This window comes from Ischnura elegans, chromosome 8, assembly GCF_921293095.1.
Source record: "Ischnura elegans chromosome 8, ioIscEleg1.1, whole genome shotgun sequence".
Taxonomy (NCBI): Eukaryota; Metazoa; Arthropoda; class Insecta; order Odonata; family Coenagrionidae; genus Ischnura; species Ischnura elegans.
In genome coordinates this window covers 61,933,106-62,005,194 of record NC_060253.1, presented here as the reverse complement: position 1 = coordinate 62,005,194, position 72,089 = coordinate 61,933,106, and the positions used below count along the sequence as shown (strand labels likewise).

The 72,089-nt window shown below is 39.5% G+C and overlaps 1 protein-coding gene and 2 non-coding genes across 3 annotated transcripts; 1 reads left to right on the top strand and 2 right to left on the bottom strand.

Moving 5' to 3' along the window:
* Nucleotides 1–2,286: 2,286 nt before the first annotated feature.
* On the bottom strand, nt 2,287–17,879 carry LOC124164424 (pancreas transcription factor 1 subunit alpha-like). The gene is made up of 6 exons (XM_046541748.1): nt 17,521–17,879; nt 16,729–17,056; nt 14,621–14,706; nt 7,322–7,353; nt 5,154–5,166; nt 2,287–2,609 (listed from the first exon to the last, which is right to left on the bottom strand). Exons 1-6 carry the CDS (start codon nt 17,759–17,761, stop codon nt 2,287–2,289), a joined length of 1,023 nt encoding a protein of 340 aa, XP_046397704.1. The 5' UTR covers nt 17,762–17,879.
* Nucleotides 17,880–58,706: 40,827 nt separating this feature from the next.
* On the top strand, nt 58,707–58,779 carry Trnar-ucg. Its single transcript has one exon. It is a non-coding gene; the product is annotated as a tRNA-Arg (tRNA).
* A 1,286-nt stretch (nt 58,780–60,065) lies between these two features.
* On the bottom strand, nt 60,066–60,138 carry Trnak-uuu. The gene has a single exon. It is a non-coding gene; the product is annotated as a tRNA-Lys (tRNA).
* Nucleotides 60,139–72,089: the final 11,951 nt, after the last annotated feature.

Sequence of the window (72,089 nt, the reverse complement as noted above, 5' to 3'; positions counted from 1 at the left end):
AAAACGTACACGTGGATCGCTCGCTGCCAAAACCTTTGATCTTATTCGTAGCACACAATTACTGTGATAAGATAACCACGACCGTGAATTTATAGTATATATGGCTTTTGTTCGTCACACTTAATTAGAAGTAACATTCAAGCGAACACATTGCTACGCCTTTCGAAGGATCGTTCATGCGCTGCGAATATACATCCTGTCAAAGTGAAAAACTGCAATATTCCATTCAGAGCAAGACAACGTTGCTTGGGATATTAAAAGAGCATACCCTAAAGCTTTATGCTTTGAGCATTGTATGTCAAAGTGTGGTGCGGTCTCCATAATTATTGCACCACCACAATTACCAATTTTGGCGACCAGGAGGTACAGAACTCAGTGTCAATGATTTTCACCAGTAACCTCTACACTAGGTCAGCAAAAACACAAACCAAAATGAAATAATATGAAGCCACTGTTGATCAGCCTGAGGAGTCGCACAATAGCTTCGCCAATGATGTAGCAATGGAAGGCATCCGATAACTCAGACGAAGGACACTCGTTGCAAATACAGTAGATTCCGTTTAATGGGTCCACCGGTTACTTGGGGCAGCCGCTTTATTGGGGCAGATCTTGAAGAACAGAACCCAATAGAGGAATATTCCAGAGTATTCTCCGCTTAATTGGGACAGTATGCCGCTTTATTGGGCCATGAGTCGGCAACGTATACTCTATACTCGCGACGAAAGTAATTTTTTTTGTTTTCAGAACACTACTTTTTTATATTTTCCTCCCTGGATTTACTCTTATTTCTCACAAATGTTCCTATTCTTGCCCTATTTTGAAATCTCTTGTTGTTATACTATCCGCAAGAGGATAGGACTTTTCTTTAATAGGACTTAGTGAAAGACATTCATTCAGCGTCGCCCGAGGCTGTGAAAAATATTTTTAACTGAATTATTATAATTCTTCAAAATGACAATAAATTAACTAAACTCGCTGATTTATTAATCAAATTAATAGTTTAACAAACTTATGTTGCATTATAAACACTCTTTAGTCTTTTTTCTATCATTTCAACGTTTGCCCATATGCAGGATAGTTCGCCTAATTGGGGCAGCCGCTTAATTGGGACAAATTGCACAAGTCCCGATATGTCCCAATTAACCGGAATATACTGTACCAAGGGCCTCCCGAATCTTATACCCAGACCTTTCCGAAATAATGTGATACTAATCGGGAGATTTTGTTGATCGGATTCGTCTATCACTTTCTCAAAGTCAATAGTCACTCAATCACAAGTTTTAATTATTCTAAGGCTCGTACAAGAGCTGTAAAACTCACGCCACTAAAAAAATATATATCGTTGAAATCGACATAAACCTCCTTCGCTCAGACTTGGCAGCTCAGTGCGTTATTTTGGCCAAAGATTAAACATTGGAGAGCGCCCGACAACCCAATGCGTTGGAGTAACCTGATATTCTGCAATTCTCACACGAAACACGGGAAAATTCCCGAAATGCTTTGACATCTGCCGAGATTGTCACAGGATTGATTCACCCCTCTCACTCAAAAAGCTTAGTTTTCTAAATGAGGTTCATGATAACGGACTATACCCTCATACCAGAGACATTTAAATCCTTATCCGAAGCTCTCAAGACCTAGCAACTGAGGTAGCATCTACCTAGAACACTGCTGGTTCAGGATAACTGAAGATACATATGTAAGCACCAGAGACCCTCAAATTCTTACACGCGGCTCTCAAGTGAGGTGACATCTACTGGGTAGTTCCGCATGCGAAGTCGATGTTCACGATAGCTGAAGATACCCTCAAACCAGAGACTTTGATATCCTTAGACGCAGTTTTCAAGTCTTAGCATCTGAGGTAACATCTACCGGGCATACAACTGGGTTGTTACGTACTGTCCATCGCACACACTCAAATGTCATATCTCACTGAAGCACATATCGTCACCATAGGAATGTCCGTCCCTGGGATGTGAAAAGAACGTCTACCAGAGGAGGTGTTGATGCAGACGCCGCACTCAGCCGTCCATCGAAGACTACGATGGCGTAGCTGAGGTTCACGATAGCTAAAGATACCCTCAAACCAGAGACCTTCAAATCGTTAGACGCAGCTTTCAAATCCTAGCAACTGAGGTAATACCTACCAGGCATACCGCTGGTTAGTTTCGTTCTGGTCATCACATAAACTCAACTGTCACGCGAATACATATCGTCACCATAAGGTCCGTCCCTGGGCTGCGAAAAGAACGCCTCCCAGAGGGCGTCTCGACGCAGACGCCGCCCTCAGCCGTCCATCGAAGATGACGAAGGCGACGCAGAGTGCAGGGAAGACGAAGAGGGGGAATACGAGGCGAGGACGGACACCCCAAGCGGCGGCGAGGGAGGCACCAACCCTGGTGAAGGCACCACCTGCGTCTGCGGCGGCGTCGGCTGACCCAGCGTCGTCGCGGGGGCCGCCGGCGGGCCCGGCGTCCCGGAACCGCCCGCGACTCCACCTCCCTTCGCGGACCTCGGGTCCTCTGGGGTCCACACCTTGGCGTACATGGTGCCGTGTCGGTTGTTCTCCTTGTTGCTGGACCAGGAGAGGGAGTGGACGGCGAAGGCGCCTATCGTCCCGTTAAGCCCTTCCGCGCCCAGGCAGCCTCCCACCAGCCCCGCTGGAAGAAGGCGGGGACCTTGTTGTAGAGACACCTGGCATTGAGGGGAGTCGGTTGGGGGTCGCCTGCGGCGGCAAAAGGTTAAATAGGTCGCGGGAGAGGAATGGTTAGGGGAGGGTGGAGACACAATGTTCCTCTACAAAGAATATGATCCCTGGGATACTCACAGAAAGGTAACATAATTATGGAAATAAAAAATTACATTTATAATAACTTATTATATAAATAAAAAATGAAATTTATAATAATTTATAACGTCTTCGAGTATAGGTCTGGGACCAGACCTTTACGAAATAGGGATAGGAGACCAGGCCTATACTCTAAGACGCTTTTAATTATTATAAAACTGAGGTCATGAAAAAGAAGTCGATTTAATAAAAATCACGTTCCTATCCCAGGAACCAACTCATAATAACATAATTACTGAATAAAGTGAGATAAGGTCAGCTAGTGGGTATTAGTGATCTCAATCATGAAAAAGAGACATTTGGAGGTGAACACACTAGATTTCTCTGTAAGGTATGAGCGCTGGGATACTCACAGAACGGTTAAAAAAATTGGAAAATTAATTACGTCCCTATCCCAGGAAACATCTCATGATAACATAAGTACTGAATAAAGTGAGATAAGGTCACCTTGCGGGTATTAGTGACATAAATCATAAAAAAGAGACACTCCATTATTTACCACACTTTTAAAAGATGCATAATCACAATGGTTTCGATACTTACGTAATCATCAGGCCCATTTCCCTGAGGATAACAGAAGTGTCGAAATCATAGTTGTTATATATTAAATATGTAGGAAATAACACACTGTAATCATGATAAAATAAAAGTTACCCACAATAAATTTAAAAAAATAACTGAACAGAAACTGATCTTACATAGGTAATTTACAAATAATAATACCAACAATAACTACGCAATTTAAACAGAAATATAAATAATTCATCCATTAAAGAGCTTAGTGGAACAAACAATACATTGTCATCTGAAAAAAATAGTGCTCTCTCTCTCCCTCTGCAGGCATGTAAAGCAATTTCCTCGACTACTTTCCAAGGATACCAACCTAGACAAAATGTCTGCGGCCAAAGAGTTGCCCTCATTGTGCATTAATAGAATACAAATAGGACTGATAAACTGAGACATGAACAATAACAAACATTTGAGTGTCGATTTTGTTCATAAAATAACTAATTATATAAATATTATTAATACCCTGACATCACATAATGAGAGTAAGTCCCAGTGGACTGGGCTTACTCTACCCAATGTTCCCTCTCCTGAATTTCAGCCGACCACCTCTTTCAAATCCGACCGCTCCTTCTCTACCCTGCATCTGATATTAAAATCATTACCTACTTAAGATAAAGTCTCATGCGAATTTGAAGAGGCTGACTGTTGCTGCAATTGGCGGGTCGTTGAAGAGGCACATTTAATTTTGTGCCCCACTTTACCTACGCATGAATGAGTAGGAAATGTTTATCTTTGAGAAAAAAATTACTGCAGGGGATAGTTCTTTTGGTTTCTTAAATCTACCTCTATTATTGACACATCACTATTCACAGCTTTGCACTCCGTTGTAGGCCGGACCTTGGTTCCTCTACAATGCACCTCCACTAGTTTCTTCCTCTTGCTTTCTCTCTTCTCCTTTGCACCTTCCAAACTTCCGCATTCTGTATCCATCTATTACGCAGGCTACGTCTTTTTCTGACCTCTTCCGTCTTGCTAATCAGAATGAACTCCGGCGTTTTTTTTAATCTCATATAACCCACTACGTGAACCAATCATGCTGGTCATGTATTAATCTGATAGAATTTCACTTCGCTCAATTTTTATAGTAACGCCTTACTCTACCTTCCCTTATTTATTAATCCTCCCAATATTATTCTTCCAAGTTTCCTAAGGATTTTTTGTGCTATTGTTCATTGTCTCGGGTGTGACTTAATGGAATCGACCTATCATAATGACAGTTAAAAACTTCGTAATCCCACATGAATTCATTTAAGCACGACCTAGATTTCGACGTGGCACGTTATCGTCTGGTTTTTTACTTTTCAATGTTTTTTGTCGTATTACGAAAAATTCCACATCTAAGCTCCAGCACCCGTTCAGTCTTGGTCGAAACTTAAAAAATATCATCAGAGCGCGGGAGAGAATTGGCTTCCAGAGTTTGACCCATAGGTTTTGGAGGGCAGCCATTTCCTGTACATGTACTCGTACGCAGGGGCGCAGCTAGAAATTAAGGCTTGGGGGGGTTTTAGGGGCAACTTGACCTGGGGTGTGTGGTATACCCGCCAGGATAAGCGGGAGGTGCGGGGGCCCTCCCCCAGAAATTTTTTAAGATAAATGGTTCAAAATGGTGAGTTTTATGGCTTTCTGAGGGATATTTTATCAATCCTTTCACTCTTCTATAAGTATATTAATCAAACGAAATAACATGGATCAAACTTAAAAGTTTCTCTGAGCTCTGGGGGGGGGGGAGTTTAGCACCCAAAACCCCCCTCGCTGCGCCACTGCTCGTACGTACTAAAAAAATAAGGTGTGCGTTGATAGGGTGACTTCTATGGTGCCTTAAGTTTATCAAATTCCTCAATTTTTCTGAGTACACTCCAATTCTATCTCAGCTCCATAAGTTACCCCTGGTCTTAATATTGCGCCAAGTATACTTATACAAAGAGTAGTATTTGAAGTCGTTCAATCTTACCCTCCTGAACGTGAAGCAAGAGATTTTAAAAATCAGCAGCTGTACGCAATACCATATTAGCAACGCAGTCAGCGACTGTATTCATGGAAGCGACGAACGCGAGGGTGAATCGACACATTTCTGTACCAATCGAGAACACCTGTCCCTCTCTGCGAACCCTCCTAGTCAAGTGGACCTTACCCGAGTTCCCTCGCCAATTGTCTCTCTTTTTAAAGCCCTTCCATTTTTTTCTCCCGAAGGGATACATTTTTTTCCCCGAGGAAAAACATATTTGACCCGTGGAGCGTGAACTGTCGACCCCTATGTTTTGGACGCTTGCCACATTCAGCTGGGCGCTGGATGAGGGAGTGAACCTTTTATTTTTCCCGGGAGGGTGCTATAACAGCTGTGGTAAATGGAGCGGATCGTTCGCCCGACCTCCCCAGGTTGACCCCGCGAAAGGATTCACCCTCGACGGAGGCAGCGATCGGGAGCGGACGGGCACCTATATCCCAGCGAAAGCTAACTGCATTTCTCAGGGGACGATTTTGGGGGCTTGAAGAGGCGATCTTGAGAAAACTGGGTGTCGTATGATGGGAACCGCTAGAGACTCAAGAGGCTACAGGCCAGGGTTAGACTGCTTAATCAACCAAGATCATATATTAGAGAGACACATGTAAAGTCATCTAAGTCGCAGTTATATTTTCCGGGTCAGACAGATATGTTAAAATAAGAATATGTTTCATTGATTATATCAATATTAATACAAAATCAATATTTGTATACATATATATTAATACAATATCAATATTTGAATGCCTCCAGCAATGTGCAGATGTGGATAAATAAAATCTTCTGTGACAGATCTGATAGGTAAAATATATAAGATAATATAGATAATTGATAATAATAATATTATGCCGAACCGGTAACTAATGGATATGCTATCAATTGGCTCGGAGATGTGTCTATTCACCTTCGTGTTTTTCGCTCCTTATGAATAAAGTCACGGAATGCGATGCAAACGTGGTCTTATAAATAGTACAGCTGCTCATTTTTACAATATCATGCTTCGCGTCCGGGAGGGAAAGATTGAACTTTAAAACATGATCCTTTGCTTATGTATAACATACGCAATTTTAAGATCAGTGGTAACTTACGGAGCTGTGATAGAATTGGAGTGTCCTCCGAACAATTAAAGACTTTGATTTGCATTGAGCACCGGTAAAGTCACCCTATCAACACACCTTATTTTTTTAAGTAAATATATCTACAGCTGCTGTCCAAAATCTCTAGGTTTAATCCAGAGGTCATATCTCTCACGGGCTCTAAAAATATTTCTTTAAATTTGTCTTAAAGGTTAACTACTGTTTAACACCGACGGAAAAATTCACAGGATGCTGCCAAGTATGTAATACATCATTTGCTATCAATGAATGTTAATGGCTATGTGCTGAAGTGAGCAATACCTTCTATGAGTGGCTTGTATGAAAATCTTGAAATCCTAACGTCATTCTACTCGCCTAATGAACGAAGTCAAGTCTCCAGGCAAGCGTTGAAAAATGACACAAAAATCCTTACGTGATTGTTTATAAGTATTGTTTAATCATGACAAATGCATCAAAATTGCCTGTTTCCAGGGCTAATTCGTTTACTTTTAGCATTCAACCGCGCCCTGATAAAATATCCTGTCTTCCACAAGTAGCTTTTATAAAATTGAATCGACCACCCTTTTCAGATTTGACTTAATTTACCTTTAAGGAGATAACTTGGTCTCGAAGAAAACAGGGAGTACCACGGTATTCAACAATAGTAGCAGCATCGTTTTACGAAAATATTTATTTTATACTCCAATTCGATTGCAAATACGATTCAATAGAACATGGTCCAAATGCATTAATCGTTTTGTGTCTTTATAGGGCATACGTTCACGAAATACATTGAAAAAAAAAGAACGATCAGCTTTGGATAACTCTTATGAGAACAGCCTCTTGCACAGCATTAGCTAACCCGGCAACAAGTCTTTAAGAAAAGAGAAGTTTAAAATTTACTTCAAATAAAGATGATATTTTCTTAAAAATGAGATGCATATATTTTTGGGCTGTCCTTCATCTAAATTGGACAAAAAAATGCGCAAAGAAGACCAAACCACGCCAGACGTGATTGAAACAATGATTTATCTTCTTGTAGTCGTTCGCGACACCCTTAACCAGCCCCCTGTTGCTAACGGGCGATTATGATGAGAATGCATCGGCCCTGTACTGTGTGTGGTGGTGTCTAATAAAGTAACCACATAATATTACAATAAAGAAAATTCTGGTTGCTTAGTGCCATACGCATGAATGCATACCGAAGTATAAAAATTATTATTGCTTCAAATCTTGTTTGAAGGCTGAAAAATGCTTCAAAAGTACTGTCGAGTTCCAGAGTTACCCTAGAGAAGTAAATAGAAAAGGGTATAAAAGGAGCGTGTAGCTAAGCATTTATCGATCGATTTAGCGATCTGGTATGCTGACGACGTCAGTTTCTACAGCCATAGCCGTTTCTACATCTCTAGCGGCTTCAGATCAGAAGTCAGAAGAAAATTCTCCGATCAAGAGACTAAATGTTTTCATAAATTAATGCTAAATGATCTCAAGATCGAAAGGTAGATACTTTTATTAGGCTTTGCCGGCTCAGAATGGAGTCTATTCGTTGGTATAAAATGCAAAAAGGAGTGTAAACAACTCTAATGCGTAGAACCGCGACTTATTTAACTAGTCCTACGTCGATTTGATATGATAGTCCTACAACGTTGCTCCTTCCATACCCCTGCTGCGAATGGAGACTATTGTGTGGCAAATTCAAAACTTACAGCGTGTGGTAACGTCAACTAAAGAGTATAATATTATTTTAATAAAATGTCAATTCGTTTAACATGAAGGGGTGGATTATTAAAACTTACACAAAACATATTTTATTTTACGATGAAATAGGCTTGTAAACTATTTCAGGAGCTTAAGGTACTCTCGCAAATTCACTCACACAGTGGCTCAACCCAAAGGTTGGTTTGCGTGGGTGAGGATAGGGCTCAACCAAAACGAAGCCTTGGAGACTGTGGTGACTAAGAGAGCTGAGATCTATGACAATACCTTCAAATGTGAGAAATTCACGCTCTAGCTATAGCGGGAGAGCTCTACCCTCACCCCACCACATCAACCTTCGAGCAGAAGACCTAAGTGTGCAAAGGTATTTAAAGCATATGACCATCAAGGTTCAATTTACGTACCGCTAAACATTTATCTCTAATTCAGCTTGCGATTTCCGTTTGTAAAAATCTTTCGGATACTTCCCTGCGCTTTGGTTTACCGAGGAGACGTCGGTTTCTCCAGCTTCTTTATCTTCAGAGAAAGCAGACTAGGAGAACATTTTTTTCTCTAATAAAATTAAATATTATTTTCTAGATGGGTAAATAACTGTTTGCAAAAATATTTTGGACATTTCTCCGCGCTCCGATTTCCCGAGGTGACATCGGCTTCTCCATCTTCTACGACTTCAGAGAAATTTTTTTTCTCTAATAAAAAGTAAAATGATCTCTAAATGAGTAAACATATTGATTGCGTTACACCGGCTTGGAATCGATCCTGTACCGGTAAAAAAGAATTCACAGCAGAGTCCAAACAACGGTAGGCGTGATCGGAACCACGAAATTATCTCGACCCCCCGCCAGTCGTATCCCACCCCTGCTGCGAATGAAGAGGAGATTATTAAGTGGACACTTGGGGCAGTGCACGATGGGTAGACGTGGTGGGACTGGCACGAGCAGTGATGGGGGATGAGGACCCTTCTTATGGCAGGGGGAGAGCGGCCCCTACCGAAAAGGGTAGGAGATCCTCCCCTGTCGACGGGAGGGCTGGTTTTTTCTGTATCCTGCGGCGAGCGGTCGGGGAGATAGATGGGGGAAGGGTATAAAAGGTAAAAGTGGGGGGTACGATACCAGGGTAGGGGAGTAATTGTGTCTCTCTGCTTCGAACCTCAACCCATGACGTCCCATTCACACAGCCAAAATACGAAATAGAACAGCCACTGACATGGTAGCGATGAATACTGGAAATAGACGAACTCTATGACGCATTCATGGAGTTTATATTGCTACAGGAGGCAGTGGCATAGGGAGGGAGGATTTCAGGGGGTCCGGATCCCCCAAAAAATATGAAAAACACAATTAATTTGCTTCATCATATAAGAAAAAAAATATTGAAAAATCATGAATATTTAATAAATATTTCTTTGAAAAATGAAGTTTTTTAGACGACGAAAAGTGTTAACATTATTTTAAAACCCTCTATTTTGCACCCTGTTTTTTCAAAAATTTTCCTCCGGTCCCCCACCGAGGGAAACTCCTGGCTACGACGCTGACAGGAGGCCCCACAATTCTCCACTCCCGCACTCCATTGATTCCCGCTGGTCGCAAAATTGAGGCGCTTCAGTCGCTGGGATACTTGTCAATACGTATTAATACCAGGGAATGAGAGTAATTGTGTGCCTCGATCCCGATCCCATGACTTCTCATTCAAACAACAATAACACGACCTAATATCGGCGCATAAAAGGTAGAACGCTGAACTTAAAGCATTTGTATGAAATTCTGCCGAAGCTCTATAGAGTCTTGGCATATCTTGCTTTACTCATGGTTTATTCGAAAACAACAGTGAATAATTAAACATTGTTTAAACGTTAACGTTTAGCTTCTACGGGCGAAAGACTGAAGAAGAACACGCGAAAAACTATGAGAACGGCGAAACGGTCGTCTTCCTCATCTCGTCACGGGCAAAATATTTGATTGGTACATTTTATTGTATTTTTTTATGGAGAGAAGGACATCTTCGCATTACAAACAGCTTTTAAAAATTAAATTTTATCAATTATTTGATTTTTTAAATTGCCGAAAGGTAAATTTCAATTTCCGAGGTGTAGAAAAGCACATGAATGTCGAAGTAACCTATGCTCTATGAAAAAAATCCAAACTTTTCATGTAAGGAAATGTTTATATTGCTCCTCTTACTAAATATAAATCATAAAAACGAAAATCTCCATTTTTGTAGCGTGCATTGCCGCGGGGAAATTTTCGTTGTTTGTGATTTTCGTAGGCTCCCGATTTTTTGCCAATCCAGTTTGGCCAAAAAATATGGTTGTCACTCTTTCAACTCGATCCCTTCACATTACTGCAGGAGGCCCTACACATCTTCACTTCCGCGAGTCCATTGATTCCCGTAGATCGCCGTAAATGGTGGCACTCCAGTCGCTAGGTTTCTCGTCAATTTACGTATTAATCGTTTATTGCTAAAAATAAAGCTCATGTCCACTATCGATACATCCACTGCACAAACGCTCAACAATCGACCACCGAATCAAATCCGCTCATCTAGTAGCCCTAGTAGTACTAACAAGTAAGTAAGTAAAGTAAGTAGATGATCGAATTTGATACGGTGGACGATTGTTGAAAGTTTGTGCAGTGGAGGTATCGCTACCTACAAACATATTATCATAACCCTGAATTTATGACTTGTTTTTTTCAGACTTTGTGGTTAAGTGTGTAGCACCAAATTTTAATCTTTGCAGTTGATGAAAATTTCGTAAATAATAGCTTTGAGTAAAATTGTGTAAAACGACGACAAAAATATAAATTTTAACCTTTATATATATCACCACTTCAATAACATTTGGGGAACGTGCTCTGGAAATGCTGAAGATACACAAAAGCCCATTGTGATGACGAAAAATCATCATTTTAAGAGGAAACAGCATTTTTTCCAAATATATTAATCATATTTCTGATATTCCCTGATGTTACACGCATAATGAAATTCCATGATCTCGCCTGATTTTTCTCTTTTAGAGAGAAATCGAGGATGCCCCCCCTGAAAAACTAAAATATACAATATACAAAACTATCATTGACACAGTATTCCATCCTATAGTGCAATTTCTATTATTGATCACTATATGCGCCGCGCCGACTAGTTTGGTTGGACATGACCAATTCGTGCATCCCTTATACCTCAAACAGTTCATCACCGGAAGTGTGCACCAATTTGTTTTTTTTTTCTTTTTTCGATTCGGCGTTCGCTGGGAGGGGGTTGGAACAAAGTGGGAGGGGTAGGTGTCGCGAAAGAATGAATAGTGTGGGGGTGTTACAGTGGTAGTACGGAGGATGGGGGATCTCCCCTTTTTCCAGCAACCCACCACCATTAGGGGTTTCGGCCGACCAGGTGACGGCGGACGGAAAAGATAAAAAGACTATGATATTGCCTGTTGTTTCACAAACTGAACTTCTCCCTCTCATTTAACCTCTCCTTTGTGCCGCCGCCCCTAAATATATCGACAACAATCGACCCTGTCACATAATGGTTACATGCGGATTAGCGCTCACTATGCTTTACGAGACGAACACGGTGACCAGGTCACCAATGCTCAATCTTAATGACCTGCAGGTCGAGTTTTCTAATACACCATGACGCTACTGTAATCGGAAATTCTCTAATATGAGGAAACACCTATCAGATTATGACCATGGACTAAGTTCAGAGGTGGGTAAATAAAATTCAAGTCCATCACATAAATTGATTCAACTCCTATTTAAGTGTGAAGTAATTATGATACAGTCGAGATGATTTAAACCTCGCTGAAGCCGATCGTGGAGCTCTAAAATTGGCCTACTACCATGTTTTTCAATGGAGAATATGCGTGAAGACAGTTGAAGCGTTTCGATCAATATGTGAATATTTTCTAGCCTTCCCAACGCTACCTTTGAGATGAGGTGGATTGATATCATGGCCGATTGGGGGAGAAACGCCGTTGAAGCCCTCATTGTATGTTTTAAGAGGAACACGGGGGTTTTGTATGAAGTGAGCAACCCAGATTACCACATGAAGTATCTAACGATTTGATCGTTGGATCCTTCTTCCTCATAGAATGGTCCTCCAAGATCGTTAGAAAATTAATTGCGTAAGCTTGGTTTCGCTGATAGTAGGACCCGCCCGCCTTTGTGACGGTGCGGGATTCCTCGTCCCTTCCCTTCCTTCCCTATCTCCTCCCAGGAGGCGTCGTCGGGCTCCTATCGCGGCGGCGCCTCCTTCCTTTTTCCTTCCCGTCCTTCCCCTCCTGGGGGCAGAGGATAAAAGCTAGCGCTTACAGTCCCTGCCCCAGGAGTGTAACCCGCGAGCCCGCCTTACGTGTCTCGTTTCCACACCACTACCACATGAAGTAGAAGAACTGTTCGGTACTGATAAAAATTGCTTTAAATATGTTACCTGCAAATAATATTATGATTATAATTGTCTCGGTCACAATTTGTGGTATTCCCTTATCGATCATGTTGACTTTCATTATCCAAGTCAATAGGGTGGTTTCCTATTATTTTTTTATTGCCTAAATCGAAAGATTATTACTCCTGGAGTACGTATTTCACGCTTTTAGATTTTTAAATGACAATATCTATTTTTCGCGATTAAATGAAAAGTGAAAAATTTCAAGCGCGCGAAAACGCGACGCATAAGTTTGAATGCCGGGAAATCTCTCCGTACGTCGTATTTCTGGTTCCCCCTCCCGCCCGGTGAGGTGACCTTGAGGCGAGGCTTAGCGCTGATACGTCGCTGGCTGCTAGAGGATAGCTGAGTACCCTGCTGGCTGGTAGCGCTTGGCTTAAATAAGGATTATTAATACCTTATCAAACGAGGAAAACTTTCCGACCTTAGCCAGTTTTAATAAGTGATTATTAAGACATGTTTCCCTGAGCTCTGCGCCTCATGCATGCATTGGTAACCTCAGACGATGTATAACTCCCATCTTCTCCTATAGAAACTAGGTCCCTGTGACGTCACGTGGAGTGGCATCGCATGGGCGCCAATCTGGTCCTTTTCAAATGAGGATAAAAATGGACCATTGCCATTCGTTTAAACCGGCATTTCTAAAACGAAATAATTTGTATATTATGAATACACTAATGGTGGGTAACGAATCGCAATTATTGCCTTTTGTTTTCTTTGATGAAGGAAACTACCCTATTCAAGTGTTCAATAACACCATTTAGGGCTATTCAACTCGATTCCAGATTTGTCGAACATTCACACTCGAAAGCCAGCCTTTCGAGGCGGTCTTTCAAGAATGAATGTTTTACATATCATGAATCGAGTTGAACGACCTTTTACACTGGTGTAGAGAGCTTGAATTGACTTGAATAACGTTATCAACATGATCGACCGAGGAATAAAGTAAAGCGTAGCGAAGACAATTAAAATCATGATTCTACTTACAAGCAACAAATTTGAAGCAATATCTTGCAGTGCCGAACTTCTCTTTTGCTTCATGTAGTAGTTCACTTCGTATAAACACTTTCGCCAGGTACTCGTAAAATTTAATGAAGGATTAACCTTTATCTCCCAAGCGGCCATGATGTCAATACTCACCCCATCTCCAAGGTAGCCCTGAAAAGGCTAAAAAACCTTCACTGATTAGTCGAAACGCTTCATTCGAGATTCAATAGGAATTAGAACCATTCAAAACAAGACGAATTTGATGGAAACGGAGGGATCCAAGAGCATTCGAGACAACATCACCGCATTAGCAATGATAATAGTTTGTGACTTCCACAATTTATTTAAAAAATTACGACAGGTTGAGGCCTTTTAGCCATTATCAAGGACTACATAAACAACAATTAAAAATATTTATGTTGTAAATAATACAGTACTGTTTATGTACTCACAATACATGTAATGGCGTGATAACCAAAACTGGTTGTATTTTTTTAAATAAATAGTGGAAGTCACGAAGCTTTGCTAATATTAAGCCCTTCTTCCACGTTCTAGTTTCCAGTTTAGATTTAACACGACCACAGCCATGACTATTGACATGACGTCATATCCATTCGAGAAAGCTTGTTCGAGAAACGAACCGTGAACGGCATTTTATAGTGTGAAACCGCCTTTAAACCATCAACATTCCGAGGATAAAATCCCCCAATGGCAATACTTTTGGTGTACTGATATAATAAAGTATACTAATATATAAAGTATACTAAAGTGTACTAGTATAATAAAATAATACTAATATAATAAAGTGGAAGTAAGACCGAGGGAGAGAGAGAGAGAAAGCAATACTGCCACGAGGTCCTCCTCTACCGCACTCACCTCTCACGATGACTTTGGTGGGCTCGATCCTGGTAGTGCCGTTCCTTCTGTGTCCACCTCCGCTGCCTCCGCCGGGCCCCCCGCTCCCGTTCACGCCCCCGCCGCCTCCCGCGCCGCCCTCCGCACCCCCCGCCGACTCCCCTGACCGATCCGCCGCTCGCACCAACTCCGTCAGGAATCCGATGTAACTGCGGGAGAGATCCCAACTGATGAGCCGATCACTGCTCATTAGGGAATTTTTTAACCCTTAAAGTACTGCCTATCTCTCGCGAAAAGTGCCAGAAGCGCGATGACGCTCCTCCTGCAATGTCACTCTTAGTTGCTGATAGTTCACTTACCATTCAATGGCCAGTATTCATTTCATTTTACATTGACTATTTTCTTTAAATTCAAAAAATTCACTCATATAACCAAAAAATTGTGAAATAATACATTAAACAGGTGGAACCACATGTAATAAAGATTTCCTTAAGTTTTTGAATATATACATTTAGTTGTTTTTGAGCCTTAAATGTTTTTTCCTAATCTACTGCAAAATCAGCAAAAATGCCTCGGCACTTCTAGCATTTTACCTAGAAAATCGGTTGGCTTTCAAAGGGTTAATAAATGAGCATCTACAACAGTTTAATTAAGACCTATTCGGAAATTTGTTCCTTACAGCACATCCGCAAGGAGCAAATGAGATGTCAAACGAAATGAACATTTATTATTTGAAGTTCATGCCGAATTACGTAAATCGGATTAATAAATTAGTTACGGCTTGGATAACCCAAGAGATAGCAACTTTCGATTTTTTAGGTGAGAATGTTAGCAGGGGCGGATCTAGGATTTCTTTCTGGGGGGGGGGGGGACACAAGCAGGCCGTATCCAGGATTTTGTTCTGGGGGGGGGGGGGATACCTCGTAATACAAAACGAACGCAATGACAATGGGACCGTATTAAAAATCTTGCATATTTTTAAGGGCCTGGGGGGGGGCGTGCCCCCGTGCCCCCCCCCCCCCCTAGATCCGCCTATGAATGTTAGTAACTGGTATTTAAACGTAACACAAGGAGACGTCAAATCTATGTCGTAATGCAATTTTTCTCCAACCTGTACAATAGTAAGTCATGTTATTTATAATAATAAAGGGTATTTTGTTGGTGTGGTGGGTTGAGTCTTGGCTTCCTGCCCGTGGGCTCGGGTTCACATCGCAGTAGTAGCAGAGAATTTTCAGAGACTGCCCGATCTCTGCTTGAATGTAGCGAGGAGGACATTTAAAGCGTAACACTCGGATTGGACGTTAAGCCGTGGGCCCCTTAGCGCCTTTCGTTAAGATCAGCCTAACTACGACGTCGGATTTCTCTCCATCCTTTCTTCCATACATTTCCCTTAATCCCTGTACACACGGCGACATTTCTGGCGCCGGAAATGACTCAAAGGGTGGAAAGGTGAACATTTCTCCTTGTGTACAACGACATCGCATGTCATCTGCTGGAATGCGAAATAATTGCATAAAATTTGCTGACCCTGGTTAGTACACATTAGAACACGCTCGATTTCTAGAGCGATCTGGCAGAAATATCTGGCGAAATTCCGCTGTGTTTTGTTTTAAAAGAGAGAAGTTGGGACGTTCTGACAGAGTCAGATTACTTGAGGAGTAAGGTATATGTATAAAAGTACCTAAAAGGATATGTGTAAAACATCTATTTTGAGTTATAGGTAAACAAATTATTGCAAATCCTGATAAGACTACCTATAAATAGTTTTTTTGTTGTTCATAGCGCAAATGACGTCTGCTGTCGGTCGCCTCTTCCAAACACCATATCATATCATAGCGATGTTCATGGTGGAACGAAACCCAGTACTTTTCCACAAACTTTTTGTTATTAGCTGTTAACTAGTTTTGATGCTTATACCGTCATTATCAAGACTAAGTTCATACCGTCATTATCAAGACTAAGTTTATACCGTCATTATCAAGACTAAGTCAGTGACAATGACGGTATAAAGGAAACTAGTTGACAGCAAATAATAAAAAGTTTGTGCAAGAGTACTGGGTTTTGTTTCATCATGAACATTTCATCGTTCCACCAAGTAACGCCCAAATCAGTTGATTTTATACCATAGCGAGTAAATGCAAGATCGGTTTTAATTTCGACCAACTTTTTGTCGATTTGGAACCACTGTGCGGCGTAGCATGAATGAAATGCAGTGCGTAAAGCAGGCTTACCCGATGGCTAACCTCAGCGTGTCCACCTTGGATAGTCTTCGCTCGTACGGCAGCGTGGGCACGTGGGCGCGGAGGCCTTCGAAGGCGTCGTTGATGCTCTGCATCCGTCGCCGCTCCCGCAGGTTGGCCGCCTGCCGCTGTTGCTGCATCTGGTGGTGGGTGCCGTTGTGGTGGTGGTGGTGGTGATGGTGCCGGTGGTGGTGCTTGCCGCAACGACTCCGAAGCCGCGTGCTCCTCGACCCCTTGGTGCACGACCTCTGCTGACCGTTGGCCAGGCCCAGACCCCCGCTGCCGTTCAAACCACTGCCGATGTGGTGCAGGCTCCATTCTACGAACAAAGATTACGGCAAGCTATGAATATAAGTGGGACATGTTACGGATATGGGCAGTCGGCAAAGGTTCTTACATTTAACACAGGCAACCGATGTTAGAACGTAGGTTTCCGCGGCGATGGTTTGATCTCTGCATTTCTTCAGGGTTTTCTTCCGCGTCAGCTTGTTTTGTAGACAACAGTTTCGAAGACGCTGGCAGGATAGCCAGCGAAACTGTTGCCTACAAGCAAGCTGACGCGGAAAAAAACCCTGAAGAAATGCAGAGAACACAGACAACCGATTTCTAATCCAAAAGATACTCGTATAAGGTTATTCGGGATTTCCACCGGGTCGATACGCCAGCGCGTGAAAAATTGTACGTACTTCGAAGATTCGCCAGCACGCCCGCTCGATGGTTAAACATCCCGTTAATTTCGGAACTCCCCTCACACTCTCAGAGTGAGTGATAAGTCCTACTCACCCCTTTTGCCTCCACTCTCGGCTCCGCTGCCGCCTCCGAAGGATGATGAGGACATGGAGCAGGCGGACGAGTCGTCCAGATAGTCGTCATCCTCGTCCTCTTCGTCTTCTTCGCCGCCTGTCGCCATGTCCTCCATGTCCGTGACGCTACCGCCCCCGTGACCACCGCCTCCGTAGAGGCCCGCCTCCAGCAGAAAGTGCCCGTTCACCGCCTCCAGGTCCAGGTTCTCCATGCTGAACATGGCGAGTCTATGGAGGGAGGCGGGGAGGACCCGCCGCCGCCGCTGGAAAGTAATGTTCGCCGCGGTCAAGCGTCCGTCAGGCCGTCCGTTGCGTTCGAACCCGGGGCGAGTCCGTCAATCGTAGCCCTCGACTGCTGGAATTGGATAACGGAGGATAAATATTAATGTAGATTAGAGATTCCTTTGGGAAATTAAAACAATGTTCAAAAATAATATCAACGCATTATTCATAAAATTGTTCTATTGTTTATAACTTTCCAAAATTTCGTAGTTTTTAAGTTTCCTAATTCACATAAGCAAAACATTATAGTGCCAACGATTAACATGCGCCATTTTTTAATATGCTTCTGTGAACTAGTTGGTTGGGGTGAGTTTTGCCTCACCGGTACAGCCAATGCTTCGCGCCATCGTCACGGAAACTCCGTGAGATCCAATGGGACATTCGGTGAAAAAGATTGAAATAATACCAAAAGTTTCCACGAATTTTAAATTTTATTCCGTCATTCGACGATAAATTTCGATGTTACTACATCGTCTTCAGGGTACAAAACGGTTCGATTTGGTTTGTAGTGCATTCCATTAAAACACACGATTTTGTAACATTTTGTACCTTGAAGATGATTGAATAAAAGTTGATAATTGTGGAAAATTGCTAGTGCCTATTTCAATTTGGAAAAATTCCATTCCATCACACATGTTCTTCTGATTTTATTGCGGCATAAATTACAGTGAAACGATGTATTGCCTGAAATTTTGATGGATTAATTGAAATTTTTGGCATTGACTGAATCGTAGCTCTCAACTGCAGATATTGGATAACAAATGGCTAATATTAGTTCAGACAAGCGATCCTTTGGGGAGAGTTAGATTGAAAGAAACTGAAAAGATGTTTTATCTCATATTTTGATAGATTCGTTGGACATTTTGCAATCCACAATTAAACTTTAACGTAATTAGCCTAAGATGGAAAATTTCCCTTAGCGAAAAAACTGATGAAATTTCAACAGTTATTTGGGACCACTCTTGGATTCAACAGTTACTGTTGAATCCAACAGTAACTGCTGAATTCATCAATAACTGTTGGATGTATTAGTTACTGCTAGAGTTAACAGTCATTGTTAGTTTTACCAGTTACTGTTAGTTTTAAAAGTTACTTTTAGTTTTAATAGCTACTTTTAGTTTTAACTGTGGTCCCAATTTACTGTTGAATCAACAGTTACTGTTGGATTCGACAGTGGTCCCAATTAACAGTTGAAATTTCAACAGTTTTTTCGCAAAGGGTTGTTTTCCTTTTTTGGCCAAAGGTTTTGCATTTAAATGTGCATATCACCATGGGTTGAGAAACTAGTGGAGTGTGAATAAATATAAACGTTGAACATGAACCTAATTTTCAAAACTTAAAAAATTGGAATCGCACATTATGTTGATTGAAATAATTGACGAGAAGAGAAAAATGTAGATGTTATATTTAAAACTAAATGCAGAACATCTTAAACTTGTACTTTTTTTACAAAAAGTGCGAAAAACTATACCCTACCGGATTAGGCATTGTATCACTCTCAAGGTAATGAACGGCCTTGAGAAATGTACGATTGTCGGGAAAAGGATTTTAACAAAAAGTGTGAAAAATTCTTTGTTTCAGTTATCTTTAGTAAGACCAAAGGAATATTTAAGTTAAGAATATCGAACAAGTTTCAAATCAAGGGGCAAATAATGTGAGATGATGAACAAACGTCTATTTTAAGTAGTAATATGTAAGCAGAATTAGAAATAGCAAATGCATGAATTATAAATGATCTAAGAATCCCATTGGGTTAACCAACCACGAAATAAAACAACAACATCGTTAAATCTGAATAATGTGAAAACTCTACGATCTATAAATCAAGGAATAAAATTTTATGGGAGGCTAAAAGGATTCTGTTATGATTTGCAGAAAGATATAATCCAAATGGTGTCGGAATAAAACACGTCACGGTGGAAGAAAGATGAAGAGTTTATAAAAAGTGAAGATGCGTGTTATACTTGACAAATAAAGATGCAGTTAATTTGTGGCACGAGATGGAGACAAAATAATAATATTTGGTGAGGCCATCTGACATCGATAATAAAAACCTTGGGCTGTATGACCGCGCCAATATTACGATGATCCCAATGTTTCCCCACCGAAGCTGGTCGCTTTGTCAACGGGAATGCTTCACTCATAAATTCATACGGCTACTAAAAGAAGAGAGAGCGATGAGAGGGAAGTTGAGGAGAACATCCATTTGAACAATGACACGGTGAAAAAGCCCAAACGTTTTTAATACCGTGATGAGAAACCACAAAATCTACTCTGCTACATTACCAGAATTCCAAGGTTAAAGAAACAGGTGGGATCTATATGAACAATGTGCATGATAATGAAGAAATGAAAGACTACGGAAGGCAACGGAGGCACACTAACGAGACTAGAGAGAAGAGGAAAAACTCGAAAAATAACACAGAATAACATGCAAAATGACCCTAGAAAGAATTTCATTTAATCAAAACGCATAAAAATCGTGCTTATTTCGCATTAACTATCCTTGCAGCACTAATTCAACTAGGTCTTCATAGTAGGGGGGCCCTCTTTCATCACAAGGTTTCACTAACCAAGATTTGTACCAAATACCGTGTGTAGCCCTGTTCTCCATTCTATAGTTCAAAATATCTCCGAAAAAAAAAACAGACTACTTACGATAATCGTGCATCATATCACAATCTCATCTGTTTCTCCATAATTCTAAATATATGAACGAAGGAAGAGAAATTAAACTCCATCTTAAACTCCATCAGTCGCGTCACATTTTGGAACGCAATTTGTCTCGCGGCGTCTCACAGACGCCATTTAGTAATGGTTAAAGTAAATATATGCCAGTAGAAATAACTGTTTTAATTGCAAAAAATCATTCAATTTAATATTTAATTTCATGCGTGGTCAGCAAATATATGTATAAATATTATGGAGACATATTAATAAAATACTTAATACACTTTTTTTACAGCAACAATAGTTTCATTCATATAATATATTGATTACAATCATAAATGTGTAGCAAAAAGTCGCGCACCCCGATTTCAATCATTAAATAGTTCTTAATTATGTTTGTTTAAATTATTAAATGCATTTAAAAAAGGAATTAGCATACAACGTGTTGTACCTCAAGTTGTCGCGTGGCGTCTACCAGACGCCAAAAGCAACAAAATATTAGTATTGATTCCAGAAATGCGACGAAACATAAAATCATATTGGTGACTAATTCAGAAGCATAAAATAATAAGATAAAAGGTAGGACAGATTCCTAACTTTGAAAACACGATGTATGTAAAGAGAAGAGAATGGCTTGGGGTCTGGTAGAACGAATGTTTAATTATATCGACTTTCATTCTCAACGCTAAATCAACATTCTCAGATTCAAGAGGGAATACCCTGTCATTTAACACATGAATCCTCAATTTCTTTATCCTTTTAATTAACAGAGGTTTTTCGGAATAATTTGTAATAATTGTACGCCCATAGGAAATTGCACGGTATTTTAATTCTTCTCATTCGCACTTTTATTTTTAAATACACTACCACTTAACTGGATTTACCTACATAATTTGGGGGAACCCTTATGAAAGGACATAAATTTCCCCAAAATTTCATAAGAAGTGATGAATTTCTTCACAACGTAATTTCGTTCCGGGCAAAAGCTAATGACAGGGTCTCCCCCGAAATTAAAATTTGGGTTCGCTTCTCCTCTCATAATTTCTGGTGCTATACTGTCTCACGGTCACATTTGTGTATAAACTTGCTTTACTTAAAATAAAATTCCCACCGTTATTATCAAGCATTAAAAACTTAAATACTCGTAATTTTATTTATCGACTCAACCTGCATCAAGCATAAAAAAATCTTAACCCTGGGAAATAAATTCTAGTAGCCACCCATCCTATAGGAAGCATTATATTCTAAGAGCGTTATCATCCATAAATGTAAGAAACTCTTTCATAAATTCACCTAGGAATGCATCCTACTTGCCACAACAGAAATAAGTGAATTGAAAGGCCATTAGACTCACCAGAATTGATACTGCAACTTGAGTTATCAGATGAAGAGTTATACCAATAAAACTGTCTTCAATCACAAGGCGGAGCTAAGAATTTCCCAGTAGAAAGCCGTTTATATCTACGGCTCACTGAACGTGATATGGGACACTTGCCAGAAACAGATAAACGGCATTAAATTGAGTCGTGTCCTTCTCCCCCTCTTCTGAAACAGCTGGATTGGACAGTGAGCAGCTCGTCGGAAGTCAACACCAGCTCGTGCGTAATGAAAACACTTGGATCGAAAGCATTGAGCCTCGTGCACCAGCTTGAAGCACGCGGCTTGTTATTGGGAGTCCAGCGAGGGTGACGTGCCTCAGACTAGATCTTTTGGATTAAGCACTTATTCAACGTGTCCGAGGAGTGTGTCTGGTGTTTATCCTACTGTAATCCATTCTTCATTGGCCGTGTCCGAGCAGCGATCGCACGGCGGGAGGTGTGGGCGAGGCCGCCGCCAATGATCTGACGCCTGCCGCCGATTACCCGGTCACGTGTCACTTGTTGTTCCAATCTTCTCCCCCAGGGCCTCCTGAAACTTAAAACTGTTCTGGGGCACGCGCGGATCCTTCCCGGCACGTGAGTCGACAACGCCCGGTCGCGTGGCGCCGTCAAAGTGGGCGAACCTGAAGGAATTCGAAGCCGTGATTCAGGATCGTTCCGGACTCCGCACAAGAACACTTAAGGTATAGCACACACTCAAACTAACGAAATGGATCGATTTACAGCTTGAAAAGCTAATTCCTTCCACGTTTATGATGGGTAAAAATTAGTCTTTCAGTCTAAAATATATCTAACTATATTCACAGTATAACTCACAAGAGTAATTTTCTGCTCCATTATCAGCACCGAAGATATTGACCACTGACTTCTCACCAGGCCTTTCTAATTTTAAGCTTTGTCTTGCACTCTAGCGAGTAAAAATCATTGATGGACATACACGATAACTATTCCTCCCAAAAATAAAATACTCATTGCAGTCCTAAGCATCCTTCCCGTGAGAGAAATCCATAATTCAAATAACATTGGTCGTTCAGATTGATGACTCTGATCTGCCTTTTGGAAACTGGTTTGAGAAAAATTAATTTATTACTGCTGAACCGTTTTCACGTCCGTTTTCCTCTCCTCGGTTTCACTGGTGTTCTTTCCTATTCCCAGAGTTAGATACATAACCACAAATGCTCAAATGGCGTCCACACTTCCATTGTTCTCTAAACTTTTTTGTGGCAATTACCACAAGCACACGGTACAAGTTCTAGCTACTACCTCCAAATGATTGGAGTGTGATGACTAGAGCGTTTCCTAGATCAGTTTCTATACCTTTTGAATAGTAAGAACAGGAACTCAATTGGAGAAACAGGTAGCTGAGGCCAATACTTCAGCTAACACTTGAGGAAAAACCACACGCTGAGGGAATGTCACTCGATATTTCACTCACTCCATAACAAAGGCAATATAAAGCAAGGAAAAATAATGATCTAGGATTTCTTTCCACGCTAAATTCTAATAATAATAGTTCAATCAGAAACAGGTAACTGTGCCCAGGACTCCAGGTACTACTATAGGGAATACCACACGCGGGGAGAATGTCACTGAATATTTCACACACTCCCTAACGAAGGCAATATGGCGCAAGGAAAAATAATGGTCCTGAATAACTTCCCTACGCTAAACTCTTAATAATAATAGCTTAATCACAACCTACGCAGTAGCCCCAACTGTGACTAGAGAAGACTCCCAACTCGACCTTGCACCTTCGGCAACCCGTCACCGACTGTCCCTAGGGGAAGGTTTCCGGTGTGCCCCAGGGGTGCAAGAGGGGTCAGGGCTGAGGTAACCCTGGGATAGGACGGAAGTAGATAGTTGAAGGGGAGGGGCGGGGACAAATGCAGGGGTGGGGGGTACAGAACATAATTTCGTCCGGGGAGAGGGGAGAGTTTGGAGGATACAAAGTTTAGCTGCTCGGAGGGGTGGTCCGGAACTATGGAGTGGGGATACACACAGGGGCTCCCTCTAGCGGCGGAGAAAGGGGAGCTTAAAAGGATACTCCCCGCGCACGTGCTAAAGGGTCCTCGCCGCGAAATCTACCTCCCACCCCATTCCTCACAGACATATCACGCGATCCCCCACCCCTGACGTGAGGGTTCAAGTCTCTTCAGAGAAGGGATGCTGTGGACGGGAGGGTTGGGGATATGGGGGCGGGGCCTAATTCGTCACGGTGGCCAATCGGATGTAAAGGTGGCCGGGGCGCCCTCCCCTTCAGACGTAACAACAGAGGGCGCGGTGATAATCGGCCGGGCTCGGTCAAAGCACTCTTACAAAAGAGAATCCAACCCCATCTTTGAGTCTCCTGGTCTTGGTGGAATGAATGTTAATTCGCCGAATGTATTTATTTCTCTTATATTGGTTAAAAATTAACTAGGAATCTATGGCGTAGCGATAGCTAGGGGGGAGGGGTGGTATAAAGGGTTCCGGATCTCCCCGAAATATAAAATTCGTCATAAAAGAAAACAAGATGTGGAAAAATCATGAATTAAAAAACATTCGTTGAAAATTTAAGTTTTTTCGGTTATGAAAAGTGTAATAATTAATTTAAAACCCTCTTCTCAGTACCCTGTTTTTCAAAAATCCCCCCCACCCTGCTCTTGGGACCCCCCCGAATGAAATTCCTGACTGCATCACTGCGAGTAGGAAATAATTTTATGCAATAAATTCATCCGATTCAGGCGCGATAAAGTTGAAGTTCGACATTTTGAAAGAAAACGTAGTTGCACTTTTTCAAAAATATTATAATGCGTGCGACGCATTTCGGCTAAGCACTGAGCCATTATCTGATTCAAGACCTGGAAAAATATTATTGTGCAATTACCTTTTATTTCCCTTTATGTGCACCATGATGTGCAATTCCTGGGTGATGTGAATGCCTCTCTAATAAATATAGTTAAATTCGCGAAATATCTTGCTAAATTTATTTTAATATTAAAGAAGCTATTGATGATAGAAAAGCTGCCTTTTAGTAAAAATATATTCATGACTTCACGGCACTAGCCAATGCATTGCTGTAAGGTACAGAATCACATCCGTTGAGTACCTTTTGAGATCATATTGATCATATCATAGCCCCACCCAATAATTAATAACCAGTTCCCAAATCACATTAATAAAGCAGCGTTTCAGGAGTAACATCGAGTTAAATCCTATTTATAATAAAAAAATATCAGCATTTGCGCTCGTGGAGATACGGAGAAAAATTAGCTTAAATTAATTTTTTATTGGCAGTACTGGAATTGTAGATTTAAATTTAAAAAGATATTTATTGGTCAAGGACTTATGTCCTCTAAGAACAAAAACAGTTTAATGTACAAAAATCATGGAGTAAATACAAACAGAATAAATTCAAACATAGAATGATGATATCAACTCACTCGTTGTGAGTGATAAAACCAATAGGGCAATGCAAAAAAAGAGTTCCATGCTACAAAGTTCAAAAAAAGAAAGAAAAACATATCATACACTATGTTCCAAAAAATTATAAATAGTTCCATCATAGTAACTATACGTAACATTACAGCTCAGCAATTACCCAGCGAAAAATCACAGGGAACAGAACCGATGAGGAAGAAGTTTTACGAACAGCTTTAGGTGGCATGATGAAAAGAACAAACAACCAAAGAATTGTAAAAAAATGTAAATTTTTCTTCATGTAACCAATAAGTTATAGTGAAGCAATAATTAATAAACTATACACTTCTGCCTTGAAATATTTCAAATACTGAATATTTTGTATTTTATTATTGCATTCTAAGAAGGCATCTTTAGAAGTCTTTACTACGTATTGTATAAACCGGTGGAAAATATATAAAAAATATCAGAGTAATATAAAATTCAATGAAAGCTATATTTCAATACTAATTTTATAAAATACATTCTATTTAAGGTACATGGAAAAATGTAGCAGACACAGGTTGGTGGTTTGATTCAATCTGGAAGTTTTGGACGCAAACAGATTTTCTGAAGTCCAATTCAGAGGTAATATTTTTTATACAATCAGAAATGACTTCAAAATGGAATTAAGAACTTTAAAAGCTATGATTTTAAATCACATTAGTCATTCTTATTTCACGAGATCTAAATGGCATGAAGACAGATTCCCCTTATACTTCACTCTATGTGCTACGCAATCGGTTTTGGAAATCGAAGATGGAGTGAATCTAAATAATATCCCATCATAACCTCCATTGAATATCTAGGAGTTAGACTCAATAATGATCCATCGTGAAATGAATATATACGAGAAATAACCGGTCAACGTAACCGTAAAATGGGTTTTGTTAAAAGAATATTAGGAAAGTGCGACGACAAAGTGAGAGAAATTAGCTACTTTTCCCTCGTTAGACCACATTTGAAATACGCTGCCAGTGTTTGGGACCCTCATGAAAAAGGCTTAATAACAGAGTTACAACGCGTGCAAAGAAGAGCTGCCAGGTTTGTGAAAGGTCGTTACGATAGTCTTGTTAGTGTAACTGACCTCTTAGATAAACTCGGATGGGAATCTCTGTCGGACCGTAGATTGAAAAATAGACTAAACCTTTTAGATAAATTCAAGAGCAGTGTCTTTTCGGACGAAGTTAACCATATCTTACGGACGCCAACATACTACGGAAGATCAGATCATATAAATAAAATAAGAGAGATAGATTGTAGAACGGACAGATTCCGAATGTCATTTTTTCCACGATCAATAAGAGATTACGACGGCAGCAATACTCGTAAATAACTCGTAAATAGATTGCATGACTTGTAGTGTAGCCTACTAACCTATGTAAAACTTAATGCATGTTTCTTAATTCAATTTTTATTTCTAACAGCCTATAGTAGTATAGTTTGTTATTATACGGGACGTTTTTTGGACGGTGTGGTGTGCATGTGGGAGTCCAAATGCATGCTGGTGATTGATCACCCCCTGCCAAACACCCTAGAGGTGGCTCGCAGGGTATTATGTAGATGTAGATGTAGATTGAAATTAGTTGAAGCTCAGTGCGATCCATCCATTCCTCCAACGAAGGTCTGGGTGCAACGCACTTTGTTCGATTTTCGATTCGACTTTGTATTTTATTTATTCCACTTGTGGTTATAAAGCGATTTCGATGTGAAATTGCTTCATGTTGTTTTGAAAAAGGTGATTTTCATCCTTTCATATCGGAAAACGCAGTTCATTTTTCCCTCGCTCGAATCGGCGGACCCGAAAAACCCGATTTTAAGCTTAACATCTACATTTTAACTACTAAGTATAAAACATCTCGCCGAATTTTTATTGCTCATGGTGATCAATGCTACATGAGAGGATTGTGAAAATAGGCTAGGATTATGATGTAGTTTAGGTCTGGGTATGTGATATTCAGAGGTGTCGTGATACCGGTACGCGCAGGCGCGCCTTTCCGGCACTGGTTAACAAAAGACAATGGTCATATAACACTTTTATCAATTCTGTCACCTCAAAATTTCTAGCATATATATTCGTAGCCAAAACAAAAAAATGCAATAAATTCAAATAATAACTTGTAAAGAAAGAACACACAGAGAAATATTTCACTCGTTAAAAAAGTCAAGGGAAGGGCGTTCCGGCACTGTTAATTTTGCCATGACGTCATTCGTTATAATCCAATTTCCTCGACTTGGGAGGTACAACTTTGAATGGACTAATATTAAGAAAGCTTCTAAAATCCAGGCATGGAAAGGGATGGAATGGGGTCGCCGATGAATAATTGGAAACGGTTAACTTATGAGACCACACAGAGGAGACAAAGTGTTTCCTGTAAACACTCCATTCATTTTAAATGGCTTTCAAAAACATAAGATGAGCGCAGAGTAATCCATTTAATCCCAATAAACAGGGTTATCATAAAATAATGGTGCGGTTTCAGTGATTCGTAAAAATATTTTAGGGAAAGAGTGGCAGAGATTTTATAGAGGCTACCCGATCCTTACTTGAGTGCCTTGTGGAGGGCACTTCAAGTTCAGCACTACTTCCATCGCATGGGACGTTAAGCCGTGGTCCCCTTTGCTGCTTTCGCTAGGAATTAACAAATGTCGACTCCGGGTTTCTCTCTTGCTGAGCGACTAAGGGCTCACATTTTGAATTTTATTAATTATGTAAAATAATTTGAAAAATAAAAATACTAAAATCTAAGTAGTTCTGTTTTCATTTCAACTATTTTCAAAAACGAACCATTATTTTATGATAACCATCTATTTGCAAAGAAGTAACTAAAATCGCAAGAAATAGCATGGAAAAGAAACGAATTTGGTGGATTGTAACATATCTAGTATAAATGTTGGTTAGAATCCCATATAATAGCTTATTTCTCCGTGAAATTCTGATCACTCTGCCGGCGGGGTTGCCACCTCTGTAAATCCGCTTAAACGCGCGGTGTGTGCGGAGGATCTTGAGGACGAATAGAAAATCCTTCATTTTGTAAAACCCGTGCCGCTTAAGCTCGAATTTGCCACAATTTTCCCGTATGAAATAATTAGGGCCAAGGTCCTTCCCGCGTATAGTGGGTAGTCCCCTTGGTACATCACATAGGCGATTATGCATCAGCTGACGGCGAAATGTTGCGATCTCTATTCCATTGCTTGATGAAGACCAGTGGCGTAACTAGAAATATGCTTTGGGGGGATGAGATGGGCTGAAGTGGCGACCACCCTCCCAGGCAACAGGGTCCGGGAAAAAGTTTTGAAAAATGGCATGCTTGGAAATACATTTTACATCATTTTGGCGCTAAAATTTTATCTTAAAGCTGATGTAGCTATTATATGTCGAAGCTATTCAATAGCAATATTTTTTTATTTCTCTGAGGCTTTAGGTGGGGTTTATCCCCCCCTCATAATTACGCCAGTGATGAAGACTATCACCCATGTCGAAACAATTAGTAGACGGCAGGAACGGAAAAGGAATACCTCGAACAAAATATATGGAAGAGGTAGAGAAGCATGTGAAAGAGAAGAAATACGTGGGTGTGAAAAGATAAGCTGATAAGAGAATTGTGTGGAGAGCTACGTCAAACCAATCCTAGGATTGTTGACCATTGATGATGATGGAACAGATAAAGAAGGATGTGAATAATAAGCTCTTATAAAAAAATTTTTTTTTAAAACCAGCCTTTATATTTAGATTACAGGGGATGAGCAACGTTTATATATGACACAAAGCAAAAAAACTCAGTGACCCCGAAAAACCAAAAGTGACGTATAGGGGGCTATAGGTTGACTGGGGGGTGGTTAAAGGGGGGTTGGAGAGAAAAAGTTATATTTTCATGTATTGTCATCGGAAATGAAGAAGTGTGCAAAATTTCAGCGTTTTTGCTTCACAGGAAGTGAGTCAAATTTGAGTTACAAGATTTGTACCAGACAAACAAACAAACAGACAGGTTGGTGAGTTGATATAAAGGCTGGAAAAAGGAATAAGTAGGTATGATAAGATAAGCTGATTGGAGAATTGAGTGGAGAGCTGCGTCAAAATAATCCTAGGATTATTTACTACAAGTGATGTTGTATTATATTTTATTGCAATGATGATGATGATGATGATGATGATGATGATGATGATGATGATGATGATGATGATGATGGATATGAGGCCTCGTCTCACCTCATACTTTTCCGCAGTTTTTTCCTTCTTTAATATGAAATTTATTTGGCGTTTAACGACTAAAAGGTCCAAATCCCAAAATATAACGAAAAACTCATTTTCTCTTCCCACATTTCACCCGCACTCTGGTGACCATCGGCCGGTAGCCGCGTGTTGCTGTTTGGATGCATCTTCCCTTTCTTTCCGGAGTGAAATAGCTCTCCGGGGGCCGGTTTAGTGATTCGATTGAGAGGAGGAGAGTGTTTGCGTGTCCACACCCGCGCCCCTGCATCCTTCTCCAATTTCCGAGCGGCTGCCGCACGCGCCGTCAGCTGACGCAAACATCACGGCGTTCGTTAACACTCTCGCACCTCGCTCCAACACCTGAAGAGGGCGGGGGCCAAACAAACCCTTCATATGTTGGGAGAGGGAGGCTGCGGAGGGGGAGGAAACTCATTTGGGACGAGGGAATAAACCGACCCATTTGAGGCGTGGTGTGAAGTCGATGATCACTAAGCTCGCCCATGCTCCATATATTTTCCTACGGTAGTAACTCCTCGTTTATAAGTCCTCACCTCCCAAATCGAAGGTCGTGGGTTCGAGTGCTACCTGCAGGGCTGGATTTATATCGATTTTTTGTGGTCGATCTTGATTGAACAGTTGATAATATTAAATGCATTCATTTCCAGGGATTGTGAAGCCGAAGAAGTCAGTTATTATCTAAAGCATCACATATCGATGGCTAAGTTCTAACAACACGTATTTCAAAATTTGGCTGGTCTGAGTTAATATTACTAATACTACTAATAAAAAATTAAATTCAAGCAAAAAACAACTCTTTTTTGCAAATGCATGCTTCTTTTTCACTTTTATGCAATTTTTGGTTTGGTTTATGCAATTTCAATTACAATTTTATACAACTAAAAAAATAAATCATTTCTTTGCTTTCCTGAAAAGTTGCTATTTTTGAGAATCGTGTTGTTAAAACTTAGCCATCGATATAAGTAATGACGTTGAATTTACTTTTGTTTACACGCTGTTTATCCTGGTCTTAACTGGTCCAAATGATTTTATGGCATTTGGAGGTGGCGACCGGCAGCTGAGGACATTTGCGCCATGAAGGATAGGTAAGGAAGGATGGAGAGAAATCCGGCGTTGGCGTTAGCCTTTTCTTAACGAAAGGCGCCAAGGGAACCGCGGCTTAACGTCCCATCCGACGGACGGAGTGTTGCGCTTGAAATATCCCCCATACATCATTCAAGCAGGGATCGGGCAGTCTCTGAAATATTCTCTGCCACCGCCAGGATTTGAACCCGAACCCACGGGGTGGGAAGGCAACACTCTAGCCACCACACCAACCCGATTTCCTCTTGATTCGATCTATTAATCGAAGTTGAAATAGTTCAATTTTGAATTCAGTGGGAATCAAAGGCTGTGGATACATCGCGAGTGGCAAACGTTGATTTAATTACGCAGGCTAAAAGCAAAGCTTTTGCGAGTCATTACATACGAAGGATCGATGAAAAGCCATAATTTTATTTCATCGCGTAGAAGAGTTAAAAATATTTTTCTATCGCAACCGTCAATTATTTCCGATGAGTTCAACGATGCTTGGCGAGATATGGTGGAACAGCATGCTTAATAAAATGAAAAACTTATTGTCCTGTCGAATGGTTTATCTATACTAACAACGCGTTTGCATGCTTAGATTCACCATAAGATAAAATAGAAATAATGTTTTTTCTTGTTATTTCTATTTAACCTGATGATGACCCTAAGCGTCGAACGCGTTTTTATTACTAATAAACCAAAGGGGAGTACATTAAGTTTTATCATTTTAATTCAGCCATTTGTTTTGTTGGTCTACCTCTTCCTTCACGAATAGTATTGCCTTTCATAGTCAGTGGCGCCGACTCCATGGGGCCTGAAGGGGCCCGAGCCCCCTCAAAAATTCGTTATGGGTGTGAAGAAAAAATGTGCCAGGCTTGCCGATTTTCCGCGGAGTGTACAGATATCGAGATTCGAGTTATCAGGATTCTAATGTTGATCTTATGACTCTTCTAAAATGCTTATAAAACTTATAACTCACTACTTATAAAATTTCCCCGGGCAAGATCCCCGGTTTGGGCCCCCCCAATATTTTTTGCAAGCCGGCGTCCGTGTTCATAGTGCATTTCTGTTTTGATGATATTAGCGAGATATATTCAGGGCCGGATTTAGATTAAAAGAGACCCTAGGCTATTTCACTTACGAGGCCCATGCATCGCTGATTTTATGTCTGAAAATTACTAGAGAGATAATAAAATACATCGTTATCGTGATATGTATAAATGTATCCAATGAAAAATGTTGTGATTGGTACTAAAATTTGTAATGTAGAAAATCAAATATGATGGAACACACAATCGGATATGATAGGCAGAAGAGTCATAGAAGGGAGATACACAAATGGAAAACCACCACTTGCATGCTAACACAAATAATGACAGACACTAACACGACTCCATTTTAGGATCTGAAGAAGATGCCGGAGAATAGACAACAATGATGAGTTGGTGGAAAAAAAGCCCCAGGGATTGTACTGCTGATGCTGGTCGGAAGTTCAAGTTCACAAATCGTTTATTTCACGAGCAAACATGTACATAAAATTTGAAATAACAACATTAATAACAAAAACAATAGATCGTGAAGCTGGTCTAGGCTCTTCATTATTTCGATCGGTTTTTATTTCAAACGGTTGATTCCAAGTGACTGCAAAGCGATCGGAAATTTGCTGTGCTGAAATTTTCAATCTGACGACAATATGTCCCTTCGTGGTTATTCGTCGCAGTACATTAAAAAATAACAAATTCTGATAACGTTGCAACCAAATGGAATCAATCATTCGGAATTAAAACCGACTGGAATAATTCCGATCAGTGTCGGGCACATCCCCTACTAACAGGAGAAGAATATACGGGAAAAACGCGTGGTTCCGGAGAAAATTGGCCGCTGAATAAAAGTTGCCGTTTGGCCAGGTTTCACAGTATTTTTTGGCCTTCATGAAAAAGACATCCAATGCGTTTCTCGTACGAAACGCTCTAAAAATCCCTTTCCCCGAAGTTGTTTTCAGGATAGCGGCATTTCGCGGCCATCAGCATGAGATAACTATGCTGACGGTCGCGGGTTCGAATCCCGTCTACTTCATATATTAAGTTCTATAATGGCATTTAAGAACAATTTGTACGCCTTTTACGCTAAAATTATACAGTTTTAAGATCTCGATATAGATCGCCAAATCGACAAATAGTTGTCGCCAATCGCTATGAATTCAACATCGATATTTTCTCAAAAATATAATAGCAGCCTAAAAATATAAAAATCAAGAAAAAGGGTAAAAATAAACCGTCTGCATAATTTTGAAAAAAAAAACTGATTCATTCAATCAAAATAAAGAGGATACAGCCACTTTTGTTACTACCTTGAGTAAAACAACTGCGTCATTAATTTTGGCCAGCATGTTTCGCTTTGAAACCACTGTGCGGCATTTGGATGCGTTCAGAGGAACAAAGACAGGAGAACCTCATAACCGACCGTGCGGAAGTGACCACACATGCGCCAGGTAGCACGCAATCGGAGCCGTGGGCTCAGAGGAAGAGGGACGGGGTAGTGACTCCTTCGTGATGGGGATGAGACTCGTTAATTACGTCTACCATTTGGATCGCGGTGAACTCATACACGCCAGTCAATGGCCAACCTATCCTCCACCGGGGCATGGTCCTCTGGAGTGACAGCGGCGTGATAGGACGTGCCAACGAGGGCAGGAAATGAGCTCATCCCCAAGGCCGGGTTTGCCATTTAAAAAGGTCGGTCCCTCACTTCCGGTTATACCCTCTACTCATTTAAACCAGGGAACCTTCTCTTAAAACTCCACTATCTAAAGATTCAGCGTGAAGTTTGGTTTCGGTAGTCGACACTAGAGTTTACCCCGATCTAACCTGAATATGCAAAATCCACACACTTGTGTCAAGGGTTAGTGCCTATACCTGAGTCTCTTTTCAACACAAGGATTTTTTAAATGAGGATGCCCGCAGACCTCGCCGGAATTTTAACTAGGGACCCTTCGGTCAGTTGCTCAAGCGTTCTATCCACTTGGTACTGCTCACCTCTACCACCACCTGTGAGTCAATAAATGACTCTTACTCCATTCTCGAAAGAAATCACAAGCTAACTGAGCTGAATAAATCAATATTACAGATATGACTAAATATGAATTGACAGCAACAAAATGGATGCAAAACGCGAAGACAAGCACTGGAACGTATATTGGTGTTTACGCCACCAACTTAAAAGGGACGGGGTCGCCTAAATACCTTTCTAGGAATTTTATTTCATCAAAAATAGCACAACTGTTTTCTATGCCACGTTGCTTTCCTATTCGTTAGCATCGAGTCGAATTTTTATTGTTGAAATCGATTCCTAAAAATAAACTCATCAATGAAATCAATCGATTCGGCTTTTACTTTGTGAAAATCCATGTTGATCCAAGTACTTGAGAATGTCGGCTCAGCGTCGAAACGCGTCGTACCAATAAATAATTTTCCAGTGAAAAGATGCCAGGGTTGTGTATTTTCATTTCAAAGTCATCAATCGTCGAGAAAGTAAATTTAGTCCATTATGTACGACATGAATGTGTATCGGAAGATGTCGAAGATGTGGTTACAGACTCTTAATGCAATTACTTCGTATCGGAACGTTGTGTTGCTGAAAAATCGAAAAGCGAGGTGACCCGGCCTAAGCCATGCAACTCACGAATCACTGTTCTTAAATACCTCATCCACGAATATCTTGTTCGGTTAAAGGCTTTTTATTGCTCAACTGCGACCAAATAGATGACTTAAACGGGCGGTATTAACAAGGGGGCTGTAAATATACTGGAGGGGGCACCACTGGTTCCTAATCCATGCAACTCACGAATCACTGTTCTTAAATACCTCATCCAAGAATATCTAGTTCGGTTAAAGGCTTTTTATTGCTCAACTGCGACCAAATAGAAGACGTAAACGGGCGGTATTAACAAGGAGGTTGTAAATATATCTACTGGAGGGGCCACAACTGGTTCCGAGCGTTGAGCGCAGTGTGGCAGGAATGGGGGTGCTTGGGTAGAATAGCCACGCCCACTTTGACCAAAACATTGATAATCCCATAAGAGTCAATGCTAACTATTTTGTGAAATATTCGGTCATGATCGTTGTGTCGTTAAAATAAACTATCGCAAACGAGCACAGAAAACCTTTTTTTCTATCTTTATGGGAAGGCTTCGTGAAAATATGCCTCGAATATCTTTTACCAAGGAAAAATATTTGTCAATCACCAAAGTTTCGCTGTAGCTTAGCCGAAAATAACATTTTATAAATGTAAAATATCCATTCCCCTGCACTTCTACTGGTAATTAATAAGGTTACAGCCAATGGAAATCTTACGATGGCGGACCGGTCGCAATAATAGTATGAAAGTATGTTCTCGACGACATATCATCACCACGATATGACTATGGACAGTTTAACGTTCACAGTGGTATGACGAACGATCGCAAAAACTACGACGACAATCAAGAAGTAATTGTTGCATTTTCATTTTATAAATCAGAGATGATTGAGGGAATAGAATAATTGATTATATACGTACACTGTTTGAGACTAAGTCCGGAAATTGTCAAACCAAGATGGCGGAATTCTTACCACGCTTAAAACTCGAATACAGCGCCTCCAGTGTATTTACCACAGATATATAAACATAGTTATTTATATATATACCAAGGAGTTATTTACAACCTCCTTGGTCCCAGCGCTGTGGCTGAACATTGCGTTAGGTGAGGGCAAATAACTTACAAAAGCGGGACTAGCGTCGCTGGAACTTACGTCGACGGACTGCATTTCATTGTCGCGTTCAATGTCACCGGACCACCTCGACTCCAGAAACGAATAGCCTTCCTGCTGCTGTGATGTGGTGAACTTCCGTCGCCCTAGCGTCGCTCTGACGGCGGACTGCGATTTATTTTCGCATTCAATGCAAAGCTGCGTTTACACTGAGTAGCATTTTATGTATAAAAGTTGTATATAACATGTTTAACGAAAAGGTTACCAACCCGTGTAACATTTTACGCATAAAATTTTGTTGTAAAACAAATATTCGTGTTATAGAACAAGGTTTTGGTTTCCCGCTTCGTGTGGGATTTATGAATCAATGTCACATGTAATATGTCACGTGTTATCTCCTTAATCCGAAAATTGTCAAACAAAGATGGCGGAATTCTAACCACGCCTAAAACTCGAATACAGCGCCTGCAGCTATTTATAACCTCCTTGGGTATTAAAAACGCATATCAGCTGGGCCACAACGGCGACCATTTTGAACCGGATCAAGGTGATAGAGCGAGGTGCTGAGGGAAGGGTGGGATGAAGGGTCCCCAGAGCAGAAGACCGGCTGAATGGGGTTGATTGCCCGCCTGAGTCTCGGATAGTTACCTCCCTCCGTTTCCCCGGTTCGAGCGGTTTGACACCCTCTGCCGCACATCATTCAGCGATTTAACACGCTTCCGTATTGTAAGGCGTCGCCCACGCCTACGTCCTCTTCCGACCCTCTAGCACATCAGCACCCTGAGCCATCGGGCTGGTGCGGTGAATGGAGTCTAGATATTCCTGTTAAAAGTTCATGATTCGAGCCCTACCAACAGCACTTTGAACGGAAGTAATGTAAAATGTAGGTATTTTCCAAGAATTAATCTCATAGTGCGCTCTGATTTATCTTGGATCAACCCAGAAATGCAGAAGCAGAAAGGTTAGTAATATCATGATTCAATTCATACAGATTTATGCACATTTATACCCAAAAAAGGTGCCTTCAATCTAGGTCCTTCATTCATGCTATTCGTAATATATCTCCTCCAAAGATATCATAAAACCATAACTTTTAGCTTTTATAGTTATATACTTGCTAAATATATTTTATATACTATTTTAAATGGATTTTATGTCTTTTCCTATCATGTTTAAAAATAAATGTTTTTAATAAATTAATTAAATTTTGTGAAAAATTCTATTTTACAATAGGCCGGAAATTTTATTTCCCAATCTACACACAAACTTCTTCAAATACCTAATGTTAAAATTTATGGCTATGAATAAATGCGTTTTTAAGAAATATTTACGCAATTACATATTTCTCCTTCGCGGCGCTTCGGCTCACCCATTAGAAATAAATACACACATTGCATACGCTCGGCTAATACTATTGGCTTATTTCTGTGAATGCACTAGCAACTCCAAACCGTCGATTGTCTTGTAAATGTGATTCTTAGTAGTAAGTTCTTTATAGGTATATAATAATGGCAATAATACTACCATTACAATAGTAAAAACAATACAATCTGAAGTTTGATATAAAAATTGTTAAGTATCAAACCTTTGTACAGGCGGTGCATTAATTTTTAGGCATAGCCTGCATTTAAAAAAATACTTCGAAAAGTAAAAAGTTGAATAATTTCCAATGACAATATGGAGAGGAACTTAGTAGTTACCATCACAATAGGGTTTCCTTGTCCTCGAAAACATGTAATAAATTGGTTGATGCATTTTATTCCATCTTGTTAAAATATATAGTAAAAATAGTTGATTCCCATATGATTCAATTGTAATGAAAATATAAGAAAAACACAGTAGAGGGAAAAATACTGTATCTCATTTCTTCATATCCATATTGAAATATGATGTAGATAAAGTGATTATAGCATCAAATGGATGATGCTGGCAGTGGAAATAAATCTCAATGCCGAAGTCAAATAAAAACTGGGAGGTAGGTAACTACGTCTATATTGTTGGGTCAACTCGCGAAATTTTTTAAATCAGTAGTTCAATTAGAAACACTCCTACTCATAACTTCGAGAGTGAGGGGTATTGCCGTGGGAACAGTGACGCAGTTCACCCCAGTTGTTTCTCACCCTTTTCAAACGCAGGGAAAATTACCCATAACACATGGGAATCGAGAACATATGGTTGGACGCTGGACGATTCCTGGACAGGCACCTCACAATGCCTCAACTTGTCTGAATAATACAAGGTATATCAGTGAGGCACGTCGTGGATGGTTTACGAGGCGACGACACGGCTCAGCACACATTTTTACGCAGGCGTGACAATGGCAATCAAGGGAAAGCGCCGCTTGAGTGGCTTTTGGTTTCAGAATCATATTCCTTTCAACGAGATGTTAATGCTGCATTCATTTTTCCTTTCGCTGCGGTTGAAAGACGTCATATAAGTTTTTGAATACTTACAAAGAAAATAATATAGAGGTGAAGGGGGGAGAGTTCTCAAACTTGAACAAGTGCAGGCGCGGATTCAGCACCGAATTTGAGGGGAGGGGTCATTACTTAGGTCCGGGGAGTAATACCCTCCGGAAGAAGGGGGCGTTCTCTAATGTAAATTTTTTTAAATACCCAATTCTTACGCATTTTGGAGCCTAAAATTTCATTTTTATTCCTAACATAAGGTTAAATTGAACGATTTTGAAAAAATTTCTTCCTTTTAAACTTTTAAATAAACTATTCTTTACGCATTTTGGGGCTTAAAATTTTATTTTTATTCCTAACAGAAGGTTAAATAGAACAATTTTGGAAGATGTTCTTCCTTGTAAACTTTTTGATTACACTTTTTTTTAACGCATTTTTGGGCCTAAAATTGCATATTTATTCTTTATAAATTATTAAATTGAATAATTTTAGACATTTAAGGCTACGAAAACATTGAAACTAATAAAAATTTTATTAACTTTAAAATTTGATAACCCTAATACTCCACTCCTAAATCCGTTACTGACCTAATGCAGGTGAAATAATGTGTATGCACCTATTGAGTTCCTATGTATTATTTCACCTGCACTGCATATTAGCTATGCATACAGAATTTGTGCATTAACCATACAAGATTCCTAAAATATACTCTCATGATCAATTGTAAAAGAGGTGGTCTCGAACGTGGTCATTTAGCTTTGTAAATTTTATTTATTAGCCTTGGCAAAAATGCCTATGAAATGGGGATGGAAATTTTCTCTTTCACTGTGGCTCCGTAGCTTCATAGAGGGTGCGTAATCATGGTATGCGGTGCATTGACTCGACTGTTTCTACTAAAAACTGAATCATTGCATAAAATAATCATGTATATACGGAAAAGCTAGAACGGTACAACGGTACAATGATTACTAGATGGCAAGAATTGCAAAGGAAGGCATAAGATAAAATATACATGGAAGGGTGCAAGGATGATGTGAATTAGAAGGCCTACGTAAATGCGAAAAATATGGTTCATAAGAGAACTGCTTAGAGAGTGATGTGTGAATCATATCATGGAGTCTAGAAATCCCCTACAAAGTGTACGTAATGTATGTATTTCTAATTGGCGAGCCGAAGCGTCACGCGGGGGAAGTTCTAATTGTGTACATACCATGGGCGTACCCAGCGAAGGGAAGGGGGGGCAGCTGCACCCCCCCCCCCCCCCCCCCCCCCGAAGCAAAAATCGCAAAAGTCTTTAAGCAAAATCAGCACTGAATTGAAACGAAAGTATTCAAAAAAAATTCTTCAAATCCACGACGCATTATTTGCATTAATATAAGATATGTAACTAAAATAAAATTATTTTTCAAGGAAATAATCTAATAAAGCGCTATTATAATTTTTTTCTATGTTGGTTTCATTCACCTTCTCCATGCTAAAATGTCACAACTTGGCTTGCCCTCCCCTAGACCATGGCATGCCCCCCATAGCTATGATCCTAGGTACGCCCTCGGTACATACTTCTTAAAAACTCATTTATTCGTAGCCATTAATTTTAAAATTTCGAATTCGAAGTACGAGTCTAAATTGGATTACTTTTTTCATTGACATATGGGGTGTGCTCATAAGAAAGAGGTAAAAAATTATGTATTTAGGAGTGTCTGTGAGATTTGTAAACATGATGTCAATGTAGATATTGCTTATATTTCCTTTATTATCATCTGAAAGCAGAATGAATACATACATAATGCATTATGGTACTTTGTTTAGTAAATGAAAACGTATAAACAAGGATCGTTGGCTAGTGATGATGACGGTATCGAGGCAATCTCTTTCTTCCCGCGGTGAGTATATTTTGAACATCACTTACCCTTATAGCTCCTCCACAGTATATCTTGAATAATGTTAGGCACGATGTGGTGGAAGTTCGTAATATTGTTGAAATGACACATTGCAATATTTCCACTTATAGATTTATTTTACATGTTAAGGTTACACATGTTTTCAGGTTAAGATGAAGGCAATTAACTCCGGAACTCGCGCTGAGCCTGACAGGCTCACATTGTTGATATTTTCTAAATAGTTCTTGACCAATTCTCAATAATGCGCTTAGATTTTCTCTACCTTTTCCTTACTCTTTTGGCTACATTTTACATGCGCAGAATATCCCGATCAACCGATCATAAGGTTGGAATATGATACTTTTGCTTCGTATGCACACAGTGTGAGCCCCTCAGGCTCAACGCGAGTGCTCGCGTTACATTTTTGATTCTCACCCTTAGCCTATTCTTTTTCTCTGATTGCCTGTATAGACACAATGTAGGCTGTTATGGATAACCTCTAACACTATACTCCTAATAAAGGTTCTTTTTCTGCCAAATCGGCTTGATATTTTGAAAGTCAAAACTATTTACATGTATGTCTGAGAAGCCATTGTTGCTCTTCATACTGTAATTACAAGCGCGCTGTAGTTGACACAAAGTAAGCTACTTGTATTGATTTCACAAAATGTTATTAGTTACGGTTTGTTATAATTACACCTCTTTTCGAAAAGTGTATTCACATCGCCACTCGTCGGCCATAAAATTCGGAGGACACGGTCATTCTGACTAGAGAGTGCACAGATATTGGAGGTGCACTTCTTGCTGAAGTTTCAACTGCGCCTGGTAAAAATACTTTGATTGACAATTTATTTGCCAGTTTTTGTTTAGTAAATGAACTCTTGAAATTCCGACTTGCCGTGATTGGAACAATTCGGAAAAACAAGCGGAAATTGCCTATTTTTTTCGTTGAAACAAAAAAATAAGAAATCCAGTTCATTTGATTTCTGCAAGACCTGTTTTTTTGCGTCATACACTCCAAGAAAGAATAAATTTGTGTTTATGATATCAACCATGAACTATAACAAAAAAATGATTGATGTAGTGGAGATGAAAGAAAGCCAGAAATGATACCTTTTTTATGACATGACAAAATCGGGAGTAGATAGGTGCACTAGATCAGTTATGCACGGCATGCAATGTATCAAGTAATGCACGGCGTTGTCCTATGCCAAATATTTACGTAATGCTAAATATTGCTGTGGTAAATTCCTGCATTTTTTACCTCGGAAACAAAAACTTAGGAGTGAAATCTCGGAGAGCGTTATTTATCAATTGTCAGCTGGGCTCGTAGATAAACACGCGTAAAGAAGGGGAACCATAAAATCGCTCCCCAAAGAGTTAGGGCTAATTATAAGACGAGCCTATCAAAACTAACAGAATAGATTAACCAAAGGCAACTAAAAAAACAGAGAACCCAAAGTTCATTGAAATTTGAAAAATGTGTGCAAACTGTGGATACACGAAAAATATATTTACCGGGTATGTCTGCGAAAATAGTGGAAAGTGTACTTGTCTCGAGCATACACATTTATTGTATAGTGCATACTTGCAGAATAATGATCATAGCTAATTTTGCCTTATGATATTCATTCTGTCCTAATACCAACGCTGTGTAGTGGTTTTACGAGTCAATAAATCAATAACAAGTAATGGTAATTTATCTTATATCACACTCGATATGAAGAAATAATTACATATTTTATCAGACGTATATGGACTTGATTTTCATGAATTGGACCATTTCAGCATTATTAGTTAGATTTAAACAAAAGAAGAGTAAAAATAATCGACATTAACATGTGAGGACTTGAAAAAGAAAATTGAGCCTGACAGGCTCAGCGCGAGTACTCGCGTTCCAAAAAGGGGCGCGAGTCCTGCAGGGTTAATAAGCCACTGTGCCATCACTGCTGATATTATTAAAAATGGGGGCAGACATTCGGACGTCACAAACGGTAAAAATATTTTTGAGCGTCCGCGGTCTGAAATGAGAGGCGGCTTAGGAAAATCCAACGTTAAATTCTCTCTCAATGAACCCGACCAGTAAATCTCTGCGTCAGAGCATTGCCCGGTGGCCAAATTGGCAACTTGCCCCAGCGGCATGAGGAAGATGAAGACGAGGTGCTCGTCTGGGTCAACGCGGTACATACTTTACTCAGTCAACACGCATTTAAAGAACGATTCGTGACATCAAATTCCGGGTTTGTTAGACAAATTGCCATGCATGGTTGAGCGAAAAATTGAGCGTTAGTGGTGCCATTTTTCGTGGGACGTGCGAAGACTGCCAAAGCTGTTTACATGGTGTTTGCGAGATTTCCGATTTTAAATAATTTCTAGTGGCTCAGAGGAGAGTGAAATGGACCAGACTGTGTCTCGAAACGCTTTTCAAAACGCCCGCATGGATCCGAGACTGTGCCGTTTGAGATTGATAGAGTTCCATCAAGTGCTCCTACGTAATGTTATCACGGTGTTGTACCCTTGAGAATAAAACAAGTATCGAAAGAGGTAGGGTTAAATAAACGTCGAGTGTAAAATTACTAAGTTGTTATTTCTCTCATTAATATAACCATATTCATCAGATTTGAGCCAGCGGCGATTGTATCACTATCCTTTTTTATATTTTCACTGACAAATTGGGGATGCTCACAAGTTTGAGGTAAACATTTGGAAGTGATTGTGATTGCTATAAATATAATAATAACGTCGCTATTGATCGGGTTTTATTTTCTCTTATCTGAAAGCAGAGTCATATAGCCTGTGGCAGAATGAATACTTATTTGCTGCATTGTAGTACTTTGCTGAGTAAATTAACTTTAAAGTTACTAATGAGTTAGAATTTAATGAGATTAGACCCGAAAAAATCTCTCTAATTTTAGCCTATAATCAAGAATATCAAAGTTGCCAAACATCGTACAAAATCAATACAATTACTCGGGTAATAAGGATTAGCATACGCAGGCATTCTAAACGCCGCAGGATACAGGAGAAAGCTACACCAATCCCCTCTCTACTCTATGAAAAAAATAATTTGAACATAATTATTCATACGAATTATTAAAATGAAAAGCAATATAATTAATGCAGAAGTTATGGGATCAATATTGATAAAATCCGTCAATCTTGGAGACAATTAACTGCTGCCATTCGCCCTTTCATTTCGTCCTATTCTCCTCCTCCAGTTGCGTGGGTGAGGATTATCGTGCAGTCTCTTGAAGAAATGACCGTATTCTTTAGAGCAATCCCGATAAAATTGCATTTTACAGTGGAAAACATCACGTCTTTCGGTCTCTTTTCATTGGTGCTCCAGGAGATATCTGCAATACTTCAGGACGTAGTAGGGGAGATTATTTGACGTATTTTTTGTCCATAAACATGGAGCTGCAACTCCATAGTTACTGAGCTATGGCAATGAAAAAACATGTTTTATTCACATTGCAGTTACCATGGATACCGTTTCTCTTGGGTAGACAGCGTTTTCGATATTTTATTCGATAGACTAGATTTTTAAGAAAATTAAATAATTAAGGCTGGAAGAAAATGTTCGATTATAATTGCCTGAAACAGTTAATTTGTGATCTTAAAAAACTGTTCCTATGGGAACAGCAAAGTGAATCCAAAAATGTTCGCATTAACATTCTCTGACTCATTATTTACGTTATGGTACTTATTCCATTATAAGTTTTCTTCGATATTACACTATTACTTATACCACTGCTTTTTTACATAACCCGCGCCGCGTTATGTAAAAAAGCAGTGGTATAAGTAAAAGTGTAATATCGAAGAAAACTTATAATGTTCGCATTGTCATAGCTCAAGTAACTAAGGATTTGCGACCCCATGTTAATGGACAAAAATGCTTAAAATTGTCTCCCCTACGACCCCTGAAGTTTTGCAGATTCCTCCTGAAACACCCTGTATAATATTTAACCATGGCATTCTATATTTGAATTCAACTTCCGCATGACCCTCACTGCAATATGAGCGACGCATTCGCGAAGGTTTTAAAAATCCCATTAATCACCAGCGCTCCAAGTGGCTCGTCGACAAACTAGATAGACCGCGCCTCCCACTTCTGGACGCGTGCCACGCTCCCAGCTCCGACCGCGATATTCATGACACGGCACCGCAGACAAGAAGGAGGAAGACTCGCTGTAGAAGTACCTACCCAAGGGATGAGAGGAGAACTCTCTTACCTCGCGCACCATTCCGAATCGAACCCATTCAACCCACTTTTGAATCGCTGGATGGCACTGTAGGGCGGCCCCGCGCTCCCAAACGAATAGGACCATGGGGTGAGGTAAGGGGTCTTTCTGAAATTATCCACGCTTCAAGGGGTGTTATAATCCTCGTTCCCAACCCCTCTCCCTCAGTTCCATTCACAAAGCCCTTTCTCTCTCTTCCCCGTCTCGCTGTCCCGTGATGCTTTGCAACACCCTCCCCTCTCGTCCAATGCCTATTCCAGCCCCAAGCAATTTGTGAGCTGCGTGATTAACGCCATGGGGGAGTATTATTTTAAAAACCGGTTACATCAACTGAGGGAAATTTGTGAAATCAACATGCGATGGATATTTATGGAGGGAGGTCCGGAGCTTTCAGCTTAAATGGCCAAAAATGAAAAGTAAAACTTTTTCTGCGGTAGGTATTGTCCACTCGTGGTGCAGCCGGAATACGAAGCGGGCAGAAGAGGGTACCCATGAAGACTCATCGGAATATTCCCCTTCTTTTACTCACTGCACCTCCGAGCTTATGAATGAAGAATGTAAATGAAATTCTTGTGTATATAGACAATTGAATAGAAACATAATCAACAGGAGTGGTAGCTTAATATGTTCCATACTTTGCTGATGTCGACGGGATAGCTAGATGACTTCATTATGCCATTCTGGTTTCTTTATGGGATAATAACTCTGAATATGAAAACGACGAAATCGCTACTCCGTTTATGATGTCTTTAAATAATCTTCTACTGCCTAATATTTACTGCTCATACTCAACAAAATGTAAAAGGGTAGCCAGCCAATGAACTTACTCGGAACTATAGTTGAGATACCATCGAATTGATCCCAATAGATCTGAATGAAATAGTAGGCGAAATAGTAATTAACCACCCTATATTCTAGGATGTGAATTGACGAAAATGAATCCATGCCAATTGTTTTATAACTACGGAAGTCTCCATACATTATAGATACACTTTTTATAGGTTATGCAATTATATAGCGATAATCACTCCTACACACCTGATGAATTTGTTATCCATCTTTCATACAATACGACTATGAAATGAGCAATTCTTAATTCTTTGAGCCATTGGCTAAAAATACTCGGAACTGTGGACAAGATACCGCGGAAACGATTCAAATTGTTATACGCCCGAGGTGAAGGACTTGGCTCAGTGAAACTAAATTGCAGCACGTGCGTAAACAAGCCCATGGGGGAATACTGGCAATACACGGGTAACTCCCTATACTCCAGAGCTTCGATGTTTCTGGAAGCGTAGGGGGTTCCTTAGTTGGGGTCCTATTGTCCGTGCCAACGCCTCCGGGGGGCGGGAAACATCGCTGTCAATCTCAAGCGGCTGCTGCAATCGCCACGATGCAGTAGCCTCCGGACCCCCAACGCGCGTTCCATTCGAAGGATCTCCCGCTGCGAAAGTGGCTCGCTCGGTTTACGCCCGTGCTAATTTACTTCGTTTGTTGTGGGCTTTTAAGAGAAAGCCTGGAGGGCTAGGATGGAAGAGGAACACTGCACGTCACGGGCGACCGCGAAACTTTGAATGGGACGCATCAACACTCAGCGGGAAAGTGATGACATTGAACGGTCGTGGTAATATGAAGAGATTCTCCATGAAACAACCCAATGAAAGGGAGCATAGGCGAAAGTTTATTTACGCTCCGAAATCAGGTCAATAGGTTTTACTCTCTCCTTTATTGTCTATTTTTTCTTTCCAGGCCCTTATTTACTGTCGGTGCAAAGTAATCTGTGCTCACAAGATTCAGTAGGAATAGTTAAAAATGATAAGGAGCACAGTAAAAACAAAAAACACTAATGAACTTCAAAAAAATATGCAACTACCACTAAAAATTCTTATTTATAAATATTAGAATAATTAATTTCAACTATTATTTATAAAATCAATTTCTACTCTTTTTCATTTTACCCACTTTTAACTATTTCTATAATGAAATAAATTTGAACTAATTTCAAAATTTTACGTAATTTAGATACTCCGGCTTCCAACTTTACATAAAAGCTATCATCTTAATGACCTGGATTGTGGCGGCAGAGTAAAGGATTGCCTGCCTACCCGAAGGTCGCGAGTACGAGAACTCCTGGGTATGTTGCCCCTATCCAGGGAATGGATGTTCTATTATGTTTAATTGTGTACAAGTTATAAACCTCGTTTTAAAAGAAATTATAGTGCGGTTTTTGGTGGATCGAAAATTAATTTTTTTTTAATTATACTTCAAGGTTCATCAAAAATCAAGCCAATGTAATACTTGAGATAGGTATTGGGTACATTTTTCCGCGGTGACATTAAATGCGGATTCAAGATCCATATTAATTTATAAACTATAGAAAAACCACGTATCGGTGAAAACAAATATTTGGCACATGAACCCCAAGATTAATTCATTTTATTCCTTGTATATTTTTGCACTCGCCATACACCAGCTCATTTTCATCTTCTCCATTGTATTTCCTCTCATAGCCTAAACAAATCCCAAATGTTTAAAGGCTCCATAAACAAATTTTATCTTTCTTCAATCAAACGCTAAAACCTTAAATGGTTGAGTTCATATTAATAAGGAGCGATCTCATGAAAACACTTACCTAGCATTTAAGGGAACACTAGGTATGAAGAACGGAATTATCTGATTCCTATAGCTCTTAAGCATCTTGGAATTCACCTTGGCTCATGTTTACGCATTTATTCAGACAGCGAAAATATACAAGAGAAAAAGACACGGTTATTTACTGCGTCTCGATGTAAGAGAAAGCTTTCAGAACGTCTAACACCGAAAAGGAACCATCATAAACAAATTTAAAACTGGCCCAGATATTTAAAGCCCTCACCGTCTCCGACATTGAAGAAACTCGACTGTTTGCCATAGTTCACCTTCCCAGTTTGTAAGCGATGAATGGAAACCCTAATACCGCGGATTTTCCAAGGCTACTAGCTTGCGGCAAATCTTTCTCAGCCTAGTCGTTCTTCATCCTTTCGAGATAGATTTAGGAGGTAAAAGTTAACTTGTTAATCCTTTGAGAAGACCAGGATGAATATAATCCTCACAAGACCTCAACAGGAAGATCTTCCTGTAAATGTTAAACCAGACGGCATCACCCAAGCTGTTCGCACTATAGCATCTCATTTTGCGTCCTAATTTCTCACCAAAGAGAAAAATATACCTCGAGCCGATAAAAATACTCCTGTTTAGACTCCGCTGTCATCTGAGCCGACAGTTTACTTAAAGAGGGGCATCCTTGGAGTCTTCTCCCAAAAGATAGAAAGAAATTCGCGGAATAGGACAACTTTCAAAGAAAAGCTTTGAATCCAACAGCAATTGAAGATGAAAGGAGATTTAGATGAAGCTAAATGCTGCACTTAATTTTGAGGTATAATCCAAAAGTCATAGGAGAATTGCAGGCAATACAAAAATTGTTACACTTTTTATATTTGTATGATAGGAATGGTAAAAATAGCTATTAATGTACACGTTTAAATGGGATCAACTGCAATTTCCCAATTCAAAATGAATCCTCTTCATTGTTGCTATTTGCGCCATCACCTACTACTTTATCGAGGTTCCAGCTTTTAGAGCCGAACCAGATATTTGAACAGAACTTAGCGAAAATTTTCATTTGCCTAAGGTGACTTGACTTCAATTACGCCATTTCTTTCCAGTATTATCAATATTTTTCATATGCTAAATTTAGTATCGCCATTAGATCCTGTACAATGTCGCTTATTTACAAATTCTCTGACCAGATATTACAGCGCGAAAAGCCTACCTTTTCAGCACTAGGTTAGGCAAAATTAGAAGAGCATATTTTGAAATTTCAATATACTTCGTTTATTGTAGCAACGTCTTGAAGGACAAGAAAGAAAATCCACTTAAAAAATAATGGCAAATAAATATTATTCACTTCAAGTTTCGATTGACTGAACTGTTTATTATATGTACGATTTTTTACGTACTTTCAAGCTGAAAACACTTTTTGAAGAGAAGAATACTCCATATTCTGAAATCGATCTTTTATTCGCCTCAGTTCAGCTCCACATAACTAATTGCATGTGGTATTTGGGAATATATGTTGCGGTTAGCTACTGATCTTTGTATAACTTGAACTTTGAATTTTCAATGCCTTAATTTGTCATCCCTGTTTTCTTTCAACACAAGTGTGGTCACGCAGTTCACGAGTAATTATTTAAAAAGTCGGTTGTTTTTCACCAAAATTTGTTTTTTTCAGACAACTGAATTTCTATTAATTCTATTCCGTTAAAACCTATTCCCAATCGCGAAAGTGACCAAAGGAGGCCTCTTTAGGGAACTTAATCTGGCATGACACCTCATACATTTTTGGAAAAATAAGGAAAGAAAAAATCTAGATTTGATTGATATTCGAAAGGATGGTTAAAGTCTCGGAGTATAGATCTGAGAATGTAAAGCAACTTTTTTGCCAACGTTACGATACATTTCTTGGAACTTTTTCAGGGCTATTAATGATAATGGCTACAATAAATTGGTGTACATTAAGACACGTAATATTTTCACAATTTTTTTACAATACTTAAATAAAAATACAAACAGAAGTAAACTGTACAAAAATCAACTAAGAGAGGCCAAAGAAAAGAAATCGATGTCTGTAATAAAATATTTGGCATTGCACAACATTAATTGGGGCGTACGAGTTTTTACATTCGGTTGCTAGAAAAAAGCGACAAAAGAAGGCACCCCCGGTGTCCAATCGACCCATCACAACCAGAAACCATGTCCCATCGTCGAGGTGGCCAGGAAGGTAGCTGCATCGCTTGGACAGGTGCTCGGTTTGCGTGGAGACTCAGAAAAAAAGGTTTTGAAAAACATTCGGCGCGGAGGGGATAGGGACGGTGAGGCTAGTAATGAAGGGAATATGGGATGCGTGTTGTGTGATCGGGAAGGGGATGGAATAGGATAATAATAAGAAGGCCTTGTCCTCGCGGGTGGTTTGGGAGAGGGGGGAGAGTGCTATTCTAGCGTTCATTTGTTCCGGAGGGGATTCGGCGGAGCGTAATCTATTCGCCGCGTCATGCGATATTGAGCTGGTTGCGTGGTTTGGGAGGGAAGACCACCGATTCTCCACGGCCTGGAGCTGTAAGGGGGGAAATTGTATGGGCGGCTCGGGTCCAGCCAGGGATTCCTCACTGGGATAGCTGACTGATGAGAGAGGGAGAGGCCTGATCACGCGCGGAACGACAGTGCATAGTGCAGCTATCAGTAGGGAAGTATTCAATAAAAGTACCGCTTTACATGAGTGCTAAATTATCAAATGTACATTGCACATTACGAAATGAACGAAGCGTAATGGATAAAATTAAGGTATGAGAAAAATCCACAGAGAAAAATCATTCAACCGGGATCGAACCCGGATATCTCGATTTCCGGCCGAGTGCTTTAGCCAGTCAAGCTGCCGAGGCTTCATTCTTCCCTGTGAAAATTTAACTTTAATTTAAATCCCGGTCAAGGCGAGTGATTTTTTTCTCTGTGGATTTTTCGCACTATTTGTGCATTGCGGGTGACTCCCGTAAAGTTATCACCGTGACTACTGTCGTCGTCAAAATGATGTGCCGCTGTACTTTGCATATTTATAATTGGACTTCAGTGCATGTCATAATAGTGAATAAGCCATCATTTTTAAGGAAATTTTATCCTTAATTCTGATTTACTTTTAATATTGTGAAAAATTCAAAAATCAAAACACGCGAGAGAAATAAATGACTCCGCGCACCATAATAAAATTAGCCGTTTTGTCAACTTCATGAACTTTGTAACTCAACCTAGGGAAAAATACCACGTCTACAACATTTATCTTCCACAATAAGTTGTAAGCAATAATTTAGATTAATGAAATGGCTTTTGCGTATTTTAAGAACGCGTGTTTTGTTGTAAAATAATGAAAATGTTTAAACACTATCTTGTCCTACAGTTTACCCCGAAAGAAAAAATAAAATTGATAGAAACAATTCTTCATTTATTTGAAAATTTTCTACGATCCATAATCTATAAAAAATATTTATATTTTGTAATGTTAATAATTTCTATTAATGTCATGTTGCCAAACGGGGCCGCGCCGGTCCAATGCCGGTTTGCAGGAAGCAAAGTTTCGCGCGCAGGACGTGCCAACGCTGCATTCGTTCGCTGCGGTGTATTTTTTTAATGCCCATCTATAATCTATACTACATAAAAATAATGTATTTTCGGATCATAGAAAAAATGAAAATAAATTAAGAATTTTTTCTATCAATTTCATTTTTAATACAAAATACAATACAATACAGATACAAGAAACTTGAAAACCTGATGATAATATTGTAAAAATCTATAAAAAGATATACATTGTCACTTTATTTGTTCATAGTTCGCCTTTCTGTAATTTATCCTGTTCATTTCTGAATTTTCGTCGTGACAAAGCCGTGACTCGACCAGAAATTGGTGCCTCTTTCCCTACACTGCCAGATGGTCAGATTGAACCCTGAACCCTGCACCAGGGGTTGCAGCGGGCACTGCTATTTCCGTCGGATACGGATGCACGGTATGTTATCCCTTCTTTGCAACCACCAGCAGTCGGTCAGCGCGAATTAAGAAGCGGCACCAATATCGGAAGCTTTTTAAACCCCCATCGATCTCTGTTTCATTGTGCTTCCGACGTGAATCGCTACCGATTCCTGGTTTTATGACACTGACCGAAACCAATGCTTTTCCGTTCCACAGAGCAATTCCGAAAGAATTAGGGTTTTGATTCCTTTGTCGAACTTTCTAGGGAAAGGTAATACTATTCGGAATGACCATTTTGTCTGTTCTCATTCAGGTGGCCTAAGAAGAAGCAAATATATTACGTTTCCACAAAGCTTTTTTCCGTGGATTTGGACACCACCTGATTCATGAGATGATATTTGAAATTTATAATATTACGAGACCTGGGTCGTGCTATTTAAATATATTAGTGAACCTTACAAATTTTATTCTTTCAATTTCATAATGCAACCATCATCAGCTAATATTTTCCCTTGAATGAAATGTGAAGCCATTATGCAATAGAATGTTTTTAGGCACGAAATTATTAAACCAGACACTCTAAATAGGTACAGCCGTAGCATTAATAAAATATTCATCAATTAATAATCGCGATGAAGCAACAGTTTACCTGATTGATAGTGAACCTAAAGTGGAGATAAAAACGGTCCCAGGAAGAATATTGTGTGAAAATTAACGATTATTCATGGAAAAATGCAAAAGCCAATTCAAAAACGAAGGGGCAGATTTCGTATAGGGGAATACTACCAGATTAAATAATAGGCTGAATAATTATCATTTATATGATCTATTTCTAAGCAACGCATACTTGAACGAGGTAGCATCCTGCGGTATACGCATAGCCATATCCCCTTCGACAAAAATGCATACGAAAGTTTTGGGAAACAAATGAAAATGAAACAATAATTTCGAAAATGGAAAAATATAATGCAATAATTAAGTAGACCAAGCATCATGACGAAGAAAAAAAATAACATATAGCACCAAAATACTACAAAAGCATGCGCAAACATCTCATGTGATAAAGTCGCAGTGCTTCATAACTATTCATAGGATTTTAACTGTTTCAAGCAAATAGGCATAAACAGTTCCTATAACAATATAAATAGTTTCACCCAAAATGAGATACGCAGAGGGCAATTACAGAGGCTAATACTACACACCATGCATGTAGAACGAATCAGACATTTCCACAATTTCGCACCTCTTGGAACCAATCAAAATACACGCAGGTAATTTTTTGAAAAGGGACAAAAAATAAATTAAGAGCACTCACGAAGCTACACGAAAGAAAATTATCTTTAGCGAATAAATACCCTGAGCAAAGATAGCTGGAAGGCTCAATGGAGGCCCAAATCAAACGGGGAATAACAAAGATCTTTGTGCTAACATCCACAACGCCGCCAGTCATGCCAAGGGAAATCATTCCGATCTTCCCAGTCCATACTCACGAAACAAAACTCACTCATTCCTTCTGCACAAACTTCTCGATAAAGCTTGCGACCTATTCCTGTGGACGATTGTTAGGGTATAGAAGATTCTCTTCCCTAAAAAAAGGTTAATTTTTACGATGCTAGTTTCCTACTTACAATTAGAAATTCCTCAAATTCCATCTATCATTGCTATCCACAGTATTACGTTGCAACTCCCCCTCCATTGCAATCACACTTATAAATTTTAAAGGTACTGCAAGCATCCAAATATATGTTCTTGACAACTCATGTTGAATAAAAACTTTTGGGCTATGCCGCCGCGTCAAAAGGGTGGTTTCCTATTATTTTTTTATTGCCGAAAGATTATTACTCCTGGAGTACGTATTTCACGCTTTTAGATTTTTAAATGACGATATCTATTTTTCGCGATCAAATGAAAAGTGAAAATTTTCAAGCGCGCGAAAACGCGACGGGTAAGGAAATCTCTCCGTGTGACGTATTTCTGGTTCCCCCTCCCGCCTTGTGAGGTGACCTTGATCGAGGCTCTGAGCGCTGATAGGATGCAGGATGCTAGAGGGTAGCTGAGTACCTTGCTGTCTGGTAGCGCTTGGCTTAAAAAAGGTTTATTAATACCTTATCAAACGAAGAAAACTTTCCGACCTTAGCCAGTTTTAATAGGTGATTATTAAGACATGTTTCCCTGAGCTCTGCGCCTCATGCATGCATTGGTAATCTCAGACGATGTATAACTCCTATCTTCTCCTATAGAAACTAGGTCCCTGTGACGTCACGTGGAGTGGCATCGCATGGGCGCCAATCTGGCCCTTTTCAAATGAGGATAAAAATGGACCATTGCCATTCGTCTAAACCGGTATTTCTAAAACGAAATAATTTGTATATTATGAATACAGTAATTGTGGGTAACAAATCGCAATCAATGCCTTTCGGTTTCTTTGATGAAGGAAACTACCCTATTCTTGGGTGGCCCCAACGTTTCCCGACCGATGTTGGTCGCTTTCTCAAGGGATTCTGAAGAGCTGGGAATTTAAATTCTTTTATGTAGTTATCTGTGTCAGCTGGTGGGGGGGAGGGGAGCGGGAGGTTGGAGGAGTATGTTGTTGATTGTTTTTTCTTATTACGGGTTGCCAAGTACGGCTAATTTTTATGCCGGTGTCCCTGTTAAAATTGTTCTCCTCTTCTTTAGATATTTCAATGACTTCTCTGACGAGTCTCTGCTTAAAACCTTTTAAAAAAATGTTTTTAAACTCTGCGACTGTACGCAGAGACTCATCGCATATACAATTTATTGCAATTTCATGAGTTTTAGGACAAAGGTTGAGGCGCTACTTCTGCTTATCAAGGAAATTTAGTTTTCCATACTCCATTTGTTGTCCTTCGTTAATAATGAAGTAACTTCTTACTTCAAGCGCACAAACGAAATATTTTTAGTGCATAATCAAGGACAACGAAAGGTGTAAGGGAAAGGGCAATCATGCCGGGTGTTTAGGAGCTACGAAATACCCCCAGTGAACCGGGAACCTCCCCTGGAAAATTTGTTTAGATCAGCCTCTGAAAGCAGTATTTTAAGTATCATCTAAGACTAAAATTTATTTAAACTTTTGATGCTCTTGCTTTCATTGTACTTACTCGTAAATGTACTGTGGAAGAGGAAAGGGGTCACGAAGGTGGATAGGGTTTCTTATAGCGGCCGATGATGACGAAAAAAGTGTCTCTTCGGATTCTCTAGAGTCGATGAAATAGGCTTCTCTCCGCCCTTTACCACGCCCTAATCTTCCTCCTTGTAATAATTAAACTACGAGTATATATTGGGAAAATTGTTTCAAACGGGTTGAGAGAATGTCCCCGATGAAAATGGTTGAGAGATTAAAGTAATGTAATTAAATTGTAAAGTTCTCATGTCGGCAGAGATGGACAGTATTTTAAAATACGTATTTGAAATACATTACACGACCTGACTTTATCTTGTATTTTGTATTTCAAATACAGACTCTTGGTATTTTTCCATTCAAAAATAAAAAATACATTTTTAGAATACTTTTGAAGTGGTTCTGATAACATTTCTGCATCATTATGATTCAGAGATTACTTTGTTTTCGTTAGAATCGTTCTCTTCATGTTTGCAACTATCCATACCGTGCTTAGACAGGTTATATTTTTTAAGATCTCTTAGTTTTCAGACAAATGTGTTGCATTTAAAGGGTATTTAAAGTACTATTTTGCAGTTTGTTTTTCAAATACCCAAGTCAAAGGTATTTTGTATTTCAAACACTCCTCGGCCTGTATTTCACCCAGCCCTGTAGGTCTATCTGGTGCCATCTAAAAACCAAATGTTGTTGTATTGTTCTTGTTGTTGTATTCTATTGTTTCGTACTTTTTCCGGATAAATTACCATTTACGTAGAGGGCCCAGGCTCCCCGTGGCCCCTGCAAAACTCCGTTCATGCGAACTACCCATGCCACACATTTCACTCCCACTTTTATGCACATCTGAGAGCGTCGAGCTTTCGGAAGGACTTGCATCCGAACTCATCCCTTTATCCCTCTCAACTTTAATCCTAGCGAAGGGCAAAAATGTTAAACTGATTCCTTTTCCATTCCGGCCCTTCATGCTGTCCTATTCCTTCCCCTTCGACCCCAACTGGGATTGCGTGACTTTCGCTCCTATCCTTTTTTAATCCTCCCTATATCCCCGCTGCAAAACTTGCCCGCGTACGTTAGGGGCGAAATGTTTTTTCAGCTCCCCACAGCCTCCCGGAGGATAATCCCCGTGCGCGTCTTAAGCGATCCCTTTCTCGAATCATGCGCATGAACCCTCCACAGGCTAAACTGGATTCAAAACCTCCCCATTCATGTTTTATTCGAGGGCCATCCTCACTCAACCCCTAACCGAAGCACAAGTGGCCGATGGGCTAAGGATTTTCCGACCCTCGAGGAAAGCCCTGGTGAATCATGGAGGTATCGCAAGGGCACGCTGGGGTCTGGGATAACTACAGTGACGACATGTCGTGCATGACGACATGTCGTAAATGACAACATGGCGTACATGACAACGTGTCGTAAGGACGGCATGTTGCGACAGTACACAGAGACTCGTCGCATATCAAATTTACTGTCATAAGTTTTAGGACAAAGTTTGAGGCGCTACCTCTGCTTATCGAGGAAATTTAGATTCCCCTACTCCTTTTGTTGTCCTTGGTTAATACTGAACTAACGTCTTACATTAAGCGCACAAACGAAATATTTTCAGTGCATAATCAACGACAACGAAAGGTGTAAAGGAAAAGAGAAGCAGAAGTGGAGCGAGAAAAATTGTCCTAAGACTTTTGAAAGCGACTTCACATACAACCTTTCTTATTAAAAGGGCTCAAAGAAAATTTAGGGACCACGCAGCCTTGGCGAAAGCTAACCATGAAAGTTCACGTTCACGAAAGCCAAGTCAAAAAGCATGGCATTACTTGGAAAGCTCACGAATGCTCTCTCGTCCACAGATATATAGTAAGTACCTTACCTGTTTCATGAGCGCAGAATAAAGGAGGTAGAACATGTGAAAAGAGTAACGGAGAAGAATGAAGAGGAAGGTAAGCACACAGAGAGCAGAATAGATATTGCTAAAGGTTTAATCTGACTCCGCAGCTCAGCGTTTAGATCAGAATTCTCGTAAATTGGGGGTCAAATGATCAATTTTCTTCGGAGGAAAGTTTTCGCATGCCATTAACATCATTTTTTAATGAATGTATTGTGGTTGCAACGACAAATGTCAAATCTGGTGCAGAGGTACCAACCATTTTTTTAATTAATATATAATGCATATTTTGAATAACGATCATCAACTGTAGTAAAAAATAATGTGAGTGTTGAGATTATACAATTATTCCATTAATGAAAAAATAAATATTTAATAAAAAATTATAGCATTCAATGTTGACTACCAAACATACTGATAATGCTGCGTAATTGGTAATGAAGAATTAACTTTTTTAGATAAATATTCTTTTATACAAAAGCTCTTCTTAGAGTTCGCTGATTAATATCCTTTTAGAATAGTAGGAAAATCTATGATTAATATAAACAAGGCTGTAGTGAAATGGTTGAAACAATTTCAATATGACTTCCCGTTAAAATCTTAATACCGAGAGTGAATGTGCTTCGATTATTTTACCCGTGAGCATATTCAAACATTTCACTCAAATATATATTTAGTCTGAAGGTTGATTGAGATAGGTGAGGGTAGAGCTCAGCCGTCGTTAAGCCACAGGCGTTTGTACTTTGTTTGAACGTTGAGGGTGGGGGGTCCATTTCCTTAACCTGTGCCACGCACTTCGAGAATTTATTTGGGTGAGGTGTCCTAAAGCCTTCCTTATAATTAGGATTTGAACGCTTCAATTACCAGTCAAGAGGTCCACTCAATATGCTATCACCACGCCTCACAAACTTATAAATGAGATCAGTTATCTGGCGTAAGTACCTTGGTGATTATGGAGTTCCCTATATTAGTGGTGATAAAATTATTTTCCCCTTCGAAAAATTGTTTTTATGGAGAGAAAGTAACGGAAGATATCCGTGCGCCATCAAAAGCGAGACGGGACCCAAGAGTTGATCATTTGCATCGAGTCGCACGCAACGGGGGAATGTTTCGCCAACCCGACGCCTGGGACAAATTCCATTCTTTTCTGAATTACAACCAACACAACCTCGGCCTTGATATACTGCTCTCAGTTAAAATCATTTCAAAGTCATGGACAAGGCGACAGCACAGAGTATACAGAGAGGACAAAAGCTATGTTCTCCCTTTAAATTTTGTAATGCGGAATGCGCTCGTCAGCCATGTTCTAAGCATGTTAAAAGACGCGAGTATTCAAATATACCATTCTCTGATGCGCAACCATCACGTCTAAGGCTGATTCACTGAATTTAAAATGAGGATATCTGTGTTACATTTCTCGATTTTAATCGTTATTCCCACGCCCTTCTATACTTCGGAGTTGAATCCGATTGCGGAAAGTAATATACTCTGTGGCGATAGGCCGCATTTTTATGCGGCCTGAATCCAAGAGAGAATGTAAAACTAACTTTTTAACGAGGAATTTAAAATTTGAAAAAAATGAACAATAAATATAACGTACAGTCATGCGGCTGGAAAGAACTGCATAGTCCGAGTAATACGACTCGTTCATGTGAAGCACGAATAGATAGACTTCAATAAACCACAGTCTACTGTTGACTGATAAAATTGGGTATCACCATAACAGCCATCCTCGAATATTGGTATTAAATGAAAAAGACAAATCCTCATCAAACAGAGGAGATAATTTTAGCCGTTTGTCTTCCGTAATATTTTTCCACGTTTTCCTTTCCCAATCTGCTCGACCTTAAATCACAACAGCCGAGATTATGATCCCATGTAAAATCATCACATTTGCCATTCTAAGAAAAGGTAAGCAAAAGAAGTCCATATTCACGTGGACTCTTTTACAGAAAAAAATATGAGTGAGAATTTCATATTTCTACAGAAAATTTCTTCTGTATTTGCTTAGATAGTACGTTTTTTTGACAAAATAATCGATTAATTCATGAGAAATTACTTTTTATTTTATTCTTAGTCCAAAATGAAAATCGTAATTTCTAAAACTCCCAAACTTCTGGCTAAGAGGCCAAATTAAAACAAATAATAAATGTATTTTCTCGGCCATTACATGTGTAATAGCATTTACGACAAGCATTCTTTTCATTGTCACCATGCGTTGCAATCAGGAATACAATATAGGTACAAATGGAATTCAAATGCTGCTATGCGAACTTCCAAAATACAGCTAATTTGCTTTCTCACCTTCTAACTTGAAATTCTAAAAATAATTAATAGAGCATTTTATGCTCTAGTTTTAAGCACGTATTTAACGATTACTGATAAGTTGTAAAGAGAAAATAGGGCCTTCGCAGTAGTAGTTATATATTTTGCCCTCCCATCTACGACCATGTCACCATAGCATTTAAAGGGACGTCCCCGCCACCCGTAAGCATCAGTTGTATCCCACTTCACGGCTAACTGCAAATTTTTGTAAGGATATCCACTGATTTACATGCAAAAATATTGATACCAACTTCTTGAAATTTTATAATTTATTGAAAGACACTCTTTTTTACATTTGCGTATACCTTAAAATTAAAAAAAAATTACCTCGATATTTTCTCGTACACAAATTTTATTAGGTTAATACAAGAAATATTTCATTAAAAAAGACGACATACATGTTAAGCGGGAGTGGTGCGCAGCGATGCCGACTTACAAAAAATATTGGGGGGCCCAAACCGGGGATCTTGCCCCAGGAAATTTTATAAGTAGTGAGTTTTAAGTTTTTTAAGCATTTTAGAAGAGTCATATGATCAATATTACAACTCTGATCACTCGAATCTCGATATCTGGACTCTCCGGGGAAAATCGACAAGCCTGACACATACTTTCCTCACACCCATAACGAATTTTTGATGGTGCTCGGGCCCCCTCAGGCCCCATGGAGTAGGCGCCACTGGACTGGTGCGTCCGGTGCGTCTTCTTAAGCAAAAAAGCTATGGATCGATGTGACCGCAGCAGCGCTCTCTTTTAACGTGTTCCCAAACTGAATTCGAAGGTAACCTCCTCGTGAACTCCTCCCTCCCCTATATATATGTGGTAACCTTACCGAGGTGACTACCAAAATACTTGACGGAAATACGAATTTTGTATCGGAAATTTTCATATTTTCAGTTCCCTGCATTACGAACGCGATTTCGTAATATGGCCTCGTGGCCTAACGGATAAGGCGTCGGACTTCGGATCCGAAGATTGCAGGTTCGAATCCTGCCGGGGTCGAATTATTTTTTCGCCCCAATTATTTTTTTCAGAGATAATCCTCACTCTTGGAGACTTCGTCCAAATTTATAGACGTCACCAAATTCTATTTCTTTATCAAATATACATTAGTCGTTAAGCAAATTCAATTTTTCAAGATGCTATAAAATTAAGACTCGCTTTCGCTTAAAATATAGATAATCGCCAAGCTCAACGAACCAACATTATGACCTTTTCATCTGCATAACACAACGACTAATATACTGCAATAGCAGTTCTTAAGCGAGGTTTATACGCATTACCGCGAGTCGTGTCGCTTTGATGAGGAAACCATTAAGTTTGCAAGGAATGGTAACTTTTGCTGGCATACAGAATAGTATATGTTGTACATACACCGGAACAAATGAAACAGAACCTTGTTGACAACGTGTGAGTACACAAAATGGAGGTACCTCGTATATTAAGGTACGAAGCCTGCTATACTGTGGTTGGAAGGAGATTACTTTGCTTTTCTACAAAACACACACTTTATTGCCGACTAGTTTCGGTTACACTGTACCATTTTCAAGACTAGTTTGAAAACTAGTCTTGAAAATGGTACAGTGTAACCGAAACAAGTCGGCAATAAAGTGTGTGTTTTGTAGAAAAGCAAAGTAATCTCCTTCCAACCATATAATGGAATTCTACAAATTAAAGGCCTCAACAATTCAGTGCACCTGCTATACTGAGCTACGAAGTGAAATACGTGTTAGGAAGCACTCTACAAACGTAGAAGCTAATTTAAACATAGGCTGGTAATCCTGCCCGAGTCGTATTCTTTTAGGTCCTAATTATTTTTGGTCTCCTCTGTTGAAGAAACTTGGTCCAAATTTCCAGACGTCACCACATTGGTAAAAGAGTTTCAACGCGCTACACTGCAAAATTAATTAGGTACTACCTCTATAGAGCAAAAAGTCATTTGTATTCGGTTACACAATTTTTGGCTCACTTTTATAACATTTATTATGCCGCATGGCTCTCTCATAAAACAGAAGAGAGCACTAGAATCATACTTTTAGTACTAATTACCAGGACGTGAGCCACTATATCATTGCGCATGGACATTAAGACATAACTTCAAAGAATTAATAGGAGATTCACACTTTCAGATATATCTATAAGGGTAATTGTGAAAAAATTCAAATCATCGAAAAATATTAAGGTAAATCACATAAAATGCTTACTAGAATTTTAGTTGCCGATCGCACCGATAGGGATGACAAGAAAAACAATATTATTCGCGATATTATCATTAAAATAAAATTTATCGCACGAACAGGGACTTGAACCCTGGACCCTCAGATTAAAAGTCTGATGCTCTACAAACTGAGCTACCCGGGCTCGTACGAAAATGAAATTGAGGTAGATTGAAACCACTATGTCTTGACACAATTTTTCGGCTCGTAAACCAGCAAAAACCTCCCCCACAGTGATGGTTTTCCTCTTGACTGCTTCCCCATAGCACTTACCTAAGTGAACGACAGCTGATTTAAATTTCTTACGCTAATAATGAACGCGGGCACAACCCAGGAAATACCTGCAGATTATTCATATCGCTGAGGGAAACAGAAACGAAACTTTTCGACGATATTTTCCATCATGCAAAAACCCTTGACGCCCGTACTGGAGCTATTTCCGCGATGTCTCTTAATCCAAAAACCGCTGGATAAAGTACCCCTTGTTAAGTTACTTACAGAAGGACTACTTCACCTGCATCTGCAAGGTTAACGATATATCCAAAACCCTAGCCTCAAAAATCAATCAGACCGTGCGACCCAAAACTTTTACTTTTCAATTTACGCTAAAATGATAAATTTTCTGCAAAGCAGCCGCCATTGATGCATCTTTTGTGGAACTAAAAATCAATAGAAATGTTCTATCTCTATTCCTTAGCCGCATTTTCAAGTAGACCACAAGAGGCCGCCTTTCGCCATCCTTTTTTCACAAAATTGGTTATAATTTTAAATTTTTCCTCCAAAGAACCCCCAAAAAATATTAACGAAGAACTCGGAGCCATTATCCCCACATTCCGACCCAAGCCAAACGCTATGGTTGGACGGCGATGTAAATAATACTTGCATGTTATTTGATTTCTATAAAAATTTGTTTTCTGCAAACTTTTAATACTAAATCTGGCTTTCTTATATCAAAATTTCAAGTTATTGGAACTAAAACTACGGGAATACCAAGTGCTCGAAGTTGAGCACTTAAATTTACGCGCAAATAATGAATACTTTTATGAAGAAAAATTAAGAACAGGAAATGATATGAAACCGAAGATTTATGAAGTAAATGATCCAACGTAGAAGTAAACTTTCTTTCAAATAGTTTTCGTCGCATTGAAATTGATTGCTTCGTTTAGACGATAGAGTTCTTCAAACTCGGGTGTCTTGCTTTACCTTGCAGACAGTCGGTAGATATTAATATTGCTTACCGATCCTTATTCACCTATCATGCTCTTCTATACTCATTTCTTATAAAATCAATCAGCATCCTCTGGGAGAAGAAAAGCTAATTCTTTACTTTTTAATGCATTTAATAATGTCTTTGTAAAAAACGTGTTTTTTTTTACTTTTTAGTAAATTTTTACTTGCTCTCGTATAGCATGTCCTGACATCTACCGCCAAAAGCCTATCAAGGCAGCTTGCTAGATGGTATGTAGATGTGGTGTTGCAAATCAATGCAGTATAAAATATGGATGTATTTTCGTAGTGAATGTAAAGGAAACGCCGCAGAACTGTACCAAAGCTTATGCTCATTTATCCACATTATACCAAACCGACTAGGCCCTGATCTTGATGCACGTTCCATGCCAACTTCAAATTCACCGCAAGATGCAGCCGGCATACGGATGGAGAATGGGGAAAATATATGAGAAAATAATAAATCACGCCCATCCATCATAAAACCCTGCGATCATGAAGATGCGCATAAAAATGTGACAGAAAGCACGCCTTTTTTGCCGACTTCGGTCGTCCCATACAATGGCATTACGCCTGAGAAAAGAAAGGGAAAAAGGCATTTCCTAAATCCTGGAAACACGTGTAGTAACTGAGTGCACGATTAACATCTCTATTATCATCCTCGAACCATTAACACGCGTCCCTTTCGGTCCATCTCTGAGGGGTTGGTAGCAATTGGGCTGAACCACGAGAAAAGACCTTCCCTATTGTTGAGGGAAAGCATTGTTGTAGCACAGCGACCCTTTCTTTCTATCCATCCTTTGGATGCTATATACGAGGGATGAGACAGGGATAGCATGAAGTGATTTATCAAATGACTGACCGCAAATCGACAGGAAAAATCTGACGAAACATCGAAAAAGAAATTGTTTAACGCAAGCTTTCCCGTATTACACACGCGAGAAGTTACAAAAATTAAAGCTGCTCTAACATTGTTTCACCGAGGGGAAATGTACGGAATAGCTGATGAAAACAACACGTTATGTAAGAAGCTTCTTTCTTTGCATAAATATTTCCTCCTTTGTTTAAACATTTCCTTTATTGCAATAGTACTAACCCAACCCAACACCTCATCAACAACTCCAAAACAGTAACAACCGTAACCGTAGTCAATATTACAAATGTTAGGTTTACGAATATCAACAAGAGCGTGGATGAGCTTCTACGTAATAACAACATTAAAATGGCAAAGCCCGAGATCACGTGTTGAATCTAATGGCTCTGATTGTCTGACTCGGGCGGCAGCGTTTAATTTCATATCGTATTTTTCGATCGAAAATTGTCATGATTTCAATAAAGCTCGTTTAAAAGTATTCTCTCCATTGACTGTTTTCATTTCCCATAACAATACGGAAATTGGGGTATCAACTTAAACTCTAAGATTTTGGTTATTGCTCAGCCATAGTGAATTATTTCTATTATTACTGTTTTGCTTTTAATTGCGTCGCAATGAACAGTATTTACCTTGTAATGATAAACAGTTAAGATTCATTGATCTAGAAATTTACTACATATGTTTGAATTCAAAATAAAGGACAGTTCAATAGCACGTATTATACATATCCCACTCCATTTTTGTTCAACACGATTTGCTCTTACGCTAATAAAACAAACAATATAAATACGAAGGAGATACGTAGATATCAAGTTGTGATCAGAGACAGAGGGAAAATTTGGTCCTAGAGGCATCGTATGAGAAAAGCAAACATTCTTGGCATTAAACATGATATCTCAAATAAAAATCATTTCAACTTTTCAAGGTTAAATGTAATAAATTCGTTGTGAAGCTCAATAGCTTACTAAAAATACTAAAAGAACGAATGACCAAAGAAAAAATGGCTTGACGAAGACAGTAGACCAGTTCTCGCGATCTCTGGTCACTGATCAGTGACTAGTGATGGTGACTAGTGGATAGGTATTAGCATAAATTACAAAACATCATTAAAGGAATTGCTATAAACAGAAACTAATATAGGCGAAAAGATATCACACGGCCCAGAATAGGAAATCGGTGACCTGAGCACTCAACTGTAATCCAGCTGTGAACAGTAACGGGAGTCGGAAAATTATGGTAAGCCCCATTGCTATTTATCAAAATGTATTCCGTCTGCAGATGGTAAATCCTTATTTATGCAATAAAATTAATAATGGCATAAAAGAGCTAGAATTATATCATATAATGAGGAAAATAACATGGAACTAAGGAAATTTGACCCTGTTTTCCTAATTACACAATCGCAAAAATTACAATCAAATAGATTTTGAAATATACACTGTAAAGGAATCTAATTGTCCAGCACTCAGAAAAAAAATCAATTTAAAGCATTCAATGAAAGATAGCCATCAGTGAATTTTTTCTGCTTTAAAAATCGATTACTTTACGTCAGTAAATTTAAATGTCAGCAATAAATTGAAGCAGATCTATTATTTACATTGCCGCTATTTTGATTACGGTTCATTACTTTTGGTATACGCAAAAAATAAGTTTTTACGGAATATCAAACGATCACCGATATTTTGTTCAGTCTAAAATACACCACTGAGTTACCCCATCAGTGAAATTAAATTTGTAATGACATTGTAGAAAGACCACGGACTTCGACTACTTAGGCTAAGACTTACAAGGAAAGTTAAGTTTTATCTTCTTGGCCGGGGTCGAAACCCGAGCGCATAAAATCATTACGACAAAATTGCACATAAAATTTTGTATTTGAAGTCTTTGCAGCACAGTGCTTCTGAGCGAATAAATATCGATCACTCCCAAGACATGCACTCTAACACGCGTGTTTCGTGCGTTATATTATTTATCTCTGTCCACCCTTGAGTCACATAAAAACGCAAATGTAATTTCCAGACCGTTTACCCAAACCACTTGAAAGGAAATAACGCCGTTTGAAAGGTATTTTTTTCAGACCCGCCATGCAATGCGCGCTTTAGCGTTGATTATCTTGAAAAAGCATCTTGCGGTAGCACTTTATTCAAATTCGAGGAAATGGTTCAACAACCCCCAGCTGTTCAAATAGCGGAAAGCAAGAAATTTAATCTATTAATGAGCTATAATGTCAGCTTACGAAAATTTACCATATGATCCCAAATACTGCATGTAACAAGAAATTGTGCTGGCTGTCACGCGCACGGGCGCTAAGTTATTCTCCTCAAAGATAATATTTTCCATAAAAATATCATTTGGCTCTGTCGGGATCCCGGAGATCAATTTTGATGGTAATCCCAGGATTGGATACCTTCTAATCAATAGCATTTATTTTTATTTGTTTAGTAAATTGCCCACATACTGCTTACTTGCCAGTTTACAATTAAAGAGACATAAAAAATACAAATGCATTCAAATATAATAAATTTAAATAAATAAAAATGCATTTCAGATCATTTATAATAACCTTAAAGATTCCTAAACATTTCGTCTTACAAAGGTCTTGAACACAACACCCTCAGATTTAAAACCTGATGCTCTACCCTCGTTCTTGCTCGCTAATATAAATAATTACCTGACAAAAATTGTAATGCATAGCGTTAACTTTTTTTTATACGGGAATTAATGTTCCACAGGTTTGAAAATGCAAATTATAATACTATCGTAATTGAAATGAACAGTCAAGTATGGCTACCGGTTTTCTATGTACATTTTCCTTCTTCCTTCCAGATAAAATTACAAGAATTACTGAAAAGGTTGAATAAATTTGGCTATATAATGATTATTGCGTGGCAGCTCAGGTGTAGATCGTGGGTCACGATAATTTTATGTCCTAAAAATTACGGGAGAATTACGTTTTAAATCCTTCTTAAATATGTCAAAAAAAATTGAAAAACATAAGTATTAAAAGAAAATAGAGATGGCACTTTACCACAGGTTTATTTAAAGTACAACGAGTTTCAACAGTTAGGTCAACATCAAGTACAATGTACAATAGGGTGGTTTCCTATTATTTTTTTGTTGCCTAAATCGAAAGATTATTACTACTGGAGTACGTATTTCACGCTTTTAGATTTTTAAATGACGATATCTATTTTTCGCGATTAAATGAAAAGTGAAAATTTTCAAGCGCGCGAAAACGCGACGCGTAAGTAGGAATGATGGGAAAAAAGTCCGTGTGACGCATTTCTGGTTCCCCCTCCCGCCTTGTGAGGTGACCTTGGAGAGGCTCTGAGCGCTGATACGACGCAGGATGCTAGCGGGTAGCTGAGTACCATGCTATCTGGTAGCGCTTGGCTTAAAAAATGTTTATTAATACCTTATCAAACGAAGAAAACTTTCCGACCTTAGCCAGTTTTAATAGGTTATTATTGAGACATGTTCCCCTGAGCTCTGTGCCTCTTGCATGCATTGGTAACCTCAGACGATGTATAACTCCTATCCTCTCGTGTAGAAACTAGGTCCCTGTGACGTCACGTGGAGTGGCATCGCATGGGCGCCAATCTGGCCTTTTTCAAATGAGGATAAAATTTGGCCCTTGCCATTCGTCTAAACCGGTATTTCTAAAACCAAATAATTTGTATATTATGAATACACTAATGGTGAGTAACGAATCGCAATCAATGCCTTTCGTTTTCTTCGATGAAGGAAACTACCCTATTATCAAGTATTGACCTAATGGTTGAAACGCGTCGTACTTGAAATAAACCTGAGGAAAAGTGCCATCTTTATTTTCTTTTAATACTTATAGGATGTCATTCCACTGCATTTCGCCTGCGTCTGTTACTTTTAAATTGAAAAACGTCTCTCCAGTATTAAATCAATCTTTGGAACCGTTGTGGTAAGTTAGAAATTATGGTCAGGGTTACAGCCAAGAAATAAATCATTCAAGAAGAAGAGATGGGAGGCATCGCAATATTCCACAGACTATTGTCGGTGCGGAGTTGTGTACAAAGGTGAAAAAATTAACGCAAATCTCGTTAGCGTCTGAATGCGGCCAGTTAAGAAACTACTTAACCCATAACTGCTGGCGCGGGGTGATGGTAGATCCCCAGGTTGGTAAGTTTGCTGTTTACTTCCAGGTTGATTCGGCAACATCGCATAGCTACTTATTAGCTTCAAGACTACTCCCCTCCCTCCCACCAAACTGGTTTTTGTCAGTCTATCTCACCCTTAAAAAGTGTAAACATTTTTCAAAGTGACCTGGGGACTCGGTATGTCCCCTCGCCATTAGTTGCGTTATAGATAGATACCTCGTTTTTTTGCACTGAAGTAATTACCATTGTGAAGTGAAGTGGTTTATATTACTTTATTTAGCATTTTGTTGTACTCATCTACATCTACATAATACCCTGCGAGCCACCTCTAGGGTGTTTGGCAGGGGGTGATCAATCACCAGCATGCAGCATGCATTTGGACTCCCACATGCACACCACACCGTCCAAAAAACGTCCCGTATAATAACAAACTATACTACTGTATGCTGTTAGAAATAGAATATAGAATAGAATTTCAGAAACATGCATTACGTTTTATGCATTAAGCATGCAGTATGCATGCATTAAGTTATGTCGTTGCTGAACTATGAGTTCCCAGGACCTGAATGAATAGAAAATTAAATATGATTTTACGTTTTCGCAAAAAAATCCAAAAGTTTCTTCTAAAAATATGAAATATTGAAAATATGAAAATCTAAAAATCTGCAACTGTTGAAAACAATTTAAACTTTCAAAAATGCACGGTGGTTTTGACAAAATATCAGTAGTTATTCAGAAATTAAATAAATAATTTGGGGATATTGTATGTTTCCACGCCGGTACTAATGTCTCAAAAAACCGCGCCAGTTGTAAAGGGTTCATGTCGTTTGCTTTCCAAAATTCTGTCCACTTAATGCTTCCATAGAACCGGGTATTTTCTAACTATCTTTGCCTTGTACCAAACGATATCAATCACATGCGTCACATAAAGACAACACGTAAAGCCGGCTAACATAGAAGTCTTCCTCAAATTTTCTGAAGTATGCCTCCGCTCACGTCTCACCCAAAATTGAGTTCATTCTCGCCGGGATATCAGAACTGCATAATTTGGAAAATGGAGTGTTAAGAGGTAGGCGCCTTTCGACTACTACTGGTCTCTCCATCATTGTGGGAAGATTTTCGGATGAGAAATTAAGAGAAAGGTGTTATTTCGCACTCGTCCGGCCACACCTTGAACATGAAGCGGGCAGATGGAATCCGGCGCAGAAAGGCTTAATCCGTGAACTGAATAAAGTACAAAGGAAAGCCACGCGATTCGTCAAAATCTGCTACGGGCGTACAGATAGCGTTAACCAGAGGTTAAAAAAAATTACCGTGGGAGCTGCTAGAAACTTGGAGGCTAAGCGCTAGGCTTATATTGCTTGAACAATTGAGAATAGATATCTTTAGGATCGACACGGAGAGCATCATCTTAGAGCCCCACTTTACTACCATGCCCGAAAGGAGCGATAAATTATGAGAGATATTTTTCCGAACGGAGAGATGAGGAAATTTGTTTTTCTCCCGAACCATGAATGACGGCGTAATTATGTTTGAGCATTTTCTTTTTATACATGCTGGGCTGGTGACCTAACACCCCCTGCCACGTACTTCTTTTGGGCAGATAGCGGGGTAGTACGTAGATGTAGGTTTAGACGAACAACTTTTTCTCCCGGTAATTATGTAAAATGCATTAGTATTTTTGTGATGCTGAACGTCACTACCCTACATAACCCTTAGGTAATTCACCCTCATAACAGATATATTTCGTAACAATTATTATTTCATTTCTAAATACAGCAAGGCGATATATGTTACTAATAAAAATGGAACCCAAGCCTTGTTTGCCCAAATGGCTTCTTTCAAATGTCCTCTACCGGCACTTCGAAAGAAAATACTCTTAGTCCATTAGTGAGCCCCGCACTTCTAGAAAGCTAAAGCAGAAAGGCGTTTCAGCATTTCGCGTAAATAAATCACGTCTAAATATAAACACACGCGTTCTCCACCTTACTCCCATCAAGGCCACATAATTAACCTAGTTGAAATGCACTACGGAACCTGAATTGAAATTTAACTTATACTGTGCTCTCCTGCACATGCAATCAATACAGCATCTTACCAACCAATGGCCGATTTCTACTGCGAAACTATTTTATTTACAACAAGGATCCCTGTGTTCCCATTCCAGATCTGAGAAAATGATTGGCACCTATACAGCTACCAGTAGAAATTTAGAAACGCATCCCAAAATCATAAATCTAGGAATTTTTGGAGTAATGCCTACAATAAAATTGGAAAAAAAGTTGTGCTCCGTATATAGCCTTCTGATACACAGAAAAATATATTCCATTATTAATCCTGGCAAAGTTATGAGTTATAACCATTATTATTTTTATTATTGAAGTTTTCTACTGGTAAACGTAGGTTTACACGGAGCATTTAACCGATCATACTCGCCTGTCTCCCCTACCAACTGGTAGATCTCTCTTCAGGCCACAACATGGCCAAACCCCTTTCATTCAATCAAAAAATTCTATTCTTCTCCTTCCCCTCACTCGCGTACCCAACATTCTACCTTCTAATTATTTTTCATCATCTATTCCCTGTTCATAACTTGCTCCATGTAAATCTTCTGTCTCCTCCGTATCTCGTCAAGAAGCTTCCTCTCCTCTCCCACCATATCCAGCACTTCGTCGTTCCTCTTCCTCCCCTTCCACTTCACCTTCCCCATTCTTTTCCAAATCGACATCTCTAGTGCCTCTTTTTCCCGTCCTTCTTCCAAAGTGTCCATGTTTCCGCACCGCAAAGCGCTATACTCAAGATCAGATTCTCCAATAGCTTTCCCTCCAAGTTTCTACATAGCAATTCCCTAATCGGTTCTTCCTATTTCATGAACGATTCCTTCGCTAACTCGATTCTCTTCTTCACGTATTTGGAACTGTAGCCGCGTTCCTCCACACAAATAGTTAAACTTCTCTACCTCCTCAATTTTGTGCCAGCCTACTTTTATCTTTAGTCTCGCATTCCTACTTCGCGATTCTTTATAAAAACGCATATTTTTGGTCCATTTTTTATCAATCCTCATGCCATATTCCTCGCAAAGCTTACATAATGTATCCACTAAAGCATGCAGGCCTTTCGCACATGTGGTTAAACCGTGAAAATAAGATGACCCAACCTAATCAGCCATATCTTTAGACATGATGGCCTGATGAAGACATTCGTTGAAGGACAATTGAATGGAAAGAACGGAAAAGGAAGACCTCGAATAAAATATATGGAACAGGTAAAGAAATATGTGAAAGAGAAGAAATACGTAGGTGTGAAAATATCAAGTGTTGGGAGAATTGAGTGGAGAGCGGCGTCAAACCAATCTTAGGATTGTTGACCAGTGATGATGATTATTATAATTAGTATCATTAAGTACCAAAATAGAAATAAAACCCACAATAATTCGCCAAGTGTTCCTTCCGTAGAATGCGAAAGCGTGGATAACGGACTGGAAGGTCAGAAAAATGGTTCTGTTCGAGAACTAAGTCCAGAGAAAGAACCATTAAAAGGAAATTCAAATCTGGATATTAAAAAATTATTAGGAAATCAGATATTTTCACAAATACAACTGTATAACAGCATTTGTTCGGGGATAACTTATGAGTTGTTTCAGATACATTTTAAGGACTGACAAATACTGAAGCTATTTACCAATGGGAGACCAAAATGAAGTCGACCATCTGGAAGACCGAAGATAAGGTGGTGGGATGCAGAAATAGCAAGGAACAGTGGAGGAAGAAGGAGATAGAAAAAGGTAGAGGTCACTTCTTGATGATGCCAAAACCCAGCTCGGGCATTGGTGGCCGTGCCACTGAAAGTTAGTGAGTGTTTAGATGTCTTTAAAATGATCGATCTCAAGTTTTACCTCCAATATTGATTCGTGTGTCACCAGGACTTTTCTTTAATGAAACTTACCAACAGTAAGCCGTCCGTATGAAATAATTTCAGTCTTGTTGTGGTGGAAATGCGATATATTCATGATAAAATATAAAAGACGAATTGTGATTTCCATAATATAATATATGACTCCACTACCGACCATAGTTTTCACACTATGTCATTGTCAAGGTCACTCTTGAGAATGTCATGCCACTGCCGAAATCATGGTCGGTGGTCGAGTTATACGTTAAAGTGTGGAAGTTATCGCTCGTTTGTTTATATTTTATCATGGACGTAAGCCATACACCGAAGTTGCCTACCGAGGAGATTCTAAGTGATTAGCTTGAGGAACGTTGCGTGTCCGCAATCCTATATATCGGTGCAAGGACGTGAAAATGTTGCAAATAGCCGTGGGCGTAAAGCGAATAAGCGATAGCGAACACGCGATGAATCGCTGGTGCGTCGGCGGTGTGCGATCATCTGCATTTTCAAATGCGACACTCGGCGGAAAGTCCGACGGCGATTTTACGCTTGCCAGACGCAATTTCTCTGAAACACCGGCGCCGAGCGAATATTTGGCACCTCTCTCACTTATGAATGACGACAGACATATCTCCTGGAAATCATCAAGTTTCGACGACTTTGGGGGAATCACTTATAATGCATCGATTAAAAATGTTGTAATTTTCATAAGTAGTAATTTTGTTATTGTGTCTGTGAAAAATATTAATTGTGTGCTTTTGAAATAGTAGAGATTTTAACTCTATCCATGATATAAGTAATACCGGTATTCTAATTACTAATATATTATTTTAATTGCATGGTAGCATGATCGTGCCCACAGCACTCCCTGAGTCTCTGGTCTAACCGCATCTCGCTGATTATTAAGGCTAGGATGAGTGCTGTATGGCTAGTGTGGAATCACCCCATGCCACGCACCCTGGTGGTGGCTTGCACGGTGCCTCATAGATAATTGTAGCTGGTGTGACTTGGTCGAAATCCTTTATTGTAAGAGTTGAAAGAGTAAAAACTTTGCTGTTTCTTTCCGACCATGGTTTCATTACAGAGAAACATATTCAATGTGTTTCAAGGTTTTTCACCTTGACAATGTTGCTCTGTAATTAAACCTTTGTCATAAATAATAGAACATCATAAATGAACAGCAATGTATGAATGAAATGAAATGAATTAAATTTTTGAACAGCAACGTTTTAATTCTTATTATCAATAACAGACAATTTGCTACTTCCACAAAATATTTATAAAAATTCTATTTCCGGTTTTGGCTATTACGCCACCATAATAGTTATTGATAATATGGAGCCCTTCCACCACGTAAAAATTTCAAGTTTCTATTTAAGTTTTAATTCCTTCAACTCCTATAATAAAGGATTTACACCAAGACATGCCCGCTAGTATTACTTACCTGCAGGTCACTCGGCGTTGCTCGCGAAGGATAGTACACATAGAAGTGGAAAACTTAGAACTTTGAATTCAGGGTCGCATGGCAGGATTTATTTTATTTATTGCAAGAGTCGCGTGGACGTAATTAAAAGTAGCACTAGGGGGTTTAGTACCATGAGATTCATATATGAACCATAGCTTTGGTTGGAACTCATTCAGCCGTATAATAACACATATCGGACAGACATTCTCTTTTATATATTATTTGTATAGATATCAGGGATAGATTGAAAATAACTTTTTTCTCCGCACACACTAAAGCATGAAAGTAGATGGCAATATTTCGTGGATCCGAGTAACAGTCAACATAATGACATAAACTTGCCCATATGGTCGATGGAGTTTTATTAAACCGACCTGGGTTTTGACAACTCATTTCATTTGCTTAGAAAATTACATCATTTTTCGAAACCTAGGTCGATCAATAATAAAATTATGTGGATAATGAAAACGTGTTTCTGCTATAATGTTACAAGGCCTGGTTACTGT

What these genes read in the sequence shown, in the direction of transcription:
- LOC124164424 (XM_046541748.1), bottom strand. Translation starts at nt 17,761, where the DNA reads ATGTTCAGCATGGAGAACCTGGACCTGGAGGCGGTGAACGGGCACTTT. An exon ending in CGAGAGTGGAGGCAAAAGGG is followed by an intron (nt 17,057 to 17,520) that starts GTGAGTAGGACT and finishes CTTTGTTCGTAG; the next exon opens with AATGGAGCCTGCACCACATC. An exon ending in ACGCTGAGGTTAGCCATCGG is followed by an intron (nt 14,707 to 16,728) that starts GTAAGCCTGCTT and finishes TCTCTCCCGCAG; the next exon opens with TTACATCGGATTCCTGACGG.